This window comes from Cannabis sativa, chromosome 2 (genome assembly GCF_029168945.1).
Source record: "Cannabis sativa cultivar Pink pepper isolate KNU-18-1 chromosome 2, ASM2916894v1, whole genome shotgun sequence".
NCBI lineage: Eukaryota > Viridiplantae > Streptophyta > Magnoliopsida > Rosales > Cannabaceae > Cannabis > Cannabis sativa.
The window spans coordinates 71,175,220-71,247,308 of record NC_083602.1 but is presented as its reverse complement, the minus strand read 5'-3'; the positions used below and the strand labels follow the sequence as shown (position 1 = coordinate 71,247,308).

At 34.3% G+C, this 72,089-nt stretch overlaps 3 protein-coding genes across 5 annotated transcripts in view; all 3 read left to right on the top strand.

Moving 5' to 3' along the window:
- Nucleotides 1-6,308, top strand: part of LOC115719336 (probable linoleate 9S-lipoxygenase 5) — a 7,842-nt gene extending 1,534 nt beyond the window's left edge. The window contains exons 2-9 of one of the 2 annotated variants that reach the window (XM_030648324.2): nucleotides 2,772-3,049; nucleotides 3,211-3,451; nucleotides 3,541-3,906; nucleotides 4,049-4,134; nucleotides 4,239-4,346; nucleotides 4,447-4,751; nucleotides 4,841-5,104; nucleotides 5,352-6,308. In XM_030648324.2, the coding sequence (XP_030504184.2) occupies nucleotides 2,772-3,049; nucleotides 3,211-3,451; nucleotides 3,541-3,906; nucleotides 4,049-4,134; nucleotides 4,239-4,346; nucleotides 4,447-4,751; nucleotides 4,841-5,104; nucleotides 5,352-6,105 (2,402 nt within the window). In that variant the 3' untranslated portion in view covers nucleotides 6,106-6,308. The remainder of the gene's footprint in view (nucleotides 1-2,771; nucleotides 3,050-3,210; nucleotides 3,452-3,540; nucleotides 3,907-4,048; nucleotides 4,135-4,238; nucleotides 4,347-4,446; nucleotides 4,752-4,840; nucleotides 5,105-5,351) is intronic. The other variant, XM_061110851.1, reaches the window with a different exon arrangement.
- A 27,007-nt stretch (nucleotides 6,309-33,315) lies between these two features.
- On the top strand, nucleotides 33,316-41,817 carry LOC115721132 (probable linoleate 9S-lipoxygenase 5). Of its 2 annotated transcripts, XM_030650384.2 has the most exons (9): nucleotides 33,370-33,689; nucleotides 38,243-38,538; nucleotides 38,677-38,917; nucleotides 39,034-39,372; nucleotides 39,509-39,594; nucleotides 39,709-39,816; nucleotides 39,924-40,228; nucleotides 40,315-40,578; nucleotides 40,827-41,817. In XM_030650384.2, exons 1-9 carry the CDS (start codon nucleotides 33,503-33,505, stop codon nucleotides 41,578-41,580), a joined length of 2,580 nt encoding a protein of 859 aa, XP_030506244.2. In that variant the 5' UTR covers nucleotides 33,370-33,502; the 3' UTR covers nucleotides 41,581-41,817. The 2 variants fall into 2 exon arrangements, with proteins under 2 accessions (XP_060966833.1, XP_030506244.2); XM_061110850.1 differs by lacking the exon at nucleotides 39,034-39,372 and having other exon boundaries at nucleotides 33,316-33,689.
- A 6,967-nt stretch (nucleotides 41,818-48,784) lies between these two features.
- Nucleotides 48,785-49,171, top strand: LOC133034487 (uncharacterized). The gene has a single exon (XM_061109579.1). It carries the CDS (start codon nucleotides 48,785-48,787, stop codon nucleotides 49,169-49,171), a length of 387 nt encoding a protein of 128 aa, XP_060965562.1.
- Nucleotides 49,172-72,089: the final 22,918 nt, after the last annotated feature.

Below are 72,089 nucleotides of genomic sequence, written 5' to 3'. Positions count from 1 at the left end.
TCAAATGAAAAAATTAACAGAAAAATGCTAGGTTCATGTTGTTTGTTAATAATAAAATAAAATATAAATTATTTTTTTTTTAAAAAAAATAAGAGTTTTAATAATTATTTATTTTATTATAATTAGTTTATTTTTAATTATTTTTATTTTTTTAATATGTAATGTATAAGTAAATATAATTTTAGTATAAAAAAATTATTATAATCTTTTAATCAAAACAATTTTTTCTAAAAGTTGGGGTAACTTCAGCTTTTAGCCGTAGCTTCTCTAAATTTTTTTCAAAAAGTTATTTTTTTGACTGTTTACCAAAAACATTTTTACCACAGCTTTTTCAAAAAACAGCTTCTAACTTTTTTAAAAAATGTACCAAACGGGCTCATAGTGTCTTATTAATGTCTCTCAAATTTGATAAATTTTATTGTTAATTATAATTATAACATTAGTTCTAAAATTAGAAATATCTAATAATAACTATATTTAAAAAAGAAAAAAAACAACTTCTTGTTTTTTTTTACCAAAATCAGGTGCATGGTTATAAATGTTGGTATATTTTATCAAATGAAAAATGGTTATCAATTGTTTTTTTTTTTTTAACTATCAATTGTTTTTTTAAAAGTACGTAATACAAAAGGTCAAATTTTTTTATTTAGCTAAAGGCATGTGATTTGAAAGAATATTTTTCCTATAAAAATCGTACACGTGTAATGCTAATTTGGGTACATTATTATTATATTTGGTATTGATGAAAAAAATAGAAAAGGGTTCAAAAAAGGGCTTTACAATTACAATACTACACTACTATTATAAAATAATTACAAATTTAATTATTATGAAAAATAATATACCGAAATTAATTATAATATTATTATATATAACAGATTTTTCAAATCAAACACAATTATTTCAATAGATACCCTAATAACTCTATTCATGACATTCCTAAAATATTTAGGACTCGTTTAGCATGTTGTATTATATTATGTTATGTTGAATTATATTTTATTGTATTGTATTAATATTATTTAATACAATAATATGTTTGATATTGACTTGTATTAATAAATTGTGTAAAGTTATAATATATTTTCAATACATTCGACCCCAACACCAACTATGGGTCTGGGTCTGGGTCCTAGGTTCGAGACCAGGTCTCGGTTCGAGTCGAGAGTCTCGGGTCCGGGTCGTAGGTCTCGAGTTTGGGTCCGACTCCTGGGTCTCAGTTTTGGGTCCGACTCCTGGGTCTAAGTCCCAGTTCGAGTCTGGATTTGGGTCTAGATCCAGGTCGGAGATTGGGGTTGACTCCGAATATTTTGTAAATATTATAATATAAGCTAATACGGATCATTTGTTATGTATTAAATAATACAACATACATTGTATTAAAAATTTTAGTCGTAATAATTAATACAATACATTGTTTTATTTAAAAATAGTGTTATTTATTATTTAATACAATACGACCCTTATACGACGTACCAAACAAATCCATAGTGCTCTTTAAAATAATTATTAAATACATGACATATTCCATATTAGTCATTCTTTAGATGAAAAAAATTAGTAGTATGGGTAAGTGCATGATATTTTACTATTTCATTATAACTACTTAATTATTTGTTATTAGTAATGTCGTTACTACTATTATATTTTGATACTTAGTAGTAACTAATACAATTTAATACTCATTGACATCTAAAATAATTTATTGTCATTGTGATACTAACTCCATGTGTTGGATTCTTTTTGAGTATATATATCAATATATTATATACTATTTAGTAGATAATTAATAATGTGTCAAATTGCATAGTTTACATAATAACAACATATTAATTTAAATATGCATTAATAAATTTATTTTTTGTTTTTAAAATTAAAAAATAAAAAGTAGTTATAGAATATATTTTTTATTTTTTAAAAATAAAATAAAATACAAATTTTATTTTTATTTTTATGATTAAAAAATTAAAAAATAAAATTATTACTAAAGGCATCTTAGTTATTAATTATTTTACAGTTTCTAATGCGAGTGCTTTTAGAGCATCTCCAATGGTAATATTTTGGAGAATGATTGATGAAGTGGAAAGCTTATGTGGCAAAATATAGAGATGCTATACCATTGGAGATAAAAGAATGCTATTCTTGAAATTTGTATTGATGCCACACAATGACATTGATGCTATGTCTTTTTTATACAATAAAAAATTAAAAGTACAATGTATATATAATAGTTTAATAAAGAAAAAAACATATATATATAATAATAATAATATGTGATATCATAATTATAGCATTTTTAAAAGGTATTATACCATTAGAGTGTTTTTAAAAGTAAATGTGCCAAAAATGATGTGGAAGAAAAATAAAATAAAATATAAAATTTTGGATGATGTGGATATATGGAGCATCTTCAAAGAATGCTATCATTGGAGATGCTCTTAGTGTTGAAGCAAATACTTTTGAGTTTTTTAAATTACTCTCTTTGTTCTAATGTCGAGTTCACATGTCATAAATTATTGGCGCCCACTCTTTGAATATTTTATTCCAAAGAAAATAATTAAAGAGCAAAGTTTAATTAATTGGTTATCTTCCTGAAAGGATAATTGTACAAAGACTCCACACAAAGCAACATTCCCACCCACCTTGGCTGCATAAGAATATGGAGTAAAATTTATTTTAACTATGTTCAACTATACATGAACTGGGCCCTCTTAAATGGGCTTACCTCATAAATGGGCCTGTTAAACGGACGCTCCCTGTTTGTATTGCAGCAGGAAAAGTTGGAAAAGAAGCTCACTTGGAGAACTGGCTTACTTCTCTGCCCGCCTTAACACCTGGCGATTCGTTGTTTAGAGTAACCTTCGAGTGGGACGAATCCATTGGAGTCCCAGAAGCTTTGATCATCAAGAACAATCACTTGGATGAGTTCTTCCTCAAGACCATCACCCTTGAAGATGTTCCTGGGGAAGGTATTGTCCGCTTCATCTGCAACTCTTGGGTTTACCCAGCTGGAAGATACAAGCACACTCGCGTTTTCTTTAGAAACAAGGTAATAATGGGTTATTCTTTCTTTTTTCGATTATGAGAAAGAGTTTGTTGTGGTTTTCTACAATTGTATAAGTCTTCCAAATAACATCAGAATATTGTTCTTTAATGAATATTTGATTGAGGAATGTAGAGAAGTGAATTTGGTTTGGTTTATTTCTGTAGTCTTATCTTCCAAGTGCAACACCAGAACCACTGCTTAAGTACAGAAAAGAAGAGCTTGAAAGCTTAAGAGGGAATGGCAAAGGAGAGCGCAAGGAATGGGACAGGGTCTATGACTATGACGTGTACAACGATTTGGGTGATCCTGATAAGGGATCGAAGTATGTTCGTCAAACCCTTGGAGGGTCTAGTGAATTTCCTTACCCTCGTAGGGGAAGAACTGGCAGAGCACCCAACAGGACAGGTTACACATTTGTATTGAATTATATGTATAATAATGGGATTTCAGTTTCTATTTTAAATGTTAATTTATCTGGTACACTTTTCTAACAGATCCTAAAACCGAGAGCAGGTTGAAACGTGTGAATCTTATGAAACCTCTGGATCCTCTTGAAGCTTTAGATATATATGTGCCACGAGATGAACGCTTTGGTCACTTGAAGATGTCAGACTTTCTTGCTTATGGACTTAAGTCTTTATCGCAATCCATCAAACCTGCTCTGGAACATTACTTTGACCAGACACGGAATGAGTTTGATAACTTTCAGGAGGTATATGACTTGTACGAAGGAGGATTTAAGTTACCAACAGCAGTACTTGACACTATCAGGAAAACTGTTCCTTTCAATATGCTCAAGGAACTGTTTCGGACTGATGGTGAACAATTTCTTAGGTTCCCTGTGCCTCATGTGATTAAAGGTACTGCACATATCTGTGAAGTGCAATCAATCTTGTTCTTGAGATGAATCTTGTATTATTGTACAATCATTAACGTTCACATTTGGTCTTTCATTAGCTATTTTATTTTGACTAATTGTTGGATCTCTATAATATGGAGCAGTGGATAAATCTGCATGGAGAACTGATGCAGAATTTGGTAGAGAAATGCTTGCTGGAGTGCACCCTATTGCCATTCGTCGACTTGAGGTAATTTATTGTTAATTTTGTAGCACTCCTTATTATCGGCTTAGTGCTGCTGAATGCAGCCTATTTTTTCCTCATTGGTCATTATAGTCTAATTTTTACTGCAGGAATTCCCACCAGCAAGCAAGCTTGACCATAAAGTGTATGGCGATCAAACTAGTAAAATTACGGAAGATCACATAGAAAAGAACTTGGAGGGGCTTAGTGTATATGAGGTATTGTTCATAGCATGGTTTTTGTAGAACTTCAAAAGTAGCATGTAATTGTAATTAATGCATATATTTTAAGACAATTCTTCATTGTACGATTGAATAGGCGCTCTATACCAACAAGTTATTTATATTGGATCACCATGATTCCTTTATGCCATACCTGACGAGGATAAACTCAACTGCCACAAAAACTTATGCCAGTCGAACTCTCCTTTTACTGAAAAACGATGGCACTTTGAAGCCATTAGCCATCGAATTAAGCTTACCACATCCAAAGGGAGATCAATTTGGTGCAGTTAGCAAAGTATACACCCCTGCTGAAGAAGGTGTTGGAGCTACCATTTGGCAACTAGCAAAAGCTTATGCAGCTGTAAATGACTCTGGCTACCATCAGCTCATTAGTCATTGGTACAATTCTGTCACAGAAAGTTGATTGCATAACTTTGATTTAGTTTGAAATGTGTTCTTAAAACTTTTTAATATTGGTTGGTCTACAGGCTGAATACGCATGCTGTGATTGAGCCTTTTGTGATAGCAACAAACAGGCAGCTAAGTGTTCTCCACCCAATCTACAAACTCTTGCAGCCCCATTACCGTGACACTATGAACATAAATGCACTTGCTAGGCAAACTCTTATTAATGCTGAGGGAATTCTAGAATCGACAGTTTTTCCAGGGAAGTATGCTTTGGAGATGTCAGCAGTAGTTTATAAGAATTGGGTTTTCACTGAGCAAGCACTCCCAGCAGATCTCCTTAAAAGGTAAGCCTAATAAGCACAGTTCATTGCTAAAATCTTGTAGTAAGACTTAATGTAAAAGCTATAATAAAGGGAGAAAAATGCACATAAAGTGGTGTAGTCAGATAGTAAATATACTCAGTGGGACAAAATAGAGAAATTTTAAGTTGGTTTAAAAATATAGAAAACAATCTCTCAAAACCTTAGGGTTGTGGTTGTGTTGTGGTTGTGCTTTTCTGAAATTGACATACCTTAATTTGTCTATATGTAGAGGAATGGCAGTTAAGGATCCAAATTCTCCACATGGGCTTCGCCTGCTAATAGAGGACTACCCATTTGCTGCTGATGGCCTAGAGATATGGTCTGCAATTAAATCATGGGTTGAAGAGTACTGCTCTTTCTATTATAAAGCTGATGACACTGTCCAAAATGATTCAGAACTTCAAGCATGGTGGAAGGAAGTGAGGGATGTGGGTCATGGTGACAAAAAAGATGAATCCTGGTGGCCAAAAATGCTGACCCGAGAGGAACTAGTTGAATCGTGTACCATAATCATATGGATTTCTTCTGCCCTCCATGCAGCAGTCAACTTTGGACAGTACCCTTATGCAGGGTACCTTCCAAATCGCCCCACAGTAAGCCGTCGGTTTATGCCTGAAGAGGGCACTCCGGAATATGAGCAGCTTAAGTCTGATCCTGAAAAAGGTTTCTTGTTGACAATTACTTCAGAATTTCAGACTCTTATAGGGGTTTCTCTCATTGAGATTTTGTCGAGGCATGCTTCTGATGAGGTCTATCTTGGTCAGAGAGACTATGATGACTGGACAGCAGAAGCTGGCCCCTTGCAAGCTTTCGAGAGGTTTGGAAGAAAACTTGCTCAGATTGAAGACAAAATGATGAGCAAGAACAAGGATACTAATCTGAAGAACAGAGCTGGACCAGTTAACTTTCCATATACTTTGCTCCATCCTAATGGCGAAGAAGGACTCTCTGCTAAGGGAATTCCTAACAGCATTTCAATCTAAAGCTTGTGTTTTTATAGTGTTGTCAACTCGCCTTTATTTCCTGTTTTTCCTAATAAAGGTGTTTCCAAATCTGGTGTAGTGTGTGGGGTAAGGGTCTGATCTTGGCCTTTGCAGAAATAAATTACTTGTACCAAGTATGATGTTTAATCATGTAAGAACCATATCTTAAATAAAAGTGTTTTAAGCTTTGTGCAATGGTTAAAGTTGGCTTCAAAATAAAGAGAATGACCAGTCTAGTATATGGTTAAGCCTTTCAATAAGAAGAGACTAAATATTCTCTTGTATTCACAGGTAAATGCCTTAATAAGTAAAAGGCACTAAAAACAGTTGTAGTTAATAGTTTCAAGTAATATATTTAGTATTTCTTTCCATAATATTTAGCTAGTCGGCATTCCTTCCAGTTACGAAGATGAAAAAGTGATGAATGTGTAAGCTAAAGAGATACGCATTTACGAGGAAAAAATTTAAGTGAGAAATAAGTGATAATGGGTAATGGAAGTGGAATAGTTTGTATAGGTACCTGTCATATTCTTGTCATTTTTTTTAAGAAAAAAATAATAATTATGTTCTTTGTGAAAGCTCCCAGCCGTTGGATTGCACTAGATAACAATTAATGGCCATGATCTTCAAGTGTGACATCTTCCGCATGCTTACTAGGCGTGATCGAATTGGCCCCTTTAAATAGATAAATAGAGAGATACATATAGATATGTAAAAGATAAAATTAAGAATAATTATCTTTTTTACCTCCTGTACTTATGACACTATACTATTATGCCCCTTAATCTATTCAGCTTGTTATAAATAGTCCTTGTATAATTTTATATGCATACATTAAGTCCTTCTGTTTATTTTGTTTAAAAATATCGTTTGTATTGATAATGTGGTATTATAACAAATGATAGAGTAGTAATTTTATCTCTTTTTAGAGGGAAAATTGACTATGAGGTGGCATAATAACTGACAATGAAAGATGATTAAAAAATGATTTCATAACCTTTTAAAAAAATTTAATAAAAATAATTTTATTAAAATAATTCCAATCGTTTTTTAGCCGTTCAAATTAGAAAAATGTGTAAAATTAGGATTCTACAGTATTTGAAGAGATGGATATCACTAGAAAGAACATGGGATTTTTGGAAAATTAAGGTAATGATATTCTATTTTTTGGGATGTTATTTTTCATTTTTTTTTTTCCTGTGATTGTAATTTTTATGACTTGTAATTTATTTTCCTAATGGTATATAATTTTTCAACTACTATCTATGTATAATGCCACATTATTAATTTAACAGTAAATTTTAGTTAATTTTAACAAAATTAGATAGAAGGATTATACTATTCCAACTGATATATTTTAGGAGGTATTTTTAACTACACTTATAAATTAAGGGGCATCATAGTATAGTGTCATAAGTACAGGGACTAAAAAAGCTAATTAATTAATACTAAATAATTTTATTATGTAAAAGAGTAAATGATGAATATATGTATTAGCAAGGAAAGAAAATGACAAATATATGTATTATATATTGTATATGTATTAATGATAGCAAATGACAAATAAAAATAATGAGGTTTTCTTTAGAAGTTCTTAGCATTGATTTTTTTACTTCACCAAGGCTCGTGGGCCTTATGGCGTGACTCAAACACAATTTTTAATTTTATTGGAGTTATTGTTTCTTCTTCTTTTTTAGAGGTATACCACAGAGATTTAAGTTGCTCATTGGCCATTGTTTATTTTTTTTGCTTGACCAAGACTCGTCGGCCTTATGGCGTGGCTCCCATACTATTTTTTATTTTTCTGGGGTTGTTGTTATATTTATGTATGAGTATTTTTTTCTTTTCTGTCTTCTATTTTTAGAGGTGTATTTTAGAGATTTGAGTTGTTCATTGGCTCTAGATTGAATCTTCATTGGTGTTAATCCTCTTAGTATGTTATTTTTATTTTGTTAAGTTTATTTTTGATGTTTATTTTTATTTTTAATAATGATGTTGCTACATTACCTTACTATTGTTATGGTAGTAGGGTTTTATTCTTCATGGCATAATTTTAATCTTGTTTCTTTTTAAGACATTAGAGGAATTTCATGTTGGCTCAAAGCATATTTGTGTTACTAGCATGACTATTTTTGTCTATGTTCGGATCTGGGAGATTCTCATATTTTTATTGCCCATATAGTTTATGGTGCGATTGTTTGTTACGATTGTTATCGCTATAGTTGGTCATGTGATTATTTCTTTTTATTCTAGATTGAATAATAGGGTTGTTATTATTTTTTTTTTAAGATCTTTGGTTGATAGTCGTTGATAGATGTGATTTGTCACATGTTTATTTGGATTGGAGATCTAGCATTCTTCACACTTCTTTGATGGTTCAATGTTGGGGGTTGTTGAAAGTGCTATTAGGATTTTCATTCCTATTTTTATAAATGACATACTTTTTCTATCTTCTTGATTCATCATGTAATAAATTATTGTGCAGTTTACCTATTAATAGTTATTAATTGGATTTTAAAAGTATCATTTGACATCCATCTGATTAAATTCAACGTCAATATATTTTTTTAAAATTTGATCCAATCCAACAGTAATTGAATATAATTTTTTGGGATATTTACATGGGGTACTGTTTCTTTTATAAAACTTTCTTTTTTTACTGATGCACGCGTATATTTTTTTTTTACTGAAGTAATTTTCTGTATACTAGAGTCAGTATAAAAGTTTTTTCCCCCTTTATGCTATTTGTCACCTTAGGGTGAGTTTTTTTTAAAAAGAAATGATTAATAAAAGCTAATGAGAAAACTAGTTGTCACGTCCGTGACAGATTTTTTTTAAAAAAAGCCAAATGAAGATGGTTTTTATTGTGAAAAAGTTTTGATGTAGATTTTTTTTTTTAAGAAAAAAATAATCATGAAAAATTTAATATATCTCTTCCCACACGGTTTTTCTTTTTTGTAAGGTATAATAGTTGTCATTATTTATTTTTTCATTATATTTAAGCTCCCTTTCCCCTCTTCATCTTCTTCTTTATTTTTTTTTTTCTTTTCTTTTTTCTCAAGTTTACAACATTACCAAAATAAAAGCTAACCCTCTCCTTTTGTAGTAGGTAACCGAATAAAAAAAACAATATGTGAAAGAGGAAGAAGAAGAATTGAGTAAGATAATAATGTGTTTGTGTGTGAGAGAGAGATGGAGAGTTTGCTCTCTGATGAGTTTCTTGTAGAAATTTTCCAAAAACTCCCACTAAATTCATGTTCTTCGGTCTCTTTGGTCTCAAAGCGTTGACTCCATCTCTACCGTACTTCCAAGTCCACCCTCTTTCTCCAACTTACCATTTTCTATTACTGGTTTATTTTGTTATTGTTTTATTATTGTTTCAGAGTTGTTTTATTGTTGTTTATTTCATATATTTATTACATTTTTCTAAATATTATTGTATTGCTCTATTTTCAATAATAATAGGAAAATAATGAAATTTGTATGTAAGTTATTTTCTTTAATATCCTATGCTCTAATATATGTTCAGTTTTCCTCCGTTGTTTTTAATTTATTTTTTAGTTGTTCCGTTTCTTTTTATCTTTTATGCCTTCTCCTGTATGTTCTCTTGTTGTGCTCCAGCTCTCTACATTTGCTGCATTTGTTATGGGGCCGTTTGGTAACACTTTTATTTTTTAATTTTAAAAACAGAAAAAAAGTAAAATTTGTATTTTTAAAACTTTGTTTTTAAAAAATAAAAATGTGTTCTATAACCATTTTTGTTTTTCAATTTTAAAAACAGAAAACAAAAGTGTGTTTTATAACTTTTAATTTTATTTTTATTTATGTCAGGTCCAGCTCCGGCTTTGGGGCCGGGGTCGTGGTCCGAGTCTGGGACTGGGGCCGGGGCCGGAGTTCAGGTCCCAAGGTCTAGGTTGGGGTCGGAGTCCAAAATATTGATTAAGAAAAAAACTGTTTAAAAAATTTTTGAAAGTGATTTTTTTTGTTTTTAAAATTTAGATTCTTAATTAAAAAATTGAAAGTAAAAACAGTTTTATCGAACATGATTTTGAAAAATATTTTTCAGTTTTATAATTTTTAAAACAAAAAACTGATTAAAAAAGTGTTATCAAACGCACCCTATATTGTTTCTTTTCCTAGCTAGCTTCCATCTTTTTTTTTTTGTCTTCTAGATTTCGCTTTTTTAATGGGAGGTAAGATTATTACTGTTCATAATTCTTTCATTCTGGTTACCTAAAAAAAATATTCAGTGATTGGTTTGACCTGTGTAATTTGAAACTAATATTTGTTAAACATATGAAACAACAGTGGAACAATCCAAAAATAACATTATAAAAATCATGACAGCTCTAGTATTAATGGTTTTAATATTTTTGCTTTATCTCTCCAAAATTAATGGTTAATTTCTAACTGTTCTCATATTCTGTGATAATTCTATTTGTGGATGTAAAAGATGAAGACTTTATTTGTTATTTTCAATATTTACTATTTATAGTATAAAAAAAATACTATAACACTAAAAATATAAATTTTAACTGTGGCAATATAAATATAAATACTATAATGTGAAAAAATTATATAGATTGGTTCATTTTTCAATACAAGTAGTGTGATAAATGTAGTATTTTGTTGTCTCTTGTAGAGTAGGGGTCCAAGTTTCTAGGATGATAAACCTTATGGGTTTCTGCATGTTTTATAATTGATCCAAAAATGACAGTTCTAGCTTCTAGCCATCTATCTTTTCTTTTTTTTTTTGAACTGTGGAGGCCTATCTATCTTTTTTCAAGGCATCTGTCTTGGTGGACGCCTTAACTTTGTTTTATTATATGCAATAATGTCCTATGTGGAAAGTTTTAGGAGAGACTTTGAATTTTTTTTTTTTTTTTTTTTTTTTTTTTTTTATAAATAACATGCAGCAAAATTAATTAATTATTATTATTTTTTTTTTTTTGGAAATTAAGCGTAAACTTTCATTCAGATAAACTAAAGTTAGATTTTCCGGTCATTACACATAATGTTCCGGAACAGACAAAGTCAGAATCGGACCATACAACTTGTTGGTAGAAGTCCATTTAACCACATTATTACTCTCTATACTCTTTTTATATTGTCCTCTTTTATTTTTACCCTCTTTTTTAAAGTCTATCATTTTCACCTCTTTTTTAAAACATTGTACTAATTTTGTCCCTGTCACTTCAAGATATTCTCCATGTGATTCTCTTATGTCAGGGTATTTTGGGTACAATACATATAAGAAAAAATATGTTTCAATTAAATATAAAATTAGAGGTAAATTTGATTAATTGATTAATAAAAGTTGTATTTTTCAAATTAACCCCAAAATCAATTCACCCATAAATCATTTGGGCCTTCAATTTTGAGTGTAAGTATAAGTTCAAATTCCACAAAATATGGAATTCTTTGTTTTTTTTTTTTGTGAAAATTACACCATATATGGGATTCTATAAAAAAGTTTCATAAATATGGCTTTTTTAACTTTACCACTCTTATATGGCATTTGTCCAAATTTAAAGTTTTTTATGGTTTTTTTTTACCACATTTTTATAAATTTAATTTTTAAATTCCATAAAAGGAATCATCTTAAACTTAAACGCTCCTCTCTCTCTCTCTCTCTCTCTCTCTCTCTCTCTCTCTCTCTCTCTCTCTCTCTCTCTCTCTCTCTCTCACTCTCTCTCTCTCTCCAATCGGACTGAAACCGAAGGCCACACCACTCAGTAGCTGCCTCTCTCCTTTCTTCTCTCTCTCTGACCACCGATCAGTGGTAGCTCCGGCGACTAAATCCCTTCTCGACCACTGCCTTTTGCCTTCTCTACAAGTTTTGCCACCACCACCACCATCACCTTAGTTTACAGCAACTGAAGTTTACATCAATTGAAGAGGATCAACAACAGTGTGTTATGCCTTCAAAAAATAACAGTTTATTCCTATTAACCGAAACCACAAAGGTTCGGCCAATTCCATCTCTATTTGCCGATCAACCTAACTTGATATATATATTTATTTTTTTACATAATTTTGGAATATTTGATCTGTAATTTTCATATTGTGTATATAATTATGAAAGAAAGAGAAGAAGAATTTTGTGAAATCTCTGCTTTTATTCTTAATTAATACATAAATTTATTAAAGCATGATTCCTCCAAATTCAATAATAAATTTTCAAATTCTATAATATGAATCTCAAAGTGATATTATATGTTCTTAGGAATGTTTAGAAAAATATAAATAATAATTTATTTTTTTATAGGCTCGAAACTGGTTTCAAAAATTTTAAAGGTTTTATAATAGGATTGCTTCATGATTTTTTTTTTTTATTTTAAGTTTCTTTTTATTATTTTTTTTTCTAAATTTGAAGCTGGTTTTTCACATTTATATTATGTTCTTAAATTATTTTTATGTGTTGTTTTCGATTATTTTTGTTAGTGTTTTTTTTAAAAAAAAATTATTGTTCGAAACTGGTTTACATATTTTGAGAGTTCTGTAATGGGCTTGCTCTATTTTATAATGTTATTACAAATTTTTAATTTTAAGTTACTCTTTTTTATTTTTTTTAGATCTAGGTTCGAAACTTACACTTATATTTTATTTTCAAATTATTGGTATGATTATATTTGTGATTAATATTTTTTTTTTTTGTATTTTTGTATGTGTTTTTCTTTTTTCATTTTTCATTTAATTGTTTGATGAAACTGGTTTCAGTTAACTTTATTATTTAACATTTATTATTTTTATGATTTTTATAGCGTCAAAACTAGTTTTACAGGGTCGAAACTGGTTTCACAGGTTTTAACTGTTCTGTGATTGCTCCATTTTTATGATGTTATTGTATATTTTTTAGTTTGTATAAAATCAGTTTTAGTATTGTAAGATATATGAACAACAATTTTTGTTTTATTTTTAATAATCAGTTTCTAACACACATTATTTTATTATTTTTATAACTGGTTTTTTAAGTAAATAGTTTTCATAACTGGTTTTTTTATTGTTGTTCATAATTGAGTTTTAAGTTTCAATTTTTTATTTGATTATTTCAGGAAACTGGTTTTTATTTGTTTGTTTTTATTTTAGTTGTTTTTACTAATTGGTTCCTCACATTCTACTATTTTTTAGTCTTTTATAGTTTTTATTACATTTTGTCTCTTTAATTTTTTTTTTTTTATCTTTGATTTTATTTTCTGATTCTCTTTGTTATATTTGTTGCATATTGTATGCTTAAATCAACTCTGGTTTTTGAGCAAGTAAATAAAAAATTAAATGCCAAAATAAAGAATGAAGTTAAAAATTTGGTTATTAGGTATTGATATAAAATTTATCTGTTCGAAACTGGTTTTTAAATTTAGTATCGTTTGTAAAAGTTTAGTTATTAGACATTGTGTATTTTTCATTATGTTATTGATGAAATTATTTTTTTCTTCTTTTAATGAAATAATTAGTTTATCTTAATATTGATGAAACTGGTTTTTAAAGTTAGTATCGTTTTTAGATTATAATTTTTTTCATTATCTTGTTGATGAAACTATTTTTTTATTCTTTTAATAAAATTATTAATTTCTTTCAATGTTGATGAAACTGATTTTTAAAGTTTGTATTATTTTTAGATTATAATTTTTTATATTATTTTTTTTCCAGGATAATGTTGACGAAACTGGTTTTTTTTTATTGCTGTTAATGAAATAATTAGTCTTGAATAAAAAAACAAATAAATAGTAGTTTAAATAAAAAAAAAAATACGTTTAATTTCTGAAGAAAAAAAACAGCATCTATATTTGAGATTATTTTTTATTTATTTTAGTGTTTTATTTTTTAAAAGAGATAAAAAAATAAAAAGAAACACAAATTTAAAGTTTTTTATGGCATTCCTTATAACTTTTTCCCATATTTGTAAGTTTTTTTTAAAAAATGCCATATTTAGTGTAATTAAGTATTTATGCCATATATATCAAAACTTATCTTCATTTTCCCATATTTTTGTAAATAGCCCTTTTTTTTTTGTTGTGTCTTACCAAAATATGACAGCCTTTTTAATTAAATTTTATATGATATATTTTTTTATATTTTATATTTTTATATATTTTTTCTAAATCAGTTTTTAATATTTATGAGTTATTTCTTAATTTAGTTACTTTAGGAATTGGTTTCATTTAACCAATTTTATATGTTAATTTGTAATTTGGTTGCTTTACATAATTAAATTTTTTGTGTTATATTAGTTAGTTTCGTTTTTTTATTTTAATTTATTTTTTATTATTTAGGTGTCTTATTTTTTATTTAAATTTTTTAGTTTATTGTATTAAGTAATTGATTTTCGTGTTTAATTATTAATTTTTTTTAACGTAAGTTGGTTTTAAGTATCAAATTTTGGTTTTGTTATTTTAGATAACTTATTTTTTTGTATTAATTTTTAATTTAGTTACTTTACGGAACCAATTACGGAACTAGTTTCTTTGTCTCAGATTTTTAACTAGTTGATAAACGTAACTGGTTTCTTTGTGTTATATTCCAATGTCCAACTCCGACGTCTAACTCTGGTAATGAAAATAACTCTGACGAATTTTCCAGTGGTGAAGAGAACTCCAATGACTTTTCCAGCAATAATGATTATTCTGGTGACTTTTCCCGTGGCAATGACAAATTTCGGTGGCTTTTCCCGTGAAATTCAAACCGAATATGAAACCAAGGTTATAGAACCAAGGATTCTAACAATCTCGGCGAGATCACATTTAAGTCTATGCGCTACAAGTTTATATGAAGTGGAGAAGAAGTAGATTTTTTACCAAACAAGATCAACACGCCCAAGAGGAAGTACAATTGGCCTCAAGTGAAAGTGAAGAGGGAGAACGAGAAGCCCAAGCTCAAGGTGAAGAGGAAGAACAAGTTCAAGTTGTTCCAATGTCTTAATTTCCCCAATCCAACATTGACGATGCTTTGGCTCGTCTCCACATCTCCATTACTACCAATTTCACAAACTTGAGAGGTGAAATGAACACTCACTTCACTACCCTCTAAAATGAGATAACCACCTTGAGAGGTTACATGGTCACTATGAGGAGTGACATGGAGCATGGGTTTACCGATACTCAAGAGGAGATGGCGTAATAGAGAGCTTATATGGACCGCTTTGGACCTCCACCAACTTAGCCCCCTTGCATAATGTGTTCACATCATTTTCATGTTTATTTTTTTTTCTTGTTTTTAGTGTATGTTTGCAAGATTTAGTGCCTTTGCCTATTCATGTGTTAGTTTGTTTTTTCTTTTGGATGTTTGAACTTGATTCTTTTATGTTTGTTTGGATTTAAATGTTTATGATTTATGGTTATTTGCACTTGAATGTCTATGTTATATGGCTATTTTTTTAATAGATGGTATGTTATGTATTTCTTTTATTTTTCCATTTATTTAGCCAACCTTTTTGACGAATCAAAAAGGGGAGAATTTCTAAGATTGATTGGTTATTTTTTTTATTGGCTAAAACCTCAATTTTTGGACTATTAACTTGATATTTAATTTAAGTAATACATTAAGGGATAATTTACAAAATCATGCAAGGTAAATCAAAAGGTATATTTTTAACCCTTGCACACATTAAGGGAGGGGGCTAATCTAATATATTGTCTCAATTTATTTCTTGAAAGTGACCAAAAATGGATTTCAAGACTCGAGAAACTCAAGATAAGATTTCATGAAAGTTTATTTATATTTCCTAGTCTTGTACAATGATTTACAAGTCCACACTTAAATTTTATAAGTATGAAATTCAGTTCATTTACTTGTGCGACAAGTTATTTCACAAAAATAATGTCTGAAAATTTCTAAATTGACTTTTAAGATCACATGTCATTAAACTAAGAGAATGCAGTTGGAATTTTTCAAATTGGATAAACGTGCTAGTTATAAGCATTTTAGTGCTGAAAAAATGAATTTTTATGTAATACCCGGAATTAAGAAATGGATTAGCAAAACCCTAACTAGATAATTATGTATAATTGAGGAAATTATATTATTATATAATTTAATATATGTGAAATTATATGAATTTTATTATGTTAAGACCCCGTTGGTGAGCCAGGGGCATTTTAGTAATTATGACCCGAGAAGGGTAAAATTATGAAATTAATTTGATTACGTGCTTAATGGAACTATATTATTATATAGTATACCTGTGTTGTCTTTTCAGGTGTGTTCTGACAGGTTAGCGCGGTATAGTCACAACCGGGAATTTCGGGCCGAACCGGGTTCGGGCCCGAAATGTAAATTGGATTGATAATTTGGCATTTTATTTGATGAATGATAATCTGAAATTTATTTGAAATTAATTGAGTATTGAGATGACTTATTTACCCTTGTGAGGGTGTAGGTGTGAATAATAAGCCATGAGGGCATTTTGGTCATTTCACCCCTAATTATTATGTTTGATTAAAATTGATTTTTGATGAAATGAAAAGCAATTTTCTGGTTTTGCTTTCACTCTTGGCCGACCCCCTCTCTCTCCCAAACCCTCTTATTATTTCAAAGTTGAATTTGAAGAAAAGCTTGGTTCTTAGCTTGTTTTGGAGCTTTGAAGTTGTGAATTCTTGGTTTGAGTTTGAGGTAGTTTCCCATGACTTTAATCTTGATTTTTACTTCTGAATTTGAGTGTTGTAAAAGCATAAGTTTGTGCTAATGTTCTTGAGATTGCATGTGTAAAGGAATTGAAGTTAGTTTTGTTGAATTTGAGTGTGTGATGCTTGAATCCTTGCTTGGGTGTTTGATTGAGCTCTAGATAAATTTTTAGGGTTATTTTCATGTCTTGAATTCAGATTTTTGAAAGTGTTTGCAGCTGGAAAATTGATTGAGTTGGTTGAGTTGAAGCTCAAGTTTAGAGCTTGAAGTTTTGGAGTTTGAACATAATTTTAAGTTGATTTTTACAATCTGAAATTATGGGGTTTATTGTTGGATTTTGATGCATAAATATGTGTTTTAGACCCTATAATATTTCCTAGCTGCTCTAAGTGGATTAATTGTGATTTTGGTTGTGAAAAGCAAGCTTGAGTTCATGGAACTCAAGCTTGGTGCTTTAATGGCACTTTTTGATTTTTAGTGCAATTGTTGGGTTTAAGTTGTGGAATATGTTTATTATGACATATATTGATGCTCTGGAAAGTTTGGGAATGTTTGGGAATGATTTGAGTGAGTTTTGGGGGTTTAAAGATTGAGAAATTTCGTGTTCTCTGCCCAGACAACCGGAATTCCGGTTGGTTCATCCGGAATTCCGGTTGGAGTTCATCGGGAAATGCTGAAATTTGTTTTGGCCATAACTTTTAACTCGGGACTCCGTTTGGGACGTTCTTTATACCGTTGGAAAGCTCTTTTCGAGCTCTATGTGATTATCTGTATTTTAAATGCCATGAATTTATTTTATGAATGTGAAATCAGGGGTTAACCCTATTTGTGAAAATCCCGGATTGTGTGTGACTAGGATTACGGCACACAGTCGGGAGCACCCGGGGATTTGGAATCTCTACTATTGCGGGACAACGGGTAAGACGGTGATTAGCACGTAGAGTATCTTGTGAGTGGCGCTTATGTTGAGAATGATATGCATGAATATTAAATAAGGGATTAGGGTTATTACCCTAATAGGAACAGTCTAATAGCCTAGGGTTATTACCACTAGTGATATATGTGTATAAATGCCATGCCATGCTAATTGAAATGAGATTTAAGGATTATGTGCTCAAGGCATAATCAGGTTGGACTCGGTACTCATAGCAGAGATGAACCGCTTAAGGCCTTAATGTATTTAGACGTGTGAGAGTAACACGTGGGTCTACGTCACGTAGATTTAATTAGATGTGTGAGCGCAACACATAGGTCTACGCCACGTAGACATAAATGGGCATGATGAAATAATGATCGTGTACGTGCTATACGGACATATGTGAAATGAGCATAATATATTTGTTATGATTTATCTTTGTCTTGTGGGCTTGGCTCACGGGTGCTCTACTGTGCGGGAAAGGGTAAGGCATTCGCCGATCGACCATGAGTTTCGGGAGCGGGGCGAAGAATGTACATGTTCATGCCACTTCGGACCAAGCGGGTTATGGGTCTAACGGTGTTGACTTTTGTATACATTTGTTTTGCCGCTTAGGTCGGCTAGTAAGAAAGAACTTGTAATAAGTTTGTAAATGTTTTTGGGATCCCAACTATTTTGAAAAGTTTAAATATATTACAATTTTATTTTCAGTGTGTTTAATATAAAAGTTTAAATTCTGCGCTATTTTAATTAGTAATCCCGGTTAGGGGATTAGGGCTTCATAAGTATTTTGGGTAGCGTGCCTAATTATTTAGGGCGTTACAATTTGGTATCAGAGCGCCAAGGTTTTTAAACTTCTGTAGGCCGGCCGAACATGTACATTCGTCGTCGAGAGATAGGCTCGACTCATGGTGCGGTAAGTATTGAGAGTAAATACTTATTTTGTATGTGTGATCATCTGTTTACCGCTTTCCATTTTAGGCAGTATGCAAGCATCTAGAGTATGTATGTGTTATGTGATGCCATGCTATAAATGCTATTTGTTTATGTAAATATGTATGAGGTAAATAGATGAGTTAGGGTTTAAGGCAATAAGTGCGTAAGTGTGGTATTGGTGCTTAACTCGCTGGGGTTGTTGATTACAGGGGTACTAGTAATGGACCCTCCGCAATCATCTAGACCACAGGGCGAGCAAGTAGAGCCCGGGGTTACCCAAACCGATCCACCACCATTGCCTCCACCTCCGCAAAATCCGGGGGATAATGCGGGGGCCGTTAATGCTAATCCTCCTGTGGTGGCGGCGGATGTTTCATGAAATGCGAAGTGTCATACTTCGTCAAGAGGGAAGAGTTGCAACGTTTAAGGCAACAAGCTGCGCGATAAATCAAGGGTTACCACCAGCTCTGTGTCGGTGGTGGGTAACCAAGGGTATATTATGCGCAGGGACTACGTGTTCGAGCGGTTTGTGAAGTGCAACCTCCGAAGCTTTTCTGCAGGAGGCATTGATATTATTAAGGCCGATCAATGGATGAGCTGCTTGTTCCGTATCCTCGATAATATGGGGGTGACGGGAACCGAGAGGGTGAATTGTGCGGCCTTTATGTTTCAAGATCATGCCGCGTATGGTGGGATATAGTGAATCGGACTCGAGATGTCGGTGTGATGACATGGGAAGAGTTCAAGAAACTTTTGAAGAAAAGTTTTATAACGTTGCGGTGAGGACTTCCCACCAAGAAGCTTTTGTGAAGTTGACTCAGGGGAAAATGTCTGTGGCTGAATATACTCTGGAATTCGATCGGTTATCTAAATTCTTTGGTGATACGGTGCCTACGATTTTACCAGAAGCGAAATATGTTCGAGGACTAAATGCTACAATTAGTCGGGACTTGAAGATTACCACATCACATGACACTCTGTATAAGAGAGTGGTAGACTTGGCCTTAATTGCTGAGGAGGCCGAAGCGAAAAGAAGTAATGAAGGAGCGAGGCTGCAAAGGATGCCGCCATGGCATCGAGCCCTCTGCTTGGTGGTAATGTCGGTAAGGGGACCGACGGTGGCAACCACGAGCACAAACGGAAGGTGAGGCTTCGGAGCTTGAGGGGAAATAGAAAGTTTCGGGGAAACGAGAGGTGTGGCCGTCGGGGTCGCGGGTCCTCATTCGATCATATCCAGAATGTTCTAAATGCAAGAAGCATCATCTGGTGAGTGCAGAGCCAAGGCATGTTTCCAGTGTGGCATGGTGGGCCACTTTATCGAGGCTTGTCCCCAAGTCAAGAGAGAAGAGCCTAAGAAGAATGTTGCTCAGAACCCGGAGCAACTTTTCACTATAACTCAGGCAGATGCTGATGCTAGTCCGTCAGTTGTGACAGGTCAGTTATCTATTAATGGTTGTGCTTATACTGTGTTATTTGATTCGGGAGCTACTCATTCATATGTATCGAGTAGAGTGATAGAAAGTTTACATAAGCCATGTGATATTTATGTTTCGGGGTTTGGAACCCTGTTACCCTCGGGAGACCTGATAATATCCACAAGGTGGATTCGGTCCTTGTCTTTTTGGATTGACGGTTGTGAGTTGACCGCCAATCTAATTGAGTACAATTATCGATTTTGACATAATCACGGGAATGGATTTTACATCTAAATATGGAGCGATGATTGACTGCAAACGGAAGATGGTGGTGTTTGAGCCCGACGGTGCTAACCCAGCGGTGTTCGTGGGTAAAGTTCAAGGGGCACGCATACCGAGAATATCACTGTTGAAAGCTAAAGACCTGATGGGTAGAGGTTGTCTAGGGTTCATAGTTACTACAGTGGACACTAGCCAACCTGTGACATCGGGGCCTGAGAATACGAGATTGGTATGAGCTAAAATGAAGGAAAAACAGAAAGATAAATGGAGAAAGAAATGCTCTGTATATTGCTAAATTAATGCCTCTTTTTTCTGCAATTGATACAACATTAAAAGTTCCCTTTTATAAGCAAGGGGAATATACTAGAAGCTAATTTCCTATTGGACAATACAATAACAGAATTTTATTCTGTATGGCCCACACAATCAAGTAGAGATATGAGGGAATCAATTTCCCAATGATTGGCAACGGTCAGAGGAAAATCGGGCCTAGTCATCATTCTTCATCTTCTAATTGGGCTGACTTTGGGCCTTTCATTTCAACATGCCCCCTCAAGCTTTGCTGTGGTGAGTGACAAACAGTAAGCTTGTCTTTGAGGTAATGAAAGGTTGTGATTGGTAGTGACTTGGTCAATATATCAGCTATTTGTTCTTCAGATGGTATGTACCTTACTTCAACCGACTTATCCATGACTTTGTCTCGAATGAAGTGGACATCGATTTCGATGTGTTTGGTTCGTGAGTGAAACACAGGATTAGATGCGAGTTGTCTTGCCCCGGAGTTGTCGCACCAGATTACAGCCGTGCGGTTGTGCTCTATTCCAATTTCATTAAAGAGGGATTGTAGCCAGGTGACTTCTGTGCACGCTTGAGCTAAGGATCTATATTCGGCTTCCGTGCTCGATCGAGCAACTGCTTTTTGTTTTCTTGAGCTCCAGCTAATGAGATTTCCTCCAAAATACACACATATGCCCGAGGTGGATTTTCGATCGTCTATAGAACTGGCCCAGTCCGAATCACAAAAGCTTTCTATGACAGGATTGGTTGCTTTGGTGAATTGAATGCCTTCGCCAATGCTTCCAGCAATGTATCTTAGTATGCGCTTGCAAGCAAGCCAATGATTTTGGGTAGGAGCTTGGAGGAATTGGCTTAGTTTGTTGACGGAGAAGGCAATGTCGGGTCTACTTAATGTCAGGTATTGCAGCGCCCCAATGATGCTTCTATATTGGGTTATGTCTTCAAATGGTGGACTGTCTTGAAGATGAAGCTTGTTGCTTTGAATCATAGGAGTAGGACTTGGTTTGGCTTCCAACATGTGTGTTCTTTTGAGAAGGTCAAGAGTATACTTGGTTTGAGATAAATGAAGACCGTCTTGCCCCCTAGTTATCTCAAAACCAAGAAAATAAGTGACTGAGCCCAACGTTTTGAGAGAAAAAAAAATTGTTGGTTCAGCTGAGAAATGATGTGAAGAACACGGTTGGAGTTGTTGCCGGTAAGCAAAATATCGTCAACATACACTAGGACATAGAGCCGAGCATCACCTTCAGCCAAGTAGAAAAGAGAAGTGTCCGAAACTGAGTTTTGCAATCCAAGGCGAAGAAGGGCTGTGCGAAGAGTGTCAAACCATGCCCTCGGGGCTTGTTTGAGACCGTAAATGGCGCGATTGAGCTTACACACGGCTGTAGGGAAGTCAGGATCAACATAGCCCGTTGGTTGGGACATATAAACTTCTTCCTCCAAGGTGCCATTGAGGAAGGCATTGTTGATGTCAATTTGTTGAACATCCCAATCATTGGTGACAGCAAGGGAGAGAATGACACGAATGGTGGATGGCTTGACTACCGGGCTGAAAGTGTCAAAGAAATCCACACCCGGTTGTTGTTGAAAGCCTTTGGCAACAAGGCGAGCTTTGCATCGTTGATGAGACCCATCGGAGTTGAATTTGTGACGAAAAATCCACTTATTGTCAACAACATGCATATGAGGTAAGCGGGGAACAAGGTACCATGTCTTGTTCTTTTTGAGCGCAAAGTACTCATCATCCATGGCATTTTTCCAGGCTGGGATAGTTAAGGCTATTTCTGGGGTAGCGGGAGTAGAGAGAGAGAGGGCTGGAAGATGAGGATTTTGAAGGAGGGATGTGAGAAAGGTTCGGGGTTTGAAGATGCCAGCTTTTGAGCGAGTAACCATGGGATGTGAGGGAAGTGTTGGTGCTGGAATAGGACAAGGCACGGGTTGATGAGGTGATGTGTTTGCTGGTGTAACAGGTGTATGTGAGTGGCTGGACGTTGATGTGGGTGAAAGGGGTTGAATGGGAAGGTGTATGGCAGGAGGAACGGTTTCATATGACTGAGATTTGGTGGAATGTTCATGCTGAGAGTTGGTAGATGCACATTCGGATGTGGGAGAGTGAGGAGATGCCGTGGAGCCTGCAACACAAGGAGCAATATTAGATGAGAAATCAGATGCATCATCACTATCATTGTCCGAAAAGCTAGGAGATGAGATGAAAGGAAGCCAATGACTATATTGGATGATTGGTGAGGAAGGGGACTGGTTTGTGGACTGTCCAAAACCAGTAGAGAAGGGAAATTCAAGCTCATTGAATGAGACACTATGTGCTATGTATATTCTACCACTTGGATGGAGACACTTGTAACCTTTGTGGTTAGGACTATATCCTAGGAACACACATTTTGAAGATCTAAAATCTAATTTGTGATTGTTGTACGCACGTAAGTGAGGAAAGCACGCACATCCAAATATTTTGAGAAATTTCAGATTTGGTGTGACCTTAAACAATGTCTCAATGGGGGACTTATGTGCTAGAGTTGGAGTGGTTAAATGGTTTATGAGATAGGTGGCTGTGCTAAATGCATCCCACCAATATCTCAAAGGCATGGAAGCTTGGGATAGTAAAGTGAGACCCATTTCAATGATGTGTTGGTGTTTCCTCTCGGACTTGCCATTTTGAGCATGTGTGTGAGGGCATGGATGTCTAAAGTGAACTCCAATGGATTCTAAGAATGGTGCCAACTTGCGATATTCACCTCCCCAATCCGATTGGAGAGTCTTAATTTTGGTGTCGAATTTTCTTTCTACAAACTTTTGAAAATTGAGGAATGTATTTTTGACATCCGATTTCAATTTGAGAGGAAAGATCCAAGTGAAGTTGCTATAATCATCTATGAAATGCACATAGTATCGATATCCTTCCTTGGATAGAATGGGAGAGGGTCCCCAAACATCGGTGTGTATTATCTCGAGTGGTGAGTGAGATTTAGTGTGAGAGGTGCCATAGTGTTTGTATTTGGATTTTCCTATGTGACATGCATTGCAGAATGGTGTGGAGTTTTTGAAAGAAACCTTTTCATTAACCAACATGTGTTTTAATACATTGACATTAGGATGACCTAGACGCATGTGCCACACATTGGCATCGGAATTGAAATTAGACTCAGCAAACAAGGATTCACAGCTACTGGACTGACTCAATTTATTTTCTATTTGAGGAATTTTGGCAATATTTTTGCTCTTGGAGGAAACAGTAAAGCTTGAACCACACATTAGGACTTTTGACATTGATGATGCTGTGATTTTCATTTGATATAGCCCATTGTTAAGCACTCCCCGAAGCACCTCCTCCCTCGTGATTAGATCCTTCACAACACAAAAATCAGCATAAAATTCCACAAAAACTTTGTTATCTTTGGTTAGTTGAGAAATAGAGAGAAGGTTTTTGGAAATCTCAGGAACGCAAAGAATATCATTCAATATTAAACAACCAGAAGTGTTTTGAATTGTACTTGAGCCAGATCTAGTCACGGCTAATGGAAAACCATTGCCGACTAGCAGTTGAGTAGTACCTTTCATATCAGATTTGTGCTGAATGTTGGAAGGTTCAGATGTGGTGTGATTTGTGGCTCCGCTGTCAATGTACCAGGAGTTGTCGACATGGGCTTCTGTGCTGGTGAAATAAGCTTGCTGATCAGTGTTGGAATGACTGTTGTTAGCATTCTGAGATGATGATTGCTGATTGGAACCAGGTGCTTGAAAGGAGATGTCAAAGCGGTGATAGCATTTGGATGCTATGTGTCCTGGTTTGCCACAGAGTTGGCAAATCGGTCTATTGTTGTTGGATCGTCCTCTGCCTCTTCCACGGCCTCTTGGATTGAAGGAGCGGCCACCAGAACCTTGATTCGAGTTGTGTCCATGACTTCCAATGTTAAGAGACCTGCGCATCTGTGTGGCTAGGTGGGCAGCAGGCATGTTGGAGTCTCCCAATGTTGAGTTGAGTTGTTCAAGGCGTATTTCTTGACTCTGAAGCATATATTGCACTTCTTGGAGAGTGACTTGGTCTTGCCTTGAGGTTAGATTCACAACGACAGCTTCGTATTCATGACCGAGGCCTCCCAAAATGTATAGAATGAGTTCATCATCTGAGAGTAATTGTCTGCGTGCAGATAAAGTTTCATCGGATATGTTTTTCATTTTTAAAATGTAATCATGTATAGATAAGCTGCCTTTTTTCAGAGATTGCAACTGAAATCTTAGTTGCAGTATTCTAGCTTTAGAGCTAGTAGTGTAGAGACGTTCAAGTGTGATCCATAAGTCACACGAGGTAAGGCAACTCATCACATGTCCAAACATAGATTCGGATATTGAGTTGAGAAGCCAGCTGAGAATGGACTGGTCTATGCGTCTCCACATGGCGTATCCAAGGTTGAGTTGACGGGACTCGCCAGGAATCGATCCTCCGATCGTATTATCCACAAACTGAGGTGGACACGGTTTAGTTCCCAGCACGTATCCTTCGAGTTCATGTGCTCGAAGTGCAGGGAGAGCCTGAGATCTCCAGTATGGGTAATTAGCTCTTTCTAGTTTGATGGTAAGAGGGGCTAAGTTCTGAAAGGGAGAAGATGGAATGGCTGGTGCAGGTGTGATTACTGGAGGGACTACAGGTTCGGCAGTGGGTGCAGCATCAACTGGATTTGAGGCTGAGGAAATTTCGGCTGTGACAGGGTTCTCCATGGGATGCGGTTATCCAGCTCTGATACCAAGCTAAAATGAAGGAAAAACAGAAAGATAAATGGAGAAAGAAATGCTCTGTATATTGCTAAATTAATGCCTCTTTTTTCTGCAATTGATACAACATTAAAAGTTCCCTTTTATAAGCAAGGGGAATATACTAGAAGCTAATTTCCTATTGGACAATACAATAACAGAATTTTATTCTGTATGGCCCACACAATCAAGTAGAGATATGAGGGAATCAATTTCCCAATGATTGGCAACGGTCAGAGGAAAATCGGGCCTAGTCATCATTCTTCATCTTCTAATTGGGCTGACTTTGGGCCTTTCATTTCAACAGTATGTGAGTTCCTTGATGTCTTTCCAGAAGATTTGCCGGGATTGCCACCTGTTCGGGAAATTGAATTTGTTATTGAATTGGCTCCGGGAGTGGATCCAGTGTCTAAAGCACCGTACCGAATGGCTCCAGCTGAGTTGAAGGAATTGAAGATACAATTGCAAGAGTTGCGAATGCGGGATTCATCAGACCGAGCTACTCACCTTGGGGTGCTCCGGTTTTGTTTGTGAAGAAGAAAGACGGAACCCTGCGAATGTGTATTGACTACCGGGAGTTGAACAAGCTTACCATTAAGAACAAGTATCCTTTACCTCGAATTGATGATCTGTTTGATCAACTGAAGGGGAAGACGGTCTTTTCCAAGATTGATCTTCGCTCAGGTTATCATCAGCTGAGAATTCGAGAGGAAGATATCCCGAAAACTGCGTTTCGTACTCGGTATGGACACTATGAATTTCTTGTGATGTCTTTTGGACTCACTAATGCCCCGGCGACATTCATGGATTTGATGAATCGGGTGTTTAAGGATTACCTGGATAGGTTTGTGATTGTGTTTATCGATGACATTTTGGTGTACTCTAAGACAGAAGAAGAGCATGAGTTGCATCTCAGAGCGGTTTTGCGAAGATTACGGGATCACAAGCTTTATGCTAAGTTCAAAAAGTGTGAATTCTGGTTTTCTCGTGTCTCATTTTTGGGGCACATAGTGGATAAAGATGGGATCATGGTGGATCCGGCTAAAATTGAAGCTGTACGGGATTGGCCGATCTGAAGTCGGCTACGAGAGGTCGAAGTTTTACGGGTTTGGGCGGTTATTATCGTCGGTTCGTTGAGGGTTTTTCAAAGATTGTTGTACCCTTAACGGAGTGACCGAAAGAACCGAAGTTTGTTTGGACTGATCGGTGTGAGAAAAGTTTCTGGAGTTAAAGCAACGCTTGATTACGCTCTGTGCTAACTCTTCCTTGAGATAAGGAAAAGTTTGTGGTATATTGTGATGCCTCGAGACGGGGTCTCGGGCGTTTGTGTGCTTATGCGAGTGGGAGGGTAATAGCTTATGCTTCTCGGCGATTAAAGGAGTACGAGCAGAGGTACCCTACTCACGATTTAGAACTCGCAACGGTGGTATTTTTGCGCTAAAGATTTGGCGGCATTACCTTTATGGCGAGAAATGTGAGATATACACTGATCATAAAAGTACGAAATACTTAACTTCACCCGAAGGACTTGAATATGAGACAAAGACGTTGGCTAGAATTGGTGAAGGATTATGATTGTGAGATCCTTTATCATCTTGGTAAAGCCAATGTGGTTGCTGACGCTTTGAGTAGAAAAGGTCAGAGTCAGTTGAGTACTATGAAGCAAATCTCCCGACAATTAGCAAATGAAATGACTCGAGCTCAGATTGAGTTGGTTGTGGGGCAATTGGCTAATATTACCCTACAATCCACTCTTTTAGAGAGAATTAAAGAAGCACAAAAGCAAGATTCAGAGTTGATAAAAACCCGAGCTAGGGTTTTGGCTGGGAAGGCTAGTGATTTCTCAGTAGATGAAACGGGAATGTTGAGATTTGGAAGTCGAGTTTGTGTGCCTATGAATGAAAACATCAAGAAAGAGATCATGGATGAGTCTCACACGACTCCTTATTCAGTTCATCCAGGGTCGACAAAGATGTACCAAGACCTGAAAGCCATGTTTTGGTGGCCAGGCATGAAGAATGACATCGCTGAGTATGTTGCAAAGTGCTTTACATGTCAGCAAGTGAAAGCTGAACACCAGCGACCTGCAGGGTTGCTGCAACCACTGAAAATACCAGAATGGAAATGGGAAGATATAGCTATGGACTTCGTGGTAGGTATGCCTAGAACCACGGGACAATTTGATTCTGTGTGGGTCATAGTGGACAGGTTTACAAAGTCTGCTCACTTTTTACCTGTTCGGACGAATTTCTCCATTGATCAGTATGCTGAATTATATGTTAGAGAAATTGTTCGTCTGCACGGTGTCCCAAAGTCCATTGTGTCGGATAGAGATCCGAAGTTTACATCGAGATTCTGGGAGAGTCTGCATCGAGCTATGGGAACTCAGTTAAAGTTCAGCACAGCTTTTCATCCTCAGACGGATGGGCAATCCGAGAGGACCATTCAGATTTTAGAGGACATGCTACGGGCATGTGTGCTTGACTTTGAGGGATCATGGGTAAAGTACCTTCCCCTGATCGAGTTTTCTTATAATAACAGCTATCAGGCAACAATCGGGATGGCTCCTTATGAACTTTTATATGGAAGAAAATGTAGATCGCCCATTCACTGGGATGAAGTGGGTGAAAGAAAGTTCTTGGGTCCCGAAGCTGTTCAGAAAACAAGTGAGGCAGTTGATAAGATTAGAGCGCGAATGCTCGCGGCTCAGAGTAGGCAAAAGAGTTATGCCGATCCAAAGCATCGAGATATTGATTTTCAAGTCGGGGACATGGTATTTCTCCGAATATCTCCGATGAAAGGCATAAAACGCTTCGGGAAGAAAGGAAAGCTTAGCCCGAGGTTCATTGGACCTTTTGAAATCCTTGAGAGGATAGGGCAAGTAGCGTACAGGTTGGCTATGCCCCCAGCGCTGGCAGCTGTACATAATGTGTTTCATGTTTCAATGCTTCGGAAATATGTCTCAGACTTGTCCCATGTTCTGAGTTATGAAGCATTGGAACTTCAGCCGGACTTGTCATACGAGGAACAACCAGTGCAAATACTTGATAGAAGAGAAAAAGTCTTGAGAAGCAAGACAGTGGCACTGGTGAAAGTACTGTGGGGGAACAGTAAAGTAGAAGAGGCAACTTGGGAACTCGAGACGGATATGCAGCAGAAATATCCGGAGTTGTTCAGGTAAATTTCGGGACGAAATTTCTATAAGGAGGGGGTAATTGTAATACCCGGAATTAAGAAATGGATTAGCAAAACCCTAACTAGATAATTATGTATAATTGAGGAAATTATATTATTATATAATTTAATATATGTGAAATTATATGAATTTTATTATGTTAAGACCCCGTTGGTGAGCCAGGGGCATTTTAGTAATTATGACCCGAGAAGGGTAAAATTATGAAATTAATTTGATTACGTGCTTAATGGAACTATATTATTATATAGTATACCTGTGTTGTCTTTTCAGGTGTGTTCTGACAGGTTAGCGCGGTATAGTCACAACCGGGAATTTCGGGCCGAACCGGGTTCGGGCCCGAAATGTAAATTGGATTGATAATTTGGCATTTTATTTGATGAATGATAATCTGAAATTTATTTGAAATTAATTGAGTATTGAGATGACTTATTTACCCTTGTGAGGGTGTAGGTGTGAATAATAAGTCATGAGGGCATTTTGGTTATTTCACCCCTAATTATTATGTTTGATTAAAATTGATTTTTGATGAAATGAAAAGCAATTTTCTGGTTTTGCTTTCACTCTTGGCCGACCCCCTCTCTCTCCCAAACCCTCTTATTATTTCAAAGTTGAATTTGAAGAAAAGCTTGGTTCTTAGCTTGTTTTGGAGCTTTGAAGTTGTGAATTCTTGGTTTGAGTTTGAGGTAGTTTCCTATGACTTTAATCTTGATTTTTACTTCTGAATTTGAGTGTTGTAAAAGCATAAGTTTGTGCTAATGTTCTTGAGATTGCATGTGTAAAGGAATTGAAGTTAGTTTTGTTGAATTTGAGTGTGTGATGCTTGAATCCTTGCTTGGGTGTTTGATTGAGCTCTAGATAAATTTTTAGGGTTATTTTCATGTCTTGAATTCAGATTTTTGAAAGTGTTTGCGAGTGGAAAATTGATTGAGTTGGTTGAGTTGAAGCTCAAGTTTAGAGCTTGAAGTTTTGGAGTTTTGAACATAATTTTAAGTTGATTTTTACAATGCGAAATTATGGGATTTATTGTTTGATTTTGATGCATAAATATGTGTTTTAGACCCTATAATATTTCCTAGGCCTTTGCTCTAAGTGGATGAATTGTGATTTTGGTTGTGAAAAGCAAGCTTGAGTTCATGGAACTCAAGCTTGGTGCTTTAATGGCACTTTTTGATTTTTAGTGCAATTGTTGGGTTTAAGTTGTGGAATATGTTTATTATGACATATATTGATGCTCTGGAAAGTTTGGGAATGTTTGGGAATGATTTGAGTGAGTTTTGGGGGTTTAAAGATTGAGAAATTTCGTGTTCTGCGCAGACAACCGGAATTCCGGTTGGTTCATCCGAATTCGGTTGGAGTTCATCGGGAAATCTTTGAAATTTGTTTTGGCCATAACTTTTGACTCGGGACTCCGTTTGGGACGTTCTTTATACCGTTGGAAAGCTCTTTTCGAGCTCTATGTGATTATCTGTATTTGAAATGCCATGAATTTATTTTATGAATGTGAAATCAGGGGTTAACCCTATTTGTGAGAATCCCGGATTGTGTGTGACTAGGATTACCGGCACCTGGTCAGGAGCACCCGGGGATTTGGAATCTCTACTATTGCGGGACAACAGGTAAGACAGTGATTAGCACGTAGAGTATGCGCAGTGGCGCTTATGTTGAGAATGATATGCATGAATGTTAAGTAACCGGGATTAGGGTTATTACCCTAATAGGAACGGTCTAATAGCCTAGGGTTATTACCCTAGTGATATATGTGTATAAATGCCATGCCATGCTAATTGAAATGAGATTTAAGGATTATGTGCTCAAGGCATAATCAGGTTGGACTCGGTACTCATAACCGAGATGAACCGCTTCTAAGGCCTTAATGTATTTAGACGTGTGAGAGTAACACGTGGGTCTACGTCACGTAGATTTAATTAGATGTGTGAGCGCAACACATAGGTCTACGCCACGTAGACATAAATGGGCATGATGAAATAATGATCAGGTCTGTGCTATACAGACATATGTGAAATGAGCATAATATATTTGTTATGATTTATACTGTCTTGCTGGGCTTGGCTCACGGGTGCTCTACTGTGCAGGAAAGGGTAAGGCATTAGCTGATCAGCCATGAGTTTCAGGAGCAGGGCGAAGAATGTACATGTTCATGCCACTTCAGACCAAGCGGGTTATGGGTCTAACAGTGTTGACTTTTGTATTACATTTTCTGCGAAAGCTTAGGTCGGCTAGTAAGAAAGAACTTGTAATAAGTTTGTAAATGTTTTTGGGATCCCAACTATTTTGAAAAGTTTAAATATATTACAAGTTTATTTTCAGTCTGTTTAATATAAAAGTTTAAATTCTGCGCTATTTTAATTAGTAATCCCGGTTAGGGGATTAGGGCTTCATAAGTATTTTGGGTAGCGTGCCTAATTATTTAGGGCGTTACATTTTATCTCTATTAATTTTCAATTAACCATTTTCCAAATGCTGAACCATATCTCCTAGAAACCAGTTTACTATTTGGAGAATAGTGAACCGTATTCCCAGGGGCATATCTCGATTTTTGTGTCCAATGGCTAAAAAATGCCAGTTTTCTCTCCTACACTATATAAATCTTATTTTCTCTCAAAATTAAGAGTTAGTAGAACATTTATTACCTATACCAAACACTTTCAAGTGGTTTAAGGAGCTCACAAGTTTAAAATCTAACAAAATACTTTTCACACACTTAAGCCAAAATTTGTATTTACATCTTGTAAGTATGCTTGCTAATTACTTTCTAGAGTGAATTTGTTTGTAATCATAAACACATTTCTATATTGTGTTGATGTGAGATTGGCACCGGTATTGTAAACAACTCGTTTAGAGTGAGATTAGCACTACAACAATTTGTGTTTGAGGTTGATAGTCCTCGACAGTACAAAACTATTGTAAGAGATTTGGAAACACCTTGGTGAAAAATTCCTATGTGTAAGGGTTAATCAAGCCCGTTAACTTGTCTTAATAGTGGAACTCAAAGCTAGGTTTGTAGCTTTAAAGACCAAGGACGTAGGTGGCTTTCTTCTACCAAACCTTGTAAAAATCAAGATGTTGGGTTAATTCCCCATATAAGTCAACCTGTAACAGTTAATAAAATCAAAAACAGTTAGTTACCACAATCCTAACAAATCTAACGGTTAGACGCCAAGATCAAGAATTAGTTAGTTAATCCTAACTAACCTACTCAGCTACAGCAACTATAAATAGATGGATCTAAACTCAGAAATACTTACAGCTTCAAAAACACTTCTCAGAAACCAGAAAGAGATGGAGAGAATGACCCATATCCAGTACTAGCTTACCTCGTATTCAAAGAAGAATAGAGATATAGTTAGAGAGAGAAAGAGAGAAAAAGAAGATCTATTTAATCCTGAGAGAGAAGAAAAGAAGAGAGTTTCGAGAGATTTGTACATACCTGAGTTGAAGAATGAGCTACCAGACGATTCATGTGTCTTGGAGCTCTGAAACTTGATGTAATCATCGATCTTGATAGTGGATTATGGCTAATCTTCTCTGAGGCAGCTCACCAAGGACGTAGCCCCAATTTCAGGGGTGAACCTTGTAAAATTCTCACTGTGTTTGCTCTCTCTCTCACCTTAATCTTTTTAGTTGTGTATTGTTTGTTGTTGCACAATTTTTTTTGAAACCAGTTCATGATCAGAACTAGTTTCCCTCTTTATTTTTCTTCTTCACTTTTGCATTGATTTTGCCCTAATTTCTATTTGTCCTTCGAAGCTCTGTTCAGACAAAGGAAAATATTAGTAAAGTCAATTATAAGAGAAACAAAGTAAGAGAATACGTGTCATATATGTACAAATTAATTCAGATAAGAAAGGTCAAAATTGACCTTGAATAATAACCTGTGTGTGTGAGTTGTGTAGGGATAAAACTGTAACAATTTCCTACAGTGGTATCAGAGCTGGTTTCAACAGCAAGAAAGATTCACAAGAAGGGAGAAGAAGGTGATCAAGATTGAAGGAAGTTGGTCCTTGAAGGAGAATCTTGATTAAGAAAGAGTTTGAATGTTCAAACTGTGATTCTTTTCCTTCACAAAAAGTTATTTTCTTTTCTGAATTTACTAACATGAGCAATATAAAAGTTGATATTGACAGGTTTGATGGATCTGGAGACTATAAAATTTGGAGAAGGAAGATCAGGTCATTACTAGCACAACAGAAGCTGCTTAGAGTGCTAAATGATCTCATTGAATGGCCAGATAGAACTACTAAAGTTCAGCCATTAGATTCATCTGTGTTATATTTTTCTGGTTTTTTTTGTTCTTGATTTGTTTGTTTTGATTTAATTTTTATTTGTTTAAGTGTGATCTTGAATCTGGAATTACAATTAATTCCTATGTATCAAAGCTAAATTTCCTACGGGACCACACTACATGTCTAATTAGAGTCAATCGTTGTGGCTCGAGGGTTGTTTTAAGGGAAGTAGTCCCTTTTGTGGCTACTGTTTGAACTTATTTTGTTTGTTTTCGATATATGAAGCTTATTCATAAAATAGAAAAAAATAAAATAAAAATCAATTTTGGTCTGATTTCGAACCCTCTACCCAAAATTACAAATCAAGCACGGCCACCACTAGGCCAAAAAAATGTGACATAAATTCAATTTTACTGCAATTGATTTCACCAAAATTATCTTAGGAGAATGGCTACTTTATTGCCCCTCTTTTTTCACTCTCTTATTTAATGTTTTAATAGAATTATTTTATTTAAATGCTTTATCTCATTTTAAAATACAATAGAGAGTAAGAAAAATGGCATTTTGCCAGTAGTACAACAACAAGGGTGATATGGTCACCAGCTTCCCTATAAATACATCCAATACTCAATCCCAATAATATTATTCAACACAAGTTCTCATTTCAAAATTATTTGCATACTCATCGATCCTTGAAAAGTTGATTAATTTTATAATACACATAATGGTGTTGAACAAAATCATGGACACACTGATGAACAACGGTCATGGTGGGAAGAAATTCATAGGGACGGTGGTGTTGACGAAGAACAACGTTATAGACCACTCCGCACTTGACCGTACTGTCTCTCATTTCTCACCCAAAGAAGTTTCTCTTCAGCTCCTTTCTGCTGTCCATGCCGACCCTGCAGGTATTTACACTTATATCTTTATATATTAAAAGTGCCTATCTAACGACATTTCTTGGTTTAACAGAATATACTTAAAAATAAAAGAATATTCTGTTAAATTTAACGATTAGGTTTGATCAATAATTAACCCAAAAAATTAAACAATCTTTTAAATATTAATAATCTTTTTTTTAAATTAAAAAAATCATCTTAGCCACATATCTCTCTAACAAACCTATCTTGGGAGAATATTAATAATTTTTTTATTTATTTTTTTTTTAAAAAAATATAGATAAAATATCTAGAAAAGATAATATAAAAGAAGATTGATTGTGTTGGCTTAGAGATTTTTGGGCTTGGGCTTAAAAAAATAATTAAAATAAAAAGATGAAATGGGCTGTAATTAGTATTTACCTTATATGTTTGTGCTTATTTTTAGTTTTATTTTTAATTTTACCACCAAGAGGAGAAGGTTGAAAAATATTAGAATATGAAAATATTATTGGTGCTTATTAGTAATTTGCAAAGAATGTGAAAGTCTATAAATATATAGTTGTGTAGCTATTATTAGATATGAAATGAGATAATAGAACTTTTTTCAATTAGAAGATTAATGTACATTTTACTATTAATAACATACATTATTATAACACAACTATGTTTTACTTACTAAATATACTGACACATATTTTATTTTTATAAAACAAATTGTTCAAATAATTATACTATTTTAATTATTAATTAAAATAAAAAAAACTAAAATATTAAATAAAAATAACACTACGTGGCTTGACACGTAATAATCACCTAGTATGTATATACTATATTGTTATATTAAATGTTACTATTGTTCTTTTTTTCTAATAAATATAATTTTTTTGAGTTTGAAATCAAGAAAGAACGCTTTTTCAAAAAAAAAAGAAAAAAAATCAAGAAAGAACGCAATTACAGACAATATAGCTAGCAATTTAGGGCTCGTTTGAAACGACGTATTAGGTCGTATTGTATTGTATTATATTAAATTATATTTTATGCAATATTTTTATGTAAAACTATATGTAGTATTAATTTTTATGGACACCTAAATATATAATATTTTAGTATAAATTAAAGTTTAACATAGTATTATATAAAAATATGATATATAATCAAATTCAATATAATATAATACAATACAATACGACTTGATACGACGTTCTAAACGAGTTCTTAATCATATATATATATATATGACGTGTATATATATTAATTTATATAATATATTGCCGTTTGGTATAGTACAATTACATAATATTACTCATCTTTATTAATGTCATGATTAATTAGTAGCAAAGATGATATCTTTTTTATTTTTTTTCTCGAATATTTAATTGTAAGTAGTTACTGCTCAAGTGGCTATAGAAAGGTGCATGCGTGTTGGAGGTTCTAAGTTCGAGTTCCAAGTTATGTAATGTAATATATAAACGCTTCAATAAAAAAAAACATACTACTTTATCTATATCTATATACCGCTTACTATGTATATTAATTTTGCACACGTACACTATTTACATATAATTAGGACTTAATGAGGTTGGCTATGACCCCTCATTATTTGTTGTTCTATTTTATATATTATTTTTTATTTTTTTTTTTAAATTTAGAATTTGGGTTGTTCCAATTTTTATATAGTTGTGATTTGCAATTTTTCTAAATCACACAATATGAAATTATGAAAATGTTGTGGTGTGCAGTTTTGAATTCTAAAAAGCTATTTAAATTGCAGCACCGTATTGTTACAAATACCAAATTTTGAATATAGTTTTTAAATTTATCAAAATCTATATATATGCAAGATTATTATGAGATTCAGATTTATTAAATTAGATAAAATAATATATGAACAAATGTTGCTCAAGATATATGTGGGATTTGGTACTAAAGTCCCCATGTATTCGTATTTTCATTAAATTGTTCGGTAAAATTTTTATTATAATATTTATTTATTGAATTATTTGACAATAGTATAAACCACTTTCACCATGTTGTACTTTTATGGTGCAATTTATGTAGTTTTGAGATTTTATAGTGCAGTCACAATTTGAAAAATCACAAAAACTACATGTGTTATTTAATTTGAAAAAAAGGTTAATTTCACAAATGCACAAAAATAACAAAAATACGGTTTCACGGAATTTTAAATATTTTTACGATTTTTTTGATTTTATTTACATAAAATACGGTCTTTTTATGTTGAAATTTTGTTCATTTGTTGTTAATTTTTTGTTATATGTATGTTATTTTTTGTTGTTTTTTTTGTTGTTATTTTGATGTTACTTTTATGTTGTTTTCTTGTTGATTTTATGTTGTTTTCGTGTTATTTTTTGGAAAATCGTAAAAATGTTAAAAAATATATTTTGAACGTAAAAATGTAAATATTTTACAAAAAATGGTGCTTATGTAATTATTCCTTGAAAAAAACTCAAAAATCACACCCCCACCATCAACACCTGTATTTATTTGTTCAAATTGTTTAAATGTTGCTTTTTCAAATGAATGTTTCTTTGCTGCAAGAACTATATATATAGCTTCAAAAAAATACATATATATTTATAGGGATATGATTTTGTCCAGTGATATACTTTCACGGAATGTATTCCGTGGTACATTAATTAGATGGGTCTCAGGGTACATTAAATGAGTGTTAGAGTACGTTTATACTTTTTAACCCTAATTATCCCTAGATCAATCTCAGCCGTCAGATCAAAGAACTCACTCATCTGACGGCTGCCGTACATCACCAATTACAATCCGTGAAAGTACAATAATAGGACAAAATCATATCCCTATATTTATATAATTAAATATATATTATATATAATATTATATATTAAATGAGAGAAGTGGTACATAGAGTTTTATTATTATATGGTACGAATCGATTGAACTGTTAAAAAGTAAATTAACAATTAAAGAGTGTAAAGCCAGTGGTGAGGGAGGGTTGAGAAAAAGAGAAGGCATGGTTCGAACTCACTGCTATTAAATTATTAGTTGATTGTAATACTATTATGCTATAATGAAAAAATAATTAAAGAGTCTAATACATTTTCAATTGTTTCTTGATTGGATTCAAGGAAAAAGACCGAGAAGTTTATTAATAGAAATTTACTATGCTACACTAGCTAGTGCCATATATGGTATATGGCTCAATCGGAACTTGTGTGGTTTTGAAAGAAAATGTATAGCTCCAATGTATATAGATAGAAACATTAAAGAGAATCTCAAAACTAGATTGTCTCTTATTCAAGATATGAAGCTTTCTAATTTTGAGAGAATTGTTATTAGAAATGCTAAAAGTTTGTAAGTTTTAATGTAAATTTATAGGTGTATTTCCTATTTGGTTGTAAATGGCTTGTTTGATTAATAAAAAGATTATTATTCTTGATTAAAAAAAAAAAAAAAAACAGAAACACAATATAAAAATCGGTAGATCTTCTTTTTTATCTTTTAATAAAGAACAAGTTACTAAATCATCTTGTCTTCTCCCTTTTATCTATTTATAAAGCTATACACAGTTAATAACTTAGGTGGCGTTTGGTTGGAGGTAATTAAATGGAATGGAATGGAAAGGAAACAATTTTCATTCCATTCATTTGTTTGGTTGCATTTTAAAGTATTGGAATGGCATTCCAATGGAATGCTCTTTCCACTATTTTGGTGGAATGGCTATTCCATTTTAAAAAGGAAGGAATGACCATTCCAATGTAACAAGAAAAAAAATTTAATTATTTTTTTATCAATTTTTTTTATGCATTTTAAATTTTATTCCATTCCATTCCTATTCTTATTCCCATTTCCATTCCTATTCCTATATTTTCATTCCTCCCAACCAAACGCCTGCTAATAAGTTCTATTCGATAAAATTTCTACACTTGAAATCTATTTGTTGTACGCACCACCAATTAGTTGATGAAATATTAAACTTTGTGAGTTGCGTGACTTATCAATAGTATTTGGTGACTTTGAATTTTCATTTGAACTCAAAGATAGTTTCATGTGATTTATTTATCATTTTGATATACAACATGTAAACTTTTGTTGTCATTTCCAAACACCACTTGGTGTATCCAAATGCCATAGTACTCACTAATGTGAGGTTTTTTTTTTCCACAAAACTTAAAATGATATCATTATATGATACATTTTGAATGTAAGTCACAACAATAATAATTTATTTATTTGATAGTTGTAAGAAAATATAATTTCTTAATAGTAGACAAAATAATTTAGGATTTTGTGAAAGCTAAAGAGTATTTCGATTTCATTATTTTCATCAAATTATAGTTCTGCTTTTGCATATAATAATGTATAATTAGTCTTAACTACAGAATTAAAAATAACACATGGTTTCCATATATAATTATCTATGTTAGAAATTGAATATAGTAAAAAAAAAAAAAATTGTATTACATGTCTCTCTAGCATTACTCTATCATTTATCATTCATCCCTGTCCTTAAAAAAATACCACATTGTATTTGTATACATTTGCCATCATCACAAGCATAATTTCATTTACAATTTTTGGTGTTACAGCAAATGGATTAAAAGGGAAAGTAGGAAAAGAAGCTTGCTTGGAGAATGAGGTTACCTCATCTTTACCTTCATTAGCACCAGGCGACAATGCTTTCAATGTTACTTTGGATTTGGACGTGTCAGTTGGAGTTCCAGGAGCTTTGATCGTCACAAATAATCACGCTACCGAAAAATTCTTTCTTAAGACCTTTACACTCAAAGATGTTCCCGATGAAGGTGATATCCACTTTGTATGTAACTCTTGGATCTACCCAGCAACCAAATATGACTACGATCGTGTTTTCTTCAGAAACAAGGTATTGGTTCTTGTTTTTTAAGATAGCCCTCCATCTGTTTGTATAAAGTACGTAATGAAAAATCAGAGCTTTTTTTCTTTAAGGATAAATTCACTGTTTTGTGTTATTATCTTAAGTTCTTGGGCTTTATCTTTGTAGTCATATCTTCCAAGTGAAACACCCGAACCACTGCGTGAGTTGAGAGAACAAGAGTTAGTGAACTTGAGAGGAAATGGAAAAGGAGAGCGCCAAGAGTGGGATAGAGTTTATGACTATGCTTACTACAATGATCTGGGTAATCCTGATAAGGGTCAAGATTATGTTCGTCAAATCCTTGGAGGATCTAGTGACTTCCCTTACCCTCGAAGAGGAAGAACCGGAAGGCCACCCACTGAGACAGGTTAGACATTTATGTGTGTTACTTGTATCAAACTAGAGTGGTGATTTGGGAATTAGTTTGAATTTTGGTTCTTGCTCTTAAAGATGTGATTTTTTTTTCCTGTTATTTCTTAACAGATGCTAACATTGAGAGCAGCATGAGTCTTATCACAAGTTTAAATGTTTATGTTCCACGAGATGAACGGTTTGGTCATGTTAAGATGGCTGACTTTCTTGGTTATGGACTAAAGTCTTTAGCTCAAGGCATTTTTCCTGCTTTGGAATCTTATTTTGGTGAGACCCCTGGTGAGTTTAGTAGCTTTGAAGAGGTATATGACCTGTATAAAGGAGGACTTAAGCTACCAACAACAGTAGTTGACAATATTGAGAAAAATGTTCCAGCTGAGTTGCTTCAGGAAATGTTTAAAATTGACAGGGGACAGTTCCTTAAATATCCTCCACCTCATGTGATTAAAGGTTTTTATTTATTCATAAGTCACATTCAATCTTGTTCACAATGATACTTTTTATACCATTCGAAAAATCATTAGATTGCATCTTTTCACTGTTAATTTGGTTCATCTAATTTCGGTGTCTTAATAATTTGGCTTAGAGAATAAATCTGGGTGGAGGACTGATGAAGAGTTTGGAAGAGAAATGGTGGCTGGAGTTAACCCTGTTGTCATTCGTCGCCTTGAGGTAATTTATGATTACATACTAAAATTAATAAACATGATTAAAGCAAATATTGCAAAATTTAGGTTATTTTAATTGATTTTTTTCCAATTAGTATTTTCTCCAATTTAATTACAGGAATTCCCACCAAAAAGTACGCTAGACCCTAAAGTGTACGGTGACCAAACTAGTAAAATTATTGAAGACCATATTCAAAGTAATTTGGATGGACTTGGTGTATTCGAGGTAATGTTTTGTGACATATTGTTTTTTGTGCTAGATTTCATTTTCTAATTTAGTAATTATTACCTCGAGCATTTTTGTTTAATTATTAATGTGTTATGGTTGTATAGGCACTCAATAACAACAAGTTATTTATATTGGATCACCATGATTCATTCATGCCATACTTGAGGAGGATTAACTCAACTTTGACAAAGACTTATGCTAGTAGGACACTCCTGTTTCTCAAAGATGATGGCACTTTGAAGCCGTTGGCTATTGAATTAAGCTTACCACATCCAAATGGTGACCAATATGGTGCAGTTAGCAAAGTATACACCCCATCTAAAGAAGGTGTTGAAAGTGCCATTTGGGAACTTGCTAAAGCTTATGTAGCTGTAAATGACTCAGGCTATCATCAACTCATTAGTCACTGGTATGATGATTTGAAGGAAAGTTTGCCCCAATTATTTGTTTCAATTTGTAACATGGTCTAGTGCCTTAATTTTTGTTTGTTTATAGGTTGAATACTCATGCCGTGATTGAGCCATTTGTGATAGCAACAAACAGACAACTAAGTGCACTCCACCCAATTCATAAACTCTTGCAACCTCATTTTCGGGACACTATGAATATAAATGCACTTGCAAGACAAACTCTTATTAATGCTGGAGGAATTTTGGAAATAACAGTTTTTCCAGGAAAATATGCTATGGAAATGTCAGCAGTAGTCTATAAGAATTGGATTTTTCCTGAACAAGCACTCCCTGCAGAACTTCTTAAGAGGCAAGTCTTTTCAAGCCTAAGAATTTATATATACATATAATCTCATTGATTTTTTGATATAAAAGTTTAAAGGAAAAGGAACCCATGTCTTATGATCAAGTAGGGATAATGAAATTCTCTTTAATATATAATATTGCAAAAAAAAAAAAAAAAGTTGGGTGTAAAGGTTTATTGAAAAAAAAGTCTGTAATGAAAATCTTCTTGTTAAGTTCTTATTTAGTTGACAACTACACTTTGGCTCTATGCAGAGGAGTGGCAGTTGAGGATCCAAATTCTCCACATGGGCTTCGCCTACTGATAGAAGACTACCCATATGCTGTCGATGGATTAGAGATCTGGTCTGCAATTAAATCATGGGTTGAAGAGTACTGTTCTTACTTTTACAAGACTGATGACATTGTCCAGAAAGATTGTGAACTTCAGGCATGGTGGAAGGAACTTAGAGAGGTCGGTCATGGTGACAAGAAAGACGAGCTCTGGTGGAATAAAATGCAAACTCGTGAAGAGTTAATAGATTCATGCACCATAATGATATGGATTGCTTCTGCCCTTCATGCGGCAGTCAACTTTGGACAGTACCCTTATGCAGGGTTCCTTCCAAATCGCCCTACATTAAGTCGTCGCTTCATGCCTGAGAAGGGAACTCCTGAATATGAGGAGCTTCAGTCTGATCCTGAAAAGGGTTTCTTGAAGACTATTACTCCGTTGTTGCAGACCCTGATTGGAGTTTCCCTGATTGAGGTCTTGTCAAGGCATACTTCTGATGAAGTTTATCTTGGACAAAGAGACACACCTGAGTGGACGTCAGAAGGTCATTCCTTGCAAGCTTTTGAAAGGTTTGGAAAGAAACTCATTCAAATTGAGGACAACATTATGAGGAGGAACAATGATGTGAATTTGAAGAACCGAGTTGGGCCTATTAAGTTTCCGTACACTTTGCTCCATCCTACTAGTGAAAAAGGAGTTACTGCCATGGGAATTCCGAATAGCGTTTCAATCTAGGTCATGCATCCTTGCATGGGTATGGTTGTTAACTAGTATTTTTATCTTTCATTTTCATTTCACTTGCTGAAATTATGTTTTTGAGTTTCCTGGTCAGGGTGAGTTTGTATGTTTAAGAGTTCTCTAAATATGAAAGCCCTAAAAAAACTTTTGTATTACTAGCTTATCTATATTGAGCATGGTGCTCAATATGACGTATGAACCCCAAATGAATAAAGTATTTGAAGTTTCATATTATGCATAATATTGTTCTCTAATAAAAAAAAAGTTCTCAAGTTAGCTTAAGAAAGAAAATCATCTCGTCAACTCTAATATTTTCTTTCCTGTTATTTCTCTTGAATAGTTTCTTCACCTAACTTTAGTCTCCTGTTATGAAATATTCTCCAATAGTTCTCCTTCACTTAAAAAGTGAAACCCAATGTTAAATATAGCACATCCTCCCTACATCTTAAATAGTTTCAACTCTTTAACCATACTAATATATGAGGCGTGTTACCACTAATTTCTTATTTTAACATCTTTCTCAACCTCCATGTCTAAAAATATATACAAAATATTTTTTTTCTATCTAAATAGTTTACAGTATCGATAATAGAGTTATTAATATTCTTGTTTACCACACATGTTTAAAAAATTTCGAACCTATTTTCGACACTTTTTTTTAAGGGAAAATCGACGATGGTTAGAATAACTAAGGTAACTACCTTAAACAAAAAGTGGAGGGTTTTCTTCCTTCTAAAAAAAGTTTATTGTCTATCCTAAGAGCATGTAAAGATACCCAAGAGGACTAGACAACAAAATCTTAATATCATAAAAGAATATATCAAACTTAAGAGTTGTGACTTCCATCCCACCAATAGTGTAAAGACCGCATATGATTAATACTTTGAATTATTAAATAATTAGGGTTTATGTATGAGATTTTATTATTATCAATAATATTACGATTATGGGAATTTATTTGAGTGCATATATATTTATTATGCTATCTATGTAATTTCTCAATTTCTGTGATTGTGTTCGGAAGCTGTGGAAAGCGACGTTGGGCCTATAGAGAGTCGCATTTTATAATTTAGAATTTATTCGGGGTATCTTTGTTAGGTTTTAGCGGTATTGGTTTTTTCGGGATTTAGTAAATGACCATTCTACCCTTGTGATGTTTTAATTGTTTTTAATAGTGAAAGGGGCAATTAGGTCTTTTGGCAAGTTCTATTTTGTTTTATTTGAGTTTATTCTTTAGGCTGAATATAAGTTTTTTTAAAAAAAAAAAGAAAGAAAAGGGAAAATTGGAGACTTACCTTAAGCTTGAAGAAATTTAGAGGAAAAGAGGCATCTCCTCATTCTTTCTCTCTCTCTCTCTTTCGAATCTTCAACCCAGCAAGGAGAAGATTTTTTTTCTTTGCTGATTTTCTCCAATCTCTAGCTGATTTGGAACCCTTTGAATCAAGGTAAATCCTCATAACCTTTTTATTTGGGTTTTAGTTGAATTTTGGGTTGAATTAGGTGATTATAGGGTTGAATTGAGAGCTGTATATGTATGTTCAGTTTGATTTTGTTTGCTGAAGTTGAATTCTAGTTTTTCCTACTGTTTTGAGGTGGATTTAAGCCTTAGGTTGTGAGTTATGCAAGTTGGAGGTTAGAAAACCTAAGTTAGGTCTCTAATGGTGATTTGAGAATCTGTGCGAATTGCTGAGTTTTGTTGATTGGGATTGATCTAATATGATATTTACAGGTGTTCTGGAAGTTTTTGTGAAATTTGGGGTTGTTTTGAATTAAGGGGAAGAATTTTTGGGTTCCCAGCTCGTAACCGAATTCGGTTCTGGGCCCCGTTACAACCTGGCCGATCGGCTTGGTCCCAGGAACCGGACTTCCGGTTGGGAACCGGCCTGCCGGTTGGGGCTTTTTCCCGAGCCCTAATTTTTCCCATTTTTAAGTAATTTAGGGTGTTGGCATCCCTTTTATCGATAGGGTTAAGTTTAGTTTCTATTTTAAATCCCCGATAAGTGTTTTAGCGAGTCTCTCACCGGATTTTTAACATTATGGTTTAGGGCCCTGTAAAACGTCGAGCTGCACTTCCACTCAGGCTGACCGGCACACTTGAGTAAGGAACGAGGTAAGATAGCGTAAGAATATATATATGAATGTATATGCTTGTTTTGAATGTTAATGCGGTTACGGTGTTACCAACACGAGTACCCAGGGTACGTCGTGTTCGTGGTACAACACTTAGTAATTGATCACAGCTAGGGCTCTACCAACACAAGTACGTAGTTGGTACTTTAAAGGCATTTGGTATAAATCGTACTACCCTTAAGAACGTTCTTAATCATTTGGTGAGCTTCGTTGTTAAGCTCGTGCGGCTTAATCATAAAGTCAAGGCCGTGCTACTTTTATATATTTCTTGCATATCTTACCGAGTACGTTGACTCATCGGTTTGCTACCTTGTGTAGTAAAGGAAAAGCAAAGCTTTGGAGAACAGCTTGAGGTGGAACTCGGCATGATTGTACATATCGCGGCAGTGCAACCTGGAGGGTTTCGGTTTATTAGTATTTTGGAGTCTGTATTTTGAGGATGCTTGTCCGCTAAATTTAAAAAAAAAATATATATGTACATATTAGTAAAATACTTTTAACTAGTATTTTGATACTCGGGATCCCGATTCATATGATTATTAATATATTAATTATTAAAATTAGATTTCGGATTTATTATTATAAAATACGGATGTTACAGTTTGGTATCAGAGCCACCGGGTTGTTCACTGAAGACCGTCAAGATATGTACAATCAAGGCCAGTGTCGAGTTCAACTCATGGTTCCGTAAGCTTTATTTCTTTTTGCAAACTATTTTAAGATATGTTGTGTTGTATATATGATTAAATAAGATGTTTTAAATCTTAATTGCGGTCTTGAAAATATTTTGACCACTGTCTGACCTACGTGCCTTGTGGGTTCGCAGGCTAAGTCCTAAATAATGGACGACCAGCGAAACGTTAGAAGGCAGGGTGAATTGGTTGAGACCGGAGGTGGTCGGGGTGGTAGAAATCCCCAAAACCCCCGTGGACGCGGTAGAGGCCGCGGTCGAGTCCCGAGAGGTGGACAGGAGAATCCACCTCAGGCCCCTGTTGATTGGGAACAAAGGTTTGTTGAGATGCAAACTAGAATTGAGCAACAAGAAGAAGAGATCCGACGACTCAGGCAACGGGATGCTCCTGTTGAACCTCCCCTGCAATCGCCTGTTGCGGCTCCTTTAGCTCCTGCAGCCCCTGTGGTACCAGCTGAGCAAAATATTGCTGGTAACCGCATGGAGCCTTTATATGAAAGGTTCAGAAAGCAAGCGCCTCCAGTATTTCTGGGAGGCCCTGATGTTTTAAAGGCTGAGCAGTGGTTGACCGTTATTGAGAAAATACTGAATTTTATGGGAGTAACTGGAAATGATAGAGTGGCATGTGCCACATTTCAATTTCAAGAGGATGCCTTGATCTGGTGGGAAATGGTATCCCTCACCAGAGATGTGACTAGAATGGCCTGGGAGGAGTTCTGGGAATTGTTCAATGCCAAGTATTACAATGAGGCGGTCCGCAGTGCAAAGCGGAAGGAATTTGTTGAGTTGGTACAAGGTGAGGGTATGTCAGTAACTGAATATACAACCAAGTTTGATCGCTTGGCCAAGTTAGCCTCCGGAATTGTACCAACAGACTTCAGCAAGAAAGAAAAGTATTTGGCTGGGCTGAATGCCAAAATCAGACATGACCTGGTTATTACAACGAGTGATACAACAACTTATGCAGAAATGGTTGATAAGGCTCTTCGAGCTGAAGGAGCAGTTAAATTTTTACAAGAAACCCGAGAGTCTTCTGGTGTTGGTGGTATCACTACTCTCCCTATGTCGGGTCCTGAGAAAGAGAGTGGGGGTTCTACCTTTGAACAGAAGAAAAGAACTTTTCCATCTTCGGGAAGTTCAGGGCAAGGAAAAAGGTTTCGAGGAAACCAGAATAGAGGAGGACGTCAGACTTATTCTTATCTTGAGTGCCCGCGTTGCAAGAAGCATCATCCCGGGGTTTGTAACCGGAGAGCCTGTTTTCAGTGTGGTTCGGTGGGACATCTCAGGAAAGACTGTCCTCAGTTGAAGAAAGAGGAACCGAAGCCCGAGGTCAAACCTGTACCTCGCTCGTGTCTTTGCTATAACTCGTGCATGCCGCCGCGCTCCCGCAGTTGCGGTGTCGCCTTCTAATCAATGGTTTTGCTTATACTGTTTTATTTGATTCGGGTGCTACTCGGTCTTATATGTCATCAAGACTTCTTGATCAGTTTGATAGACCTAGTGATATTCTCGAGACGGGGTTTGGAACCCTGTTGCCTAATGGAGAATTAATTATTTCAAAAAAGTGGATTAGGTCAGTAATAATTAGAATTGAAGATAGAGAATTGAGTGCTGATCTCGTGGAGTTACCACTGGCCGAATTCGATATCATACTTGGTATGGACTTTTTGTCTAAATACTCTGCTAGTATTGATTGTAAACGGAAAATGGTGACTTTTGAACCGGAGAATGAGGAACCTTTTGTTTTTGTTGGTTCGGTCCAAGGTTCTCGTGTTCCAAGAATCTCAGCGTTGAAAGCTAGGGATTTATTACGAGATGGATGTGTTGGATTTTTGGCAGTGGTAGTGGATTCCAGTAAACCTGTGATACTTGGACCAGAAGAAGTTAAAGTGGTTAAGGAATTCCTGGATGTGTTTCCAGAGGAATTGCCGGGATTACCACCTCAGCGGGAGATAGATTTCATCATTGATTTAATTCTGGAGCGAACTCGTTTCAAAGGCACCCTACCGAATGGCACCTGCTGAATTAAAAGAATTAAAGATACAACTCCAAGGGATGTTGGATCTAGGGTTCACTCGGCCTAGTGTGTCACCTTGGGGAGCCCCTGTACTATTTGTGAAGAAGAAAGATGGAACTCTTCGGATGTGTATCGATTATCGGGAGCTGAATAAGTTAACTATTAAGAATAAATATCCTCCCGTCAAAATTGACGATTTGTTTGACCAACTTCGGGCAAGACGCATTCTCTAAGATTGACTCGAGGTCCGGATATCATCAATTGAGAATTCGAGAAGAGGATATCCCGAAGATGCCTTTTCCGAACCCGGTATGGTCATTATGAATTCGGTTATGTCTTTTGGGTTAACAAATGCACCGCAGAAATTTTATGGATCTCATGAATAGGGTATTCAAGGATTTCCTCGATAATTTTGTAATTGTATTTATCGATGATATTCTTGTGTACTCTCTGGTCGTGCGAGCATGAGCAACATCTTCGAATGGTTCCGCAACGGCTTAGAGATCATAAACTCTATGCAAAGTTCAAAAAGTGTGAGTTCCCGTCGTCACAAGTGTCTTTTTCCGGGGCATATTGTTGGAAAACACGAATTATGGTTGATCCAGGGAAGATTGAAGCGGTGAAGAATTGGCCTAGACCTAAAACAACATCCTTGAAATTCGAAGTTTTCTCGGTTTAGCCACGGGTTATTATCGGCGTTTTGTGGAAGGATTTTCCAAAATTGCGATGCCGTTATCCGAGCTAACTAGGAAAAATCAAAGGTGATTTATATGGTCGATAAGTGTGAAAAGAGTTTTCAAGAGCCGAAGCTAGCCGATTGATTACCCCCGTCCCGGCCTTGCCATCCGATCAAGAAAAGTTTGTGGTGTATTGTGATGCTTCAAGGCAGGGTTTAGCCGTGTGTTAATGTGAGATAAAGTCATAGCTTATGCTTCTCAAGGCAATTGAAAGATTATGAGCGGCGTTACCCAACTCACGACCTAGAACTTGCGACGGTGGTGTTCGCCTTGAAAATTTGGCGACATTACTTGTATGGTGAAAGGTGTGAGATCTATACTGACCACAAGAGTCTCAAATATTTCTTCACTCAGAAGGATTTGAATATGAGACAGAGAAGGTGGTTAGAATTGGTAAAAGACTATGACTGTGAAATCCTGTATCATCCTGGAAAGGCAAATGTTGTGGCTGATGCCTTAAGCAGAAAAGGACCTGATCAGATATCCAACATGGTTATGATTTCCTCTCAGCTAGCCTCGGAAATGACTAGAGCAAACATTGAGTTGGTAACTGAGAAATTATTTAATCTGACACTTCGCCGCATTTTGTTGGAAAGAATCGAATGGCCCGGTTAGAAGATTCCCGAATTGGTAAAAATTCGAGAAGATGTCTTAGTGTGCAAAGCTAAGGACTTCTCCATTTCTGACAATGGGATGCTGTTGTTTAAAGCACGGGTGTGTGTCCCTGATTTCAGTGAGCTTAAAAAGGAAATTTTAGAGGAAGCTCATACTACCCCTTACTCATTACATCCAGGAACCACCAAAATGTATCAAGACTTGAAGCCCTATTTCTGGTGGTATGGGATGAAGAGGGATGTAGTGGACTATGTCACTAAATGTTTAACCTCTCAGCAAATCAATGCTGAGCATCAACGACCGGCGGGATTACTTCAACCATTAACACTTCCAGAATGGAAGTGGGAAGACATTGCTATGGACTTTGTGGTTGGCTTGCCTAGGACCACAGGAATGTACGACTCAGTTTGGGTTGTGGTGGATCGTTTTACAAAGTCAGCACATTTCTTACCTGTTAAGGTAACCTATTCAGTGGATCAGTATGCTGATTTGTATGTGAAAGAAATTGTCCGTCTTCATGGAGTACCGAAGTCAATCGTTTCAGATAGGGATCCTAAATTTACCTCAAAGTTTTGGGTGAGTTTACAAAAGGCTATGGGAACTAATTTGAAATTCAGCACAGCCTTTCATCCTCAAACAGATGGGCAATCTGAACGAACTATCCAGATACTTGAAGACTTGTTACGAGCTTGTGTCATGGATTTTGGAGGGTCATGGAGTAAGTATTTGCCTCTGATTGAATTCTCCTATAATAATAGCTATCAAAGTACCATAGGAATGGCTCCCTATGAGCTGCTCTATGGAAGAAAGTGTCGTTCCCCAATTCATTGGGACGAAACAGGAGAACGGAAATACTTGGGCCCTGAATTAGTCCAGAAGACGAATGAAGCAATAGACAAGATCAAAGTTCGAATGCTTGCTTCTCAAAGCAGGCAGAAAAGTTATGCAGATCCTAAGCGACGGGATGTTACATTCCAACCTGGTGATCATGTCTTTCTTCGAGTATCCCCGATGAAGGGAATCAGACGCTTTGGAAAGAAAGGTAAATTGAGCCCTAGGTTTATTGGACCTTTTGAAATTCTGGAGAAGGTTGGACAAGTTGCTTATCGGTTAGCCTTACCTCCTTCCTTGTCAGCAGTGCATAACGTGTTCCATGTTTCCATGCTGAGGAAGTATGTGTCTGATCCAATGCACGTTCTGAGTTATGAAATGTTAGAGTTGCAACCCGATCTATCTTATGACGAACAACCAGTGCAAATTCTGGATAGGAAGGAAAAAGTTTTGAGAACTAAAACTATATCATTGGTTAAGGTACTCTGGAGGAATAGTAAAGTGGAAGAAGCCACTTGGGAATTGGAATTCGATATGAGGGCTCAGCACCCTGAGTTATTCAGGTAGATTTCGGGGGCGAAATCCTTTTAACGGGGGGATAATTGTAAAGACCGCATATGATTAATACTTTGAATTATTAAATAATTAGGGTTTATGTATGAGATTTTATTATTATCAATAATATTACGATTATGGGAATTTATTTGAGTGCATATATATTTATTATGCTATCTATGTAATTTCTCAATTTCTGTGATTGTGTTCGGAAGCTGTGGAAAGCGACGTTGGGCCTATAGAGAGTCGCATTTTATAATTTAGAATTTATTCGGGGTATCTTTGTTAGGTTTTAGCGGTATTGGTTTTTTCGGGATTTAGTAAATGACCATTCTACCCTTGTGATGTTTTAATTGTTTTTATTAGTGAAAGGGGCAATTAGGTCTTTTGGCAAGTTCTATTTTGTTTTATTTGAGTTTATTCTTTAGGCTGAATATAAGTTTTTTAAAAAGAAAAAAAAGAAAGAAAAGGGAAAATTGGAGACTTGCCTTAAGCTTGAAGAAATTTAGAGGAAAAGAGGCATCTCCTCATTCTTTCTCTCTCTCTCTCTTTCGAATCTTCAACCCAGCAAGGAGAAGATTTTTTTTCTTTGCTGATTTTCTCCAATCTCTAGCTGATTTGGAACCCTTTGAATCAAGGTAAATCCTCATAACCTTTTTATTTGGGTTTTAGTTGAATTTTGGGTTGAATTAGGTGATTATAGGGTTGAATTGAGAGCTGTATATGTATGTTCAGTTTGATTTTGTTTGCTGAAGTTGAATTCTAGTTTTTCCTACTGTTTTGAGGTGGATTTAAGCCTTAGGTTGTGAGTTATGCAAGTTGGAGGTTAGAAAACCTAAGTTAGGTCTCTAATGGTGATTTGAGAATCTGTGCGAATTGCTGAGTTTTGTTGATTGGGATTGATCTAATATGATATTTACAGGTGTTCTGGAAGTTTTTGTGAAATTTGGGGTTGTTTTGAATTAAGGGGAAGAATTTTTGGGTTCCTGAGCTGTAACGGAATTCGGTTCTCGGGGCCTGTTGCAAACTCTGGCCGACCTGTTGGTCCCGGTGACCTTGGCCGGGAACCGGCCGCTTGGGGGGCTTTTTCCCGAGCCCTAATTTTTCCCGTTTTTAAGTAATTTAGGGTGTTGGCATCCGTTTTATCGATAGGGTTAAGTTTAGTTTCTATTTTAAATCCCTGATAAGTGTTTTAGCGAGTCTCTCACCGGATTTTTAACATTATGGTTTAGGGCCCTGTAAAACGTCGAGCTGCACTTCCACTCAGGCTGACCGGCACACTTGAGTAAGGAACGAGGTAAGATAGCGTAAGAATATATATATGAATGTATATGCTTGTTTTGAATGTTAATGCGGTTACGGTGTTACCAACACGAGTACCCAGGGTACGTCGTGTTCGTGGTACAACACTTAGTAATTTCTGGGAGTACAGTTAGGGCTCTACCAACACAAGTACAGAGTTGGTACTTTAGTGCATTTGGTATAGCAGTCGTACTACCCTTAAGAACGTTCTTAATCATTTGGTGAGCTTCGTTGTTAAGCTCAGGGTACTAATCATAAAGCCGGCAACGTGCTTACTTTTATATATTTCTTGCATATCTTACCGAGTACCGTTGACTCATCGGTTGCTACCTTGTGTAGGTAAAGGAAAAGCAAAGTCATGGAGGAACGGTGAGGTGGAACTCGGCATGATTGTACATATCGCGGCAGTGCAACCTGGAGGGTTTCGGTTTATTAGTATTTTGGAGTCTGTATTTTGAGGATGCTTGTCCGCTAAATTTAAAAAAAAAATATATATGTACATATTAGTAAAATACTTTTAACTAGTATTTTGATACTCGGGATCCCGATTCATATGATTATTAATATATTAATTATTAAAATTAGATTTCGGATTTATTATTATAAAATACGGGTGTTACAAATAGAACACCTACGTACAAAATAAAGGAAAAAAATTAATCAGTATTAAATATTTAATAAAATATGAAATTTTATATAAATATTGTCACTCATAATTCTCTAATGTAAAGAAAAGGACTAATCTGTGCTCGTCTCCATTGCTGAAAGTATCTACAATATGCCTGATGTTTTTTATTAGATCATACTGACCTTACTAAACCAAAATCAGTTATACTAGCCTTATAAAACCAAAACTAGCCATACTAGTGTTCTTGGAAATTCACTAAGTATATTTTTGGAAATGTTTAAGCTAATCGGAGATAAGTCCCCTACAATACACTTTGAAGGTATATGGGCAAGAAAATGGGAGGCCAACTACCAAGGTGGGACACCACGCGAGAGGAAAGGCCAACACGAGGAGGGGCCAAGTGTTGGGTTTTGTGCCCAAAATAAAACTCATTTCAATATAATCAGATTTACTAATTAATAAAGATCACAAATCGCATTTTATGTTGCATGGTTCACATGATTTATTTCATGATTATGTTTAATGTATAAATTCTATTAAGTCCAGTGCATATGTATTTGTTCATGATTATAGTGTCGTCAGCACAGTGGAATATAATCATGATTATATGTTCAAAAGTTTATTCCCTGATTTGTCAGTTCACTGGATTTAGACTGGCATGATAATCTGCGATAGGTATACTTAGACCTTGGATAAGTGTTATATCCTTTCCAAGGCATTGGCAAAGTTTACCAGTATCGGATGTATGGAGTATACATTGGAAGAGACCGATATTGATCTTAGATAAGATATCATAAACTTACCGTTATATCTTTCTAAGTCAATATCAATGATTGATCTTAGGTCTATGGATCTTAATCCTTGCATGGTTAGGTTCGATCTCAAGAGTGTTATTTGTGTTCTTTGATTTGTTAGTTAAGCCTACCTTTTGGTCTGAGTGATACGTACATTTTGGGAACATGATAGTACAATTGAGTGGGAGCGCTAATCATAGATATGGAATCTATAGCTTCTATCTAGACATAGAAGTGAAACGATGATTTCCTTCGAGGTTGGCTGAATAGAGATAATGATTGAGATCTCATTTCAGTAATTATATTAGTTTACTGAAATATCATTTATAGGTAGCTAAGTGTTTTAAGGATAAAATACATTGAAGGGTAGAACGGTAAATTTATCCCTATTCAGTGTAGATCATCTATAGAGGATCCTTGACTATTAGGATTGTAACAATGGATAATCATAACGTATTTATATCGTGGTACATATAGAGTGTTCTATATAACTGAGAGTGCATTCAATTCCAAGTTCTATAGTGGTTCAATGAGGAATTAATAAGTTAGGGAATTTACTTGGTAAATTCTAGATCTACTTATTGAAAGCTCAGTTACATAGGCCCATGGTCCCCTCACTAGTTGAGATAATATTGCTTGCAGACTCAGTTAATTAATTTTAATTAATCATTTATAATTCTAAAATTAGACTATGTCTTATTTAAGAACTTTCACTAAGCAAGAGCTTAATTGTGAAGAAAAGAGGTTTTGGGGTCAATTTGTTAATTAAGAGACTTTGTATGGTCTAATTAATAAATTACATAAATGACAATTTTATTTAGTAATTAATTATAATTATTAAATAAATAGTTTTGGCATTTATAAGGTTGAATTGAAAAATATGGTATTATTGAAAAGAAGAATAAGTGGTTGAAATAAAGTGGCAAAATTGTAACTAGAAAGTGGCTCACTTTAAGTGTACGACCATATAGTATTTTGCCCAATATTTTATTCTTTTTTAATCCATATAATTCAACCCTAAGCCCTAGTTGAAACACTATAAAAGGAACATGATGCTCTCATCTCATCCACTTTTGATACTTTGTCAATTAATGTCATCTTGACTATTCAACCAAACCTAGGTGAGCAAGTTCCTTTTATAGACATTTCACCTCCTTCATTGTTCTTCACCATATTCGAAAGCCTTAGTGATGAGTGACGTGCCCACACATAGCAAGTCAAGTACACAATCATAGTGAGCAAGACGGTGGTAACCAAACCCGAAGGAGAGAAAGAGATCCAGGTTCAGATCTTGATAATGCTCTACTACAGAAAGGAATAAAGGGCTAGAGATCTTGAACGGAAGGAGTCATATTATTCCGCTGCAACCAATGTAAGGTTTTCTTAAACCCTTATGTGTTTATTTGATTGTTTTAGAGAATTCATATTTAGGATGTTAATTCAACATACTTGTTAGTAAATCTAGATCCTGGTAAAATATTCCCAATACCAAGGCACGGGCTGAGCTCCCCGTGACATGCTGCCCGCTTCCCACTCTGTCTCTCCCCCATTCTCTCTCTCTCTCTCTCTCTCTCTCTCTCTCTCTCTCTCTCTCTCTCTCTCTCCTCGTCCTCTCTCCCTCTCCCCGTCCTCACTCTCTCTCCCCGTACTCTCTCACTCTCTCTCCTCGTCCTTACCCTCTCCTCTCTCTCTCTCTCTACACTCTCATTCTCCCTTGTTCCCTCACTCACTCACTCACTAACTCCACTAGTCACCACATAATATCACTTGCTCCACACAAAAGAGCAATGATATTTAGAGTGTATGTTACCATGGAGTTATTGGAAATTATTTTACTAGGATCTTAGATCTACTCACAAGTATGTTGATTAACACCCTAAAGATGAACTTTCTAAAACGATGAAATAAACACATATAAAGTTTAGTAAACCTTACATTGGGTGCAGCGGAATAATATGACTCCTTCCGTTCAGATCTCTAAACCTTGTATTCTTTCTGTCGCAGAGTATTATCAAGATCTGAACCTGGATCTCTTTCTCTGATTCTTTAGTACTGAAACTCCTTCTTGCTCAAAGTCTTTCTTCACGATCTTCCTCACTATGATTGAGGTATTACTTGCTGTGTGTGGGCACTACTCTAATCACTAAGTATTTCGAATTCTTAAGGAAGAAGAGAGAGAGAGAGTGGGCGGCCAAGTATAGAGAGAGAAGGCTCAGGTTTTTTTGAATAAGAAGTGTAATTTTCCTGAAGCCTTCACTATCTATTTGTAGCATTCCACTAGGGTTAGATTTGAATTATTTGGCATTAAAATAATGAAAATATCAGAGGATAATTCCTATAAAAGTGGCCGGCCATGGCAGTATGGATTTGGGCCTCACTTTTTGCAATTTTGCAGTTTTATCACTTTTGCATCTGATTTTCTTAAAAATGCTAATTTTCAAATTCAACCATTTAAATGCCAATTCTAACTATTTAATAACTATAAATAATTATTAAATAATATTGTCATTTATCATATTTATTAATTGAACCATACAAAGTATCATAATTAACAAATATGCCCCTAAAACTCTTTCTTTACAATTTCGTCGTTACTTAGTGAAAAATTCACAAATAGACATAGTCTAATTTGAGAATTATAATTGATTAATCAAAACCAATTATATGAGTCTTACAAGCAATATTATCTCAACTAGTGCGGGGACCATGGGTCTATATAACCGAGCTTCCAATAAGCAGATCAAGAATTTATAACTTAAATTCACTAACTCATTAATTCTTCGTTGAATCCACGCATAGAACTTAGAATTGCACTCTCAGAATATAGAATTCTCTATATGTTCCACCATATAGAGACACCATTAGTTATCCATTGTTATAATCATAATTTGATCAATGATCCTCTATATGAATGATCTACACTGTAAAGGGATTAGATTACCGTTACACCCTACTATGTATTTTATCCTTAAAACACTTGACCCCGTATAAATGATATTTCAGCTTATGTGAAATGAGTACTCCACCATTTATTTGTTAGGTTTTATGCCCTAAATAAAACTCCATTTCAATGTAATCTATTTTATTCAACATCAATAAAGAAACAGAAGTATTTTTCATTCATTTGTGTATGTTTTGGTTCACTTTATCAATTGCTTGTCTATTTGATTTATAAATTCATCTTAAACCCTTTTCACATACTTGATCCTGTTTATTGTGTTGTCATCACATTGGAAAGTAAACATGACTATGTGAATAAAGTTTCCTAGATTTATCAGACACAGGGTTTTACTGATATGATAATCTACAACAAGAGTTTACTTGCATTTGGAGAAATGCTATGTTCTTTCCAGAACAATGGTTAAAGTAAAGCTCAGGTTGGATGCATGGAGTATGCATCGGAAGGGACCGATATTGAACTTTGACTTAGATTTAATTAAACTTACTGTAAAATCTATTCAAATCAATATCGCCCAAGTTGATCCTAGATCAAATGTTCTTAATCCTATTATGATTTGGCTCAATCTTGAAAGGCTATTCGTGTTCTTTGATTTGTTAGTTAAGCCTACTTTTAGGTCAGGGTGATACGTACATTTTGGGAACACGGTAGTGCAATTGAGTGGGAGCGCTAGAATAAACATGGAATCTATAGCTTCTATCTGGCGAATAGTAAGCAAAGGATGATCTCCTTCGAGCTTGACCAAACGAACATAATTGGTGGAGTACTCATTTCACATAAGCTGAAATATCATTTATACGGGGTCAAGTGTTTTAAGGATAAAATACATAGTAGGGTGTTACGGTAATCTAATCCCTTTACAGTGTAGATCATTCATATAGAGGATCATTGATCAAATTAGGATTATAACAATGGATAACTAATGATGCGTCTATATGGTGGAACATATAGAGCATTCTATATACTGAGAGTGCAATTCTAAGTTCTATGCGTGGATTCAATGAAGAATTAATAAGTTAATGAATTTTAGTGCTAAATTCTTGATCTACTTATTGGAAGCTCGGTTATATAGACCCATGGTCCCCGCAATAGTTGAGATAATATTGTTTTTAAGACTCATGTAATTGGTTTTGATTAATAAATTATAATTCTCAGATTAGACTATGTCTATTTGTGAAATTTTCACTAAGTAAGGGCGAAATTGTAAAGAAAGAGTTAATAGGGGCATATTTGTTAATTATGATACTTTGTATGGTTCAATTAATAAATATGATAAATGACAATATTATTTAATAATTATTTATAGTTATTAAATAGTTAGAATTGGCATTTAAATGGTTGAATTAGAAAATTGGCGTTTTTGAGAAAATCAGATACAAAAGTGTTAAAATTGCAAAATTGCAAAATGCAAGGCCCAAATCCATCAAGCCATGGCCGACCACTTTTGTAGGCATTTTAAACTGATATTTTCATTATTTTAATGCCAAATAATTCAAACCTAACCCTAGTGGAATGCTATAAATAGGTAGTGAAGGCTTCAGGAAAATTACACTTCTGAATCAGAAAACCTGAGCCTTTCTCTCTCTACCTTGGCCGCCACACTCTCTCTCTCTTCTTCCTTCATATTTCGAAATTACCTTAGTGATTAGAGTAGTGCCCACACACAGCAAGCAATACCTCAATCATAGTGAGGAAGATCGTGAAGAAAGATCATCAGCAAAGGAGTTTCAGCATCAAGGATTCAGAGAAAGAAATTCAGGTTCAGATCTTGATAATACTCTGCTACAGAAAGGATACAAGGGTTAGAGATCTGAACGGAAGGAGTCATTTAATTCCGCTGCACCCAATGTAAGGTTTCTTAAACTTTATACGTGTTTATTTTTTCGTTTTAGAAAGTTCATATTTAGGGTATTAATAAACATACTTGTGAGTACATCTAAGATCCAGGTAAAATATTTCCAAAAACTAGCCTCAGAGCCATGGTAATTTATTTACTTGCAAGAAATTTGGACTTTAAAACGATTGTTTGATGTTTTTTGGATGGTATCATGTTGTATTGAGTGTTATTTGATGATTGATTGGTGTTTATGAATTTTCGTGAAAAATAATTGAATATCTGTTTCTGGAATTATTTTTACTGGATAGTATGGAAAAAAATTAAGCAAGTTACTTTTTTACGGAACTCAATTTCGATTTAATTTGAATTAGTTATGATTTTTTGAAGATTCAAAAAAATCGGGGTTGTGCTGAAACCCACCTGCGCGCGCGGAAATCATGCACGACATGATTCCGCCGAGCAAACTCGGCCCAGCACCTAGCATACACGCGCGGACGGGTATGCACTGCATCCCGTCCGTACAGCTTGCAATTTTTTCGTTTTTCTTCGTTTTTCATGCTTTTTCATGGAATTAACTTCCGATTTTTTGTGTAGTTCTGTATTTATACTATTACTATTCCTAATTCAACTCTAATTATCATAATGAATTAATTTAATATTTTTTAAATTTAATTCATGTTATTAGTGTAATTTGAATTTAAAAATAGTTAGTATCTATCTTTTTTGCTTAATAATCTATGTTATTTTTAAATTTGATTATATCTTATCTTATTTTTGAATTTAAGGTCAGCTTTTAAATATTTTAAATTAATTTTTTTTTAAAATAATTTGAACTTATTTAAATTTAAAATAAGATAACTATAATCATGTAATTTTAAAAAGATGTAAGATATTTTGCTAACTTTTAAATTTTGTTATTTTATTTATTTAAATTACATTTAAAATCTGAAAAAGATATTCATTTATCTTTTTTTTTTTTAATTTTTTTTTAATTTTTATTTATAAAATAACATTTAAATTTTAAAAGTAGTTAGCAAATTTTGAAATGATATTTAGGTTGGTTGAAACTTAATTTTTCTAAATTGTAGGTTTAATTTTAAATTTAAATTTTTTTTATTTCGAAATTTTTTCAAAATTTTTTTAAAAATTTTCGAAATTTTTTTATTTAAATTATTTTTCGAAATTATTTATTTATTTAAAATTAAATAAATCCTACATCCAACTATCCAACTAACCTTGTTGCAGGAGTATGTGTTTTAGCTTGTTTGTAAGTTTTCAAAACCTATTATTACTTGATTGCAAATAGTCATAGTTACTTTTTGCCAGATCTAATGATCTGATGGCTCCCTTGGTCAAGTTAATAATTTGTAACAGGTATATTTACAATCTTCTTTCATCTGTGTATGACCTAGCAACACGATAGGACCCATCCAAAGTGTGCCTGTGTGAGCCTATGTGTTTAATTTTATTATAGATGCATATAGTGTTGGAATTTATTTTACCAGGATCTTAGATCTACTCACAAGTATGTTGTTTAAACACCCTAAATATGAACTTTCTAAAACGATAAATTAAACACATATAAAGTTAAGAAAACCTTACATTGATGCAGCGGAATTAATGTCTCCTTCCACTCAGATCTCTAATTCTCGTATCCTTTCTGTAGCAGAGTATAATCAAGATCTGAGCCCGAATCTCCTTCTTCTTCAAGTTTGATCCTTCACAGTCTTCCAATCTATGATTGAGTTACTGCTTGCTGTGTGTGGGCACTCACTATTTCACTAGGGTCAAAATTTATGAAGAGAGAAAAGAAGAGAGGGTTTCGGCCAGGTATAGAAACTAGGGAAGGCTCATTTTTCTGAAGAGAGAAATTTCTGTCAGAAAACTAATGAAAGCATGTGATTTGACTGAGCCATCACTTTCTATTTATAGGCAACTACTAGGTTTAGGTTAGGAATTATTTGGCATTAAAATAATGAAAAAATCAATTTGAAACTCCACAATTAGTGGCCGGCCAAGGTGTAGTTATGGGCAAACACATTGAAAGGAAGTATCACATTATCAGAGAATACGTGGCAAGAGGGGATGTACTAGTTGAGAAAGTTGACACAGATGACAACCTAGCTGATCCATTTACCAAAGTGTTGGCCGTGGCAGCCTTTGAAAAGCACCGTCAGAATTTAGGATTAATTGATATGTACTAATTAGTTTTATATTAGTGCAAGTGGGAGTTTGTTAGGTTTTATGCCCTAAATAAAACTCCATTTCAATGTAATCTATTTTATTCAACATCAATAAAGAAACAGAAGTATTTTTTCATTCATTTGTGTATGTTTTGGTTCACTTTATCAATTGCTTGTCTAATTGATTTATAAATTCATCTTAAACCCTTTTCACATACTTGATCATGTTTATCAGGCTCGTCATCACATTGGAAAGTAAACATGACTATGTGAATAAAGTTTCCTAGATTTATCGGACACGGGGTTTTGCGATATGATAATCTACAACAAGAGTTTACTTGTATTTGGAGAAATACTATGTTCTTTCCAGAACATTGGTTAAAGTAAAGCTCAGGTTGGATGCATGGAGTATGCATCGGAAGGGACCGATATTGAACTTTGATTTAGATTTAATTAAACTTACCGTAAAATCTATTCAAGTCAATATCTCCAAGTTGATCCTAGATCAAATGATCTTAATCCTGTTATGATTAGGCTCAATCTTGAAAGGCTATTCGTGTTCTTTGATTTGTTAGTTAAGCCTACTTTTAGGTCAGGGTGATACGTACATTTTGGGAACACGGTAGTGCAATTGAGTGGGAGCGCTAGCATAAACATGGAATCTATAGCTTCTATCTGGCAAATAGTAAGCAAAGGATGATCTCCTTCGAGCTTGACCAAACGAAAATAAATGGTGGAGATCTCATTTCACATAAGCTGAAATATCATTTATACGGGGTCAAGTGTTTTAAGGATAAAATACATAGTAGGGTGTTACGGTAATTTAATCCCTTTACTGTGTAGATCATTCATATAGAGGATCATTGATCAAATTAGGATTATAACAATGGATAACTAATGATGTGTCTATATGGTGGAACATATAGAGCATTCTATATACTGAGAGTGCAATTCTAAGTTCTATGCGTGGATTCAACGAAAAATTAATAAGTTAGTGAATTTTAGTACTAAATTCTTGATCTACTTATTGGAAGCTCGGTTATATAGACCCATGGTCCCCCCACTAGTTGAGATAATATTGTTTGTAAGACTCATGTAATTGGTTTTGATTAATCAGTTATAATTCACGAATTAGACTATGTCTATTTGTGAAATTTTCACTAAGTAAGGGCGAAATTGTAAAGAAAGAGTTAATAGGGGCATATTTGTTAATTATGATACTTTGTATGGTTCAATTAATAAATATGATAAATGACAATATTATTTAATAATTATTTATAGTTATTAAATAGTTAGAATTGGCATTTAAATGATTGAATTAGGAAATTGGCATTTTTGAGAAAATCAAATACAAAAGGTATTAAAATTGCAAAATTGCAAAAATCAAGGCCCAGTCCACCTAGCCATGGCCGGCCACCTTTATAGGTATTTTAAGTTAATTTTTTCATTATTTTAATGCCATATAATTCAAATCTAACCCTAGTGGAATGCTATAAATAGATAGTGAAGGCTTCAGGAAAATCACACTTTTTCTGAATCAGAAAAACCTGAGCCTCCACTCTCTCTTCTCTAGCCGCCACTCTCTCTCTACCTTCTTCCTTTGAATTTCGAAATTACTTTAGTGATTAGAGTAGTGCCCACACACATCAAGCAATACCTCAATCATAGTGAGGAAGATCGTGAAGAAAGATCATCAGCAAAGGAGATTCAGCATCAAGGATTCAGAGAAAGAGATCCAGGTTCAGATCTTGATAATACTCTGCTACAGAAAGGAATCAAGGGTTAGAGATCCGAACGGAAGGAGTCATTTAATTGGTACTTGACCCAATGTAAGGTTTCTTGAACTTTATATGTGTTTAATTTATCGTTTTAGAAAGTTCTTATTTAGAATGTTAATAAACATACTTGTGAGTAGATCTAAGATCCTGGTAAAATAATTTCCCACAACTGGTATCAGAGCCATGGTAATTGATTTACTTGCAAGAAATTTGGACTTTAAAACGATTGTTTGTATGTTCTTTGGATGGTATCATGTTGTATTGAGTGTTATTTGATGATTGATTGATGTTTGTGAAATTTTCGTGAAAAATAATTGCGATTTTATCTCTGAAATTATTTTTAATGGATAGTATGGAAAAAAATTAAGCAAGTTAGCCTTTTACAGAACTTAATTTGGATTTTATTTGAATTAGTTAGAAATTTTTGAAGATTTGAAAAAATCGGAAATTTGTCTTGATATTTTTATCGCGATCGCAAATCTGTCCGTACAGTTTCGAATTTTTTTATTTTTCTTCAATTTTTCATGCTTTTTCATGGAATTAACTTCCAATTTTTTGTATAGTTTTGTATTTATACTATTACTATTCCTAATTCAATCCTAATTATCATTTTGAATTAATTTAATATTTTTTTTAAATTTAATTCAAGATATTAGTGTAATTTGAATTTGAATAGAATTAGTATCTATTTTCTTGCTTAAAAATCTATCTTATTTTTAAATTTGATTATATCTTATTTTTTTTAAATTTAAGGTAAGATTTTATAAGATATTTATAAAATCTTTTAAGATATTTTTAAAATATCTTATCTTTTAAGATATTTTTAATTATATCTTATCTTTTAAGATTTTTTAAATCTTTTTAGATATTTTGACCTTATTTAAATTTAAAATAAGATATTTATAATCATGTAATTTTAAATAGATGTAAGATATTTTGCTAATTTTTTAAATTTTGTTATTTTATTTATTTAAATTACATTTAAAATTTGAAAAAGATATTTATTTATCTTTTCTAATTTTTTTATTTAATTTTTATTTATAAAATAACATTTAAAATTTAAAAGTAGTTAGCAAATTTTTGAAATGATATTTAGGTTGGTTGAAACCTAATTTTTCAAAATTGTAGGTTTAATTTTAAATTTAATTTTTTTTTAATTTTCGAATTTTTCAAAAAAATTTTTTAAAAATTTTCGAATTTTTTTTATTATTTTCGAAATTAAATATTTAATTTAAAATTAAATAAATCCTACATCCAACTATCCAATTAACCTTGTTGCAGGAGTATGTGTTTTTAACTTGTTTGTAAGTTTTCAAAACCTATTATTACTTGATTGCAAATAGCCATGGTTACCTTTTGCCAGATCTAATGATCTGATGGCTCCCTTGGTCAAGATAATAATTTGTAACAGGTATATTTACAATCTTCTTTCATCTGTGTATGACCTAGCAACATGATAGGACCCATCCAAAGTGTGCCTGTGTGAGCCTATGTGTTTAATTTTATTATAGATGCATATAGGTTAATGTTACTAAAATAAATTATCATAGTTCTTGATAGAATTTATTTAGGCCCATTTAGTTTTTGGGCCTATTCAATTAATAACAGTTGTTCTTATTAAGGTTAAATTCCTCTCTTTTGGGCCTTGTGTGAGAGTTGGGAGCCATAGAAGTGGGTACGACATACTGAACCCAGCACCCCCTCACACAAACCACCCCACCGAAGGCCCATTTGCGATTTGAATGGTACTACTAGGTTAATTACACTAGTTTAACCTAATTAAAATTGAATTAGCAACATAATTAATTTCATGTATTTTGAAATTAATTTAGAAAATCATAGTTTAAAGAATTTTATATTCGAAGCTAAACTATATGTATTTTCTTGTATTTAATTAAATATAGAATAATAACCATCTAGATTCTTTCTGGAGCTTAATTTAAATTTTTCATTAAATATTCCTATTTAAGTTGATATTTAGTTATCTACAACTAACCAACTTAAATCTGAATATCTTTTGAATTTAAAATTTCAAAATTAAGTTGAGGAATTTTAGGCATTGGTTATTAAGATTCTTTAGATATTTTTTAGGTTAATATCTTTTCGAATATTAACTTAAAATGGAATATCTTCAAATTAAGTGGTTACAACTTAATTTTATATTTAATTAAATCTGATTTGAAAGATATTTAAGTTGATTTTTTTTAGATTCTTCTAAAACAACTTAAGTGAGATATTTTCAAATTTGTTCCATTTAAATATTCGAATTGATTTTTCGAATTTAATTAATAATTGAAAATTAATTAAAGTTGATTTTTTATTTAAACCAACTTTGATTTGTGATTTTTCATTATTATATTATGGAACTTGTTCGATATTTATTTGAATTTATTTTTCAAATTAAATAATAATTGAAAATTAATTAAAGTTGATTTTTTAATTAAACCAACTTTAATTTGTAATTTTTCATTATTATAATATCGAATATTATGATTATACAAAATACATATATATATTTTTTAAATAATGAGATTTTAATCAAAAGATATTCGATCTCCATTGTTGGTCTTACAATAGTTAAACTTATTCAATATAACCTCGAGACGCTAGACTTCGTTCCTCTATGGATGGTTATTCGTTGAACACTTTTAACACCGTAAGATTTCATTTGATAAGTGTTTTGTGAGTTTTCGTCTCTATTTAGACTCTCCCCTACGGTGACTACTTAGAGATAAACTCATAGAACATGAAACAATGGTGGAAGCTCATAAAATGAGAATAACCTTGACTCTCACCTACCGGGACAACGTTGGATTCTCATTTTGATCGAATAAAAGGTTGCTAAAATGTTTAATTTTAGATGAGCTGACAACTCTATTCAACTAATGTTATCTTTGACTCTCGCCTACCGGGACACTGTATTTCATTATGTTGGAAACCTTGGAAAATAAACTATGTTAGATTTAGTATTTCTATAACATATGTCATTACTTGTTATTTTCTGAACTTGTGTATGAATTTTGAACCAAAACCTTACTTCTATTTTATTGATGTGTTGTAGTGTCTATAATCCCCTTCTCATTCCACTCCTAGTTAATATCTTAGCAATTGAACTTGAAGTTATAAACTCCTTGTCAGAGTAATACTTCACATATGCTCATGATGGACTTTAAATTCCGAAAAGCGGGTAAAGTGGGAATTGTTCACTACGAAGAGCAAATAGTTCATAACTCCATAAATCCTACTACTTCAAGCTTAGTTGAGAAGATAAGAGAAAGTGATTCCACTTCCTCAAGTTATACTTCACAACAAAATGAACTAGCAAGAACAACAATTAACAAACGAATAAGCAGTAATGCTTTAGTCTTCGAATCATGTGTGTTAGAGAATGATAAATCCATTTGGATTCTTGATTCTGGGTCTACAAACCATGTAAGTTGTTCATTGCAATTGCTTGAGAATTGGAATTATTTGAAATCCGGAGAGTTGAAACTTAAAGTTGGTAATGGCAAAATGGTTTCGGTTAGAGTGAGGAAAAGCCAAACTCAAGTTTCAAAACGAAATTTTGGAATTAGACAATGTCTTATACATTCCAAATTTCAAGTAGAAACTTGGTTTCGTTTCATGCTTACAATTGCAACAATACAAATTAGATTTTTCGGATTACGGTTCTACCATTTCCTCGAAATGACATTCGGATTTGTGTTGCATCCATGGAACAAGGACTTTATGTTCTTAGACCAGAAACACCATTTGCCCTACATAACGAACTTTTTAAAGTAGCTAAACCTAGAAACCACAAAAAGCAAAAGATCGATGATGATAATGAAACATATCTATGGCATTTACGTTTAGGTCATATAGGCTTTGATAGACTCAATAGGCTAACCAAAGACGGTCCATTGAAAAATGTCGTCTTAGGTGAATTGCCGGTTGCGAGTCCCGCCCTGGAAGGAAAAATGACTAAACGTTCTTTCTCTCGCAAAGGGAGAGCGTGCCAAAATCCCTCTGTGGTTAGTGCATTCCGATGTACGCGGACCTTTGAATGTCAAAGCCCGAGGTGGTTATGAGTACTTTGTCACTTTCATTGACGATTACTCTAGATATGGACATATTTACCTTATGCATAAGAAATCTGAAACAATTGCAAAGTTTCAAGAATTTCATGCTTTGGCCCAAAAACCAATTAGGTAAATCATTAAAGATCTTGCGAATCGATAGTGGGTGGAGAATATATGGATATGCGAGTTCAAAGATCATTTAATTGAACTTGGAATTGAATCCCAATTAACCGCCCCTAGCACTCCACAGAAAAATGGAGTTGCAGAAAGACGGAATCGCACGCTTTTGGAAATGGTTAGGTCTATGCTTAGTTTTTCAACTCTACCTACGTCCTTCGGGATATGCAATTCAGATGGCAACCGTGACATTTTAAATGTTGTTCCATCTAAATCAATCCACTAAGACACCTTTAGAACTTTGGAATGGTTGTACACCTAGTTTACGCCATTACGTAATACGAGGGGTGCCACTGCTCATGTCTTAAGAAAGAAAGACGGCAAACTTGAGTCATGTACTGAAGTTTGCATGTTTGTCGGTAATTCTAAAGAGACTAGGGGTGGACTATTTTATAGTCGCAAGGATGATAAAGTGTTTGTTTCTACAAATGCCACTTTCCTTGAAGATGACTATATTAAGAATTTCAAATCACAAATTAAAGTAGTGTTGGAGGAAATGCTTTCAGATATAAGTCCTTCCAATGTTCCGTTCTCTTCCACACGTGAAGAGGACAATCCCACTCCCTCAGTTGAACAAACTGAGAAATCTACTACTAAAGTTTCTGTTCAGAAGACAACCGTACCTCGTCGTAGTGGGAGGGTTTCAACAAAACCTGCTCGTTATGGCTTAGATGGTGAAATCAATAGGGTCGTAGGTGACGGTATTGATGACGATCCATTAACCTATAAACAGGCAATGGCTAGTCCGCAACGGAAACGATGGTCGAGTGGCATGGATTCGAAATGGATTCCATGAAAAAGAACAAAGTACGGGAATATGTAGACGCACCTGACGACTATCATCCGATAGGATGCAAGTGGGTTTACAAGAAGAAAAGAGGAGCTGGAGGCGAAGTCGAAACTTTTAAAGCTAGACTTGTAGCCAAGGGTTATACCCAAAGAGAAGGCGTGGACTATGAGGAAACTTTTAGTCCTGTTGCCATGCTCAAATCCATCCGAATTCTTCTCTCCATGCATTTCTTTGCTTTGGATTATGAAATACGGCAAATGGATGTCAAGATTGCCTTCCTTAATGGGGTACTTGAAGAAACCATCTATATGGAGCAACCGAAGGTTATGTTCTTCTGGCGGTGTGAAAAGAAAGTTTGCAAGTTAAACAGGTCTATCTATGGACTTAAGCAAGCTTCTCGCTCATGGAACAAGAGGTTTGATGAAATCATCAAGACCTACGGCTTTCTTTAGAATGAAGATGAACCTTGTGCTTACCAACTCAAGGAAGACCAAATAGTAGTATTCCTTGTCCTTTATGTTGATGACATTTTGATCATTGGAAACAATGTCAAGAAAATGACTCACATTAAGGAATGGCTCAACACTCAATTCGATATGAAAGATTTGGGTGAAGCAGCCTATGTTCTTGGTATTCAGATTATCAGAAACCGGAAGAACAGATCTCTTGCTCTCTCTCAAACAACCTACATAGACAAAGTCTTAGAGAGATTCTCCATGAACAACACCAATGGGGCAAACATGCGTTCTAGATATGGTATTCGTCTATCTAAGGCACGATCATACCCGATCCTCGCAGATGAGGACATGGCAAGAATTCCCTATGCCTCTCAGCTTGGAAGTCTAATGTATCAATGTTATGCACTAGGCACGACATACGGTATGTTTGTTGGAATCGTGAGCAGGTATCAGTCTAATCCAGGACAAGAACATTGGAATGCAGTTAAGTATATTTTGAAATACTTAAAGAGTACAAGGAATCTTGTGTTAGTCTACAAGGGTGGTGCTTTAAATCAACATCTGGCATGGTGTTTACTCTTGGGGGTGGAGCAGTGGTTTGGAGAAGTGCTAAACAAACCGCGATATCGGACTCAACTATGGAAGCTGAATACATAGCACCAGCCGAAGCTGCTAAAGAACTTGTCTGGCTAAGAAAGTTCTTCACCAAAGATAGGAGTTGTTCTGGAATGGAAAAGCCTGCGGTACTACTCGTGATAACAATGGAGCAATAGCAAAGAAAGAACCTCGAAGCCACAAGAGAAGCAAACACATTGAAAGGAAGTATCACATTATCAGAGAATACGTGGCAAGAGGGGATGTACTAGTTGAGAAAGTTGACACAGAGGACAACCTAGCTGATCCATTTACCAAAGTGTTGGCCGTGATAGCCTTTGAAAAGCACCGTCAGAATTTAGGATTAATTGATATGTACTAATTAGTTTTATATTAGTGCAAGTGGGAGTTTGTTAGGTTTTATGCCCTAAATAAAACTCCATTTCAATGTAATCTATTTTATTCAACATCAATAAAGAAACCGAAGTATTTTTCATTCATTTGTGTATGTTTTGGTTCACTTTATCAATTGCTTGTCTAATTGATTTATAAATTCATCTTAAACCCTTTTCACATACTTGATCATGTTTATTGTGCTATCATCACATTGGAAAGTAAACATGACTATGTGAATAAAGTTTCCTAGATTTATCAGACACAGGGTTTTACTGATATGATAATCTACAACAAGAGTTTACTTGTATTTGGAGAAATACTATGTTCTTTCCAGAACATTAGTTAAAGTAAAGCTCAGGTTGGATGCATGGAGTATGCATCGGAAGGGACCGATATTGAACTTTGATTTAGATTTAATTAAACTTACCGTAAAATCTATTCAAGTCAATATCGCCAAGTTGATCCTAGATCAAATGATCTTAATCCTGTTATGATTAGGCTCAATCTTGAAAGGCTATTCGTGTTCTTTGATTTGTTAGTTAAGCCTACTTTTAGGTCAGGGTGATACGTACATTTTGGGAACACGGTAGTGCAATTGAGTGGGAGCGCTAGCATAAACATGGAATCTATAGCTTCTATCTGGCAAATAGTAAGCAAAGGATGATCTCCTTCGAGCTTGACCAAACGAAAATAAATGGTGGAGATCTCATTTCACATAAGCTGAAATATCATTTATACGGGGTCAAGTGTTTTAAGGATAAAATACATAGTAGGGTGTTACGGTAATTTAATCCCTTTACTGTGTAGATCATTCATATAGAGGATCATTGATCAAATTAGGATTATAACAATGGATAACTAATGATGTGTCTATATGGTGGAACATATAGAGCATTCTATATACTGAGAGTGCAATTCTAAGTTCTATGCGTGGATTCAACGAAGAATTAATAAGTTAGTGAATTTTAGTACTAAATTCTTGATCTACTTATTGGAAGCTCGGTTATATAGACCCATGGTCCCCCCACTAGTTGAGATAATATTGTTTGTAAGACTCATGTAATTGGTTTTGATTAATCAGTTATAATTCACGAATTAGACTATGTCTATTTGTGAAATTTTCACTAAGTAAGGGCGAAATTGTAAAGAAAGAGTTAATAGGGGCATATTTGTTAATTATGATACTTTGTATGGTTCAATTAATAAATATGATAAATGACAATATTATTTAATAATTATTTATAGTTATTAAATAGTTAGAATTGGCATTTAAATGATTGAATTAGGAAATTGGCATTTTTGAGAAAATCAAATACAAAAGGTGTTAAAATTGCAAAATTGCAAAAATCAAGGCTCAGTCCACCTAGCCATGGCCGGCCACCTTTATAGGTATTTTAAGTTGATTTTTTCATTATTTTAATGCCATATAATTCAAATCTAACCCTAGTGGAATGCTATAAATAGATAGTGAAGGCTTCAGGAAAATCACACTTTTTCTGAATCAGAAAAACCTGAGCCTCCACTCTCTCTTCTCTAGCCGCCACTCTCTCTCTACCTTCTTCCTTTGAATTTCGAAATTACTTTAGTGATTAGAGTAGTGCCCACACACATCAAGCAATACCTCAATCATAGTGAGGAAGATCGTGAAGAAAGATCATCAGCAAAGGAGATTCAGCATCAAGGATTCAGAGAAAGAGATCCAGGTTCAGATCTTGATAATACTCTGCTACAGAAAGGAATCAAGGGTTAGAGATCTGAACGGAAGGAGTCATTTAATTCCGCTGCACCCAATGTAAGGTTTCTTGAACTTTATATGAGTTTAATTTATCGTTTTAGAAAGTTCTTATTTAGGATGTTAATAAACATACTTGTGAGTAGATCTAAGATCCTGGTAAAATAATTTCCAACAATCATCACTTGACTTCTATACACCAGTAGAAGCTATAGATTCCTTATTTATGTTCAGCACTCCCACTCAATCATACTATCATGTTCCCAAAATATACGTATCACCCTGACCTAAAAGTAGGATTAACTAATAAATCAAAGAACATGAATAGCACTCCTGAGTTGAGCCTAAGCATATCAGGATTTAGATTCTTTTAATCTTAAGATCAACTACTGATATTGACTTGGAAAGATATATATAACGGTAAGTTTGTAATATCTTAACTTAGTTGCAATATCCATCCAGTCCAATTTATACTCCATACATTCGAAACTAGTATACTTTACTAATGTCCTGGAAAGAACATAACACTTACTCCAAGTGTAAGTACACATCATCGTTGATTATCACATTAGTGTAAATCCAATAACACTGATGAAACAGGGACCAAGTCTTTTGATTCATATGATCACAATCACATTCCACTGTGTTGACGATACTGTAATTGTGAATAAACATATGATCTGGATTTAACTGATTCTGTGTGTAAAAGTAATAAACATATTTAAACCATTAGCATGTAAAATTCCTGCAAACATCAATCACTTCAAAATTTCTTATATTGATAACTAATCAGATTGTAAAGAGTTTTATTTAGGGCATAAAACCCAACAAACTCCCACTTGTACTAATATAAAACAAACTGTGCAAATAGGTCAATCTGATGTCTTGATCTTCAGATCAAGTGTAGTATATTTGAATCCACCCAAACTTCTGGAAACTAGTTCATAAATTCTCTTATGAAACATCCTTTACTATATGCTTTACTCATCAAGGGATACTGAAATCTTTACTATTTTAAATGTACATCTGAATAAACAGAAGACATATCTCTCATATTTTAAAATATGGAATTGAGATAATACAGTGTAGACTTTTCTTCAGCAATATAACTTTCTGGTATTTTCGAAATTTACAAAGTTATAACTCTTCTCTGGTAGAGCTTGAATTATTATAGAATAATTCCTCCACCCCCAAAGTAAGCACCATCTCAAAGATCTCGAAATGAGTTGGTGAGATACAAGGACAACTGATACATAGTTCCTTAATATCTAACATATAGATCACTTTCATAAATCTTTCTTGAATATCTTCTAATGTTCCCTATTTGATTACATCTCAGATAGCTCCCACTCAATAACATATGTCTTGTTAAATAATACTTTTAACCTCTTATTGTTTGGAGAGTTACCTAGTTGTGACTTTTATATTAGTCTGAAACTTTAAGTTAAGACTAAGTCATCAACATAGCAGACTAGTATTTGAAGTGAAAAATACATGCCAGAGATAAAGTAATCAAAATTAAGATACCATAAAATTTTATGAGGATTAAGAATTCTAGGTTCAAGTCATTCGAATAGACTGAACTAGATTTCTCTATCTTATTCTCATAATTCTGATAAGCTATTCCTATCCATGTGAATGGTTAGATTTACTTTTCAGTAGTGTTCTTAAGTATCTATCACAAGTATCAAACTGATGAAGATGGGTATAGAACTATAAAATTCTCTCACTCAATTAAGGTAGTGTGAAACTTTATCAAAGAACTTTCATAGGTATCAAACTTTTTACTTACAATAGTAAAACGAAATGGAACATACAATCAAGATCAAGAATTTATATTGATAATCGCTAATTCATTATATTACTTCCATGTTTAAAGAAAATATGTGTTACATAGGGAATTGTGGAATAGACTCCACCCCTAAGAATATACATATAGGGTACTATGGATAACCTCCACCCCTAAGTATATAGAGATTATGATTCACCCCTAAAGGTAGTAAAGATCATTATTCTCTAAGTGTGATAGAGTTTATGTGGAGTTGAATACTATCCAGAGTTCATTAGATATAAAAGATCGTTGAACTGCATAGTTTTCTTAACTTTTCTCCACCCCTATCAGATCAAAAGATCCTTTTATTAAACAAATTCTTAATAATTGTATTAGAATGAACAATTATTAATAAACATAGAATTAGTTTCTAGTGTTTATTTAATATAACTCTATGAAGAGTTGTAAATATTATAGAATTTGCATCAATAATAAAAACACTCACACATACAAACATATAAATATAATGTGGTAATAGTTGATGAAGATAAAATAAATGAAGCTCATTCTCATAAATTGCAATGGTTGAATTCGAAAATAAAAGAATACTTTATTAATAATAAAATAAAAAATGTATTGCAACAATATGAGAAAAATAGGGATAAATATCCCTAACTAAAATTTGAAATCCAAATTGTCTTTAAACTAAAACAATTAATTCAAAAATAAATTGAAGAGCTTCATCTTCATCTGGACGATTTCACCCTTTGGTCCAGCTTTCTGATCCAACTCATCTGAGTTCAAGTAGCTTGGCCTATAAGAAGAAGAAAACAAATAAACAAAGTTAGTCCAGAATCATAAATCCAATTGGATAATAATTCACTAAAACTCTTAAAGTTTATAAATAGAAATACCTTGTTTCTTTGCAAGAAGTTTAGGACACTAAGGTTTCCAGTGACCTTTTTCATTGCAGTAGAAACACTTTCCTTTAAGTGTAGCATCACCAGAAGGAGCAGCCTTTTTATTCTTCATGGCTTTTGTTCGCTTCTTGGTGTTCTTCCACTTCTTCTTCGATTTGGGTTTCGAAGCAGAGGCAACATTTGCTTCAGGTTTCATCGTCCCATTACCATTCCCAGGATTGTGAGGTTTACTCCCTTTCTTCTTGGGTCCTCCAATCAAATTTTCATAAGTTTGAAGGTCATTGACTAATTCATGAAAGTCAATTTCCTTCTTATTCATGACATAATTTGATGTGTATGGTAGAAATGCTGGAGTCAGGCTATTCAAGATAAGACTTACTTGAGTAGCACTGTCCATTTCAGCACCATGATCCTGGGCTTCTTGGAAATAACTTGACATTAGGAGAACATGGTCACGCACGTTTTGATGAGGTTCCATCCGTGCATTAATGTACTTCTTAGTCGCGTCAAAGCGTGACTGAAGTGATGCCTTACCGAATAGCTCATTTAA

What these genes read in the sequence shown, in the direction of transcription:
- LOC115721132 (XM_030650384.2), top strand. Translation starts at nt 33,503, where the DNA reads ATGGTGTTGAACAAAATCATGGACACACTGATGAACAACGGTCATGGT. An exon ending in GTGTTTTCTTCAGAAACAAG is followed by an intron (nt 38,539 to 38,676) that starts GTATTGGTTCTT and finishes TTATCTTTGTAG; the next exon opens with TCATATCTTCCAAGTGAAAC. An exon ending in TCCACCTCATGTGATTAAAG is followed by an intron (nt 39,373 to 39,508) that starts GTTTTTATTTAT and finishes AATTTGGCTTAG; the next exon opens with AGAATAAATCTGGGTGGAGG.
- LOC133034487 (XM_061109579.1), top strand. Translation starts at nt 48,785, where the DNA reads ATGAAGGGAATCAGACGCTTTGGAAAGAAAGGTAAATTGAGCCCTAGG.